Source organism: Arvicola amphibius, chromosome 8, assembly GCF_903992535.2.
Source record: "Arvicola amphibius chromosome 8, mArvAmp1.2, whole genome shotgun sequence".
NCBI lineage: Eukaryota > Metazoa > Chordata > Mammalia > Rodentia > Cricetidae > Arvicola > Arvicola amphibius.
The window spans coordinates 70,114,518-70,186,606 of NC_052054.1; the positions used below are offsets into that span (position 1 = coordinate 70,114,518).

At 39.6% G+C, this 72,089-nt stretch overlaps 1 protein-coding gene and 1 long non-coding RNA gene across 5 annotated transcripts; both read left to right on the forward strand.

Moving 5' to 3' along the window:
• Nucleotides 1-14,749: 14,749 nt before the first annotated feature.
• LOC119820497 (probable alcohol sulfotransferase) lies at nt 14,750-46,065 on the forward strand. 4 transcript variants are annotated; one of them, XM_038338885.1, is made up of 7 exons: nt 14,838-14,976; nt 15,877-16,002; nt 16,611-16,819; nt 18,464-18,590; nt 27,394-27,488; nt 42,641-42,818; nt 45,878-46,065. In XM_038338885.1, exons 2-7 carry the CDS (start codon nt 15,978-15,980, stop codon nt 45,988-45,990), a joined length of 747 nt encoding a protein of 248 aa, XP_038194813.1. In that variant the 5' UTR covers nt 14,838-14,976; nt 15,877-15,977; the 3' UTR covers nt 45,991-46,065. The 4 variants fall into 4 exon arrangements, with proteins under 4 accessions (XP_038194815.1, XP_038194812.1, XP_038194813.1 ...); XM_038338886.1 differs by having other exon boundaries at nt 14,959-14,976; nt 15,881-16,002; XM_038338884.1 differs by lacking the exon at nt 15,877-16,002 and having other exon boundaries at nt 14,758-14,976.
• On the forward strand, nt 23,329-24,782 carry LOC119820501. Its single transcript, XR_005286512.1, has 2 exons — nt 23,329-23,369; nt 23,452-24,782. It is a non-coding gene; the product is annotated as an uncharacterized LOC119820501 (long non-coding RNA).
• Nucleotides 46,066-72,089: the final 26,024 nt, after the last annotated feature.

Consider the following 72,089-nt stretch of genomic DNA (forward strand, 5'->3'; position numbering starts at 1 on the left):
AGCACTAAGTGCCCACTTAAAGAAAACGGAGAAAGCACTCATTGGTGACTTAACAGCACACCTGAAAGCTCTGGAAAAAAAGAAGCAGACTCACCTAGGAGAAGTAGAAGACTGGAAATAATCAAACTGAGGGCAGAAATCAACAAAATAGAAACACAGAAAACAATCCAAAGAATCAATGAAACAAGAAGCTGGTTCTTGGAGAAAATCAACAAGATTGACAAACCCTTAGCCAATCTAATCAAACGGCAGAGGGAGAACACGCAAATTAACAAGATCAGAAATGAAAAGGGGGACATAACCACAGACACAGAGGAAATTCAGAAAATCATTAGATCTTACTACAAAAGCCTGTATGCCACAAAATTGGAAAATGTAAAAGAAATGGACAGTTTTTTAGATAAATACCATATACCAAAGTTAAACCAGGACCAGGTAAATGCTCTAAATCGTCCTGTTAGTCGCGAAGAATTAGAAACTGTTATCAGAAACCTCCCTACCAAAAAGAGCCCAGGACCAGATGGTTTCAATGCGGAATTCTACCAGAACTTCCAAGAAGACCTAATACCTATACTCCTTAAGGTATTTCATAATATAGAAACACAAGAGTCACTGCCAAATTCCTTCTATGAAGCTACAGTTACCCTGATACCTAAACCACACAAAGACTCAACCAAGAAAGAGAATTACAGGCCAATCTCACTCATGAACATGGACGCAAAAATTCTCAATAAAATACTGGCAAACCGAATCCAAGAACACATTAGAAAAATTATCCATTACGATCAAGTAGGCTTCATCCCAGAGATGCAGGGCTGGTTCAACATACGAAAATCTATTAATGTAATCCATCATATAAACAAACTGAAGGAAAAAAACCATATGGTCATCTCATTAGATGCTGAAAAAGCATTTGACAAAATTCAGCACCCTTTTATGATAAAGGTCTTGGAGAGATTAGGGATACAAGGGTCATTCCTAAATATAATAAAAGCTATTTACAGCAAACCGACAGCTAACATCAAATTAAACGGAGAGAAACTCAAGGCTATCCCACTAAATTCAGGAACACGACAAGGCTGTCCACTCTCTCCTTATCTCTTCAATATAGTGCTTGAAGTTCTAGCAATAGCAATAAGACAACATAAGGGAATCAAGGGGATCCAATTTGGAAAGGAAGAAGTTAAACTTTCATTATTTGCAGATGATATGATAGTATACATAAGCGACCCCAAAAACTCCACCAAAGAACTCCTACAGCTGATAAACTCCTTCAGTAACGTGGCAGGATACAAGATCAACTCCAAAAAATCAGTCGCCCTCCTATACACAAAGGATAAGGAAGCAGAGAGGGAAATCAGAGAAGTATCACCTTTCACAATAGCCACAAATAGCATAAGATATCTGGGAGTATCGCTAACCAAGGAAGTGAAGGATTTATATGACAAGAACTTTAAGTCTTTGAAGAAAGAAATTGAAGAGGATACCAGAAAATGGAAGGATCTCCCCTGCTCGTGGATTGGGAGGATCAACATAGTAAAAATGGCAATTCTACCAAAAGCAATCTATAGATTCAATGCAATCCCAATCAAGGTCCCATTAAAATTCTTCACAGAGATTGAGAAGACAATAATCAACTTTATATGGAAAAACAAGAAACCCAGGATAGCCAAAAAATCTTATACAATAAAGGTACTTCTGGAGGCATTACCATCCCTGACTTCAAACTCTATTACAGAGCTACAGTATTGAAAACGGCTTGGTATTGGCATAAGAACAGAGAAGTTGACCAATGGAATCGTATAGAAGACCCGGATCTTAAACCACAAACCTATGAACACCTGATTTTTGATAAAGGAGCCAAAAGTACACAATGGAAAAAAGAGGGCATCTTCAACAAATGGTGCTGGCATAACTGGATGTCAACCTGTAGAAGAATGAAAGTAGATCCATATCTATCACCATGCACAAAACTCAAGTCCAAATGGATTAAAGACCTCAATATTAATTTGAACACATTGAGATTGATAGAGGAGAAAGTGGGAAGTACTCTACAACAAATGGGCACAGGGAACCGTTTCCTATGCATAACCCCAGCTGCACAGACTTTAAGGGCAACATTGAATAAATGGGACCTCCTGAAGTTGAGCAGCTTCTGTAAAGCAAAGGACATTGTCACTAAGACACAAAGGCAGCCTACTGACTGGGAAAAGATCTTCACCAACCCTGCAACTGACAAAGGTCTGATCTCTAAAATATATAAGGAACTCAAGAGACTAGACGGTAAAATGCCAATTAACCCAATTAAAAAATGGGGCGATGAACTGAACAGAGAATTCTCAACAGAAGAAGTTCGAATGGCCAAAAGACACTTAAGGTCATGCTCAACCTCCCTAGCTATCAGGGAAATGCAAATCAAAACAACTTTGAGATATCATCTCACACCTGTCAGATTGGCTAAAATCCAAAACACCAATAATAACCTTTGCTGGAGAGGTTGTGGGGTAAGGGGCACACTCATCCATTGCTGGTGGGAATGCAAACTTGTGCAACCACTTTGGAAAGCAGTGTGGCGGTTTCTCAGGAAATTCGGGATCAACCTACCCCAGGACCCAGCAATTCCACTATTGGGAATCTACCCAAGAGATGCCCAATCATACAACAAAAGCATATGCTCATCTATGTTCATAGCAGCATTATTTGTAATAGCCAGATCCTGGAGACAGCCTAGATGCCCTTCAGTGGAAGAATGGATGAAGAAACTGTGGAATATATACATGCTAGAATACTACTCAGCGGTAAAAAACAATGACATCTTGAATTTTGCAGGCAAATGGATGGAAATAGAAAACACTATTCTGAGTGAGGTAACCCAGACCCATAAAGATGAACATGGGATGTACTCACTCATATTCGGTTTCTAGCCATGATTATAGGACATCGAGCCTATAAGTTTGGGATCCTTGAGAAGATAATAAGAAGGTGAACTCCCAAAAAAGATATAGTAATCCTCCTGGATATTGGAAGTAGACACGATCGCCAGGCAAAATTGGGAACTTGAGGGTTGGGCAAGACTGGGCCAAGGGAAGATGGGGAGAGAAAAGTGTGAAGGGGAGAGCGGGGGGAGCTCGGAGGAATGGGGTGCTTGGGATATAGGAAGGGTGGATATGAGAGCAGGGAAGCATATATCTGAATTTAAGGAGCTACCTGAGGGTTGTCAAGAGACTTGACCCTAGAGGGGTTCCCAGGTTTCCAGGGAGATGCCCCCAGTTAGTTCCTTGGGCAGCTGAGGAGAGGGAGCCTGAAAAGGCCAGTTCCTATAGCCATACTGATGAATTTCTTGCATATCACCATAGAACCTCCACCTGACGATAGATGAAGAAAATGACAGAGCCCCACCTTGGAGCACCGGACAGAGCTCCCAAGGTCCTGATGAGGAGCAGAAGGAGAGAGAACATGAGAAAGAAAGTCAGGACCGTGAGGGAACCTCCAGCTGGCGACAGATGGGGAAGGTGACTGAGCCCCACATTGGAGCACTGGACTGAGCTCCCAAGGTCCCGATGAGGAGCAGAAGGAGCGAGAACATGAGGGAGAAAGTCAGGAACGAGAGGGGTGCGTTCACTCATGGAGACGGTGGGACAGAACTAATGGGAGATCACCAACTCCAGTTGGAATGGGACTGATGGATCATGCGACCAAACCCGTCTCTCTGAGTGTGGCCAACAGCGGGGGCTGACTGAGAAGCAAAGGACAATGGCTCTGGGCTCTGATTCTTCTTCATGGACGGGCTCTGTGGGAGCCTTCTCAGCTTGGTCGATCACCTTCCTGGACCTGGGGGGAGTTGGGAGGACCTTGGTCTTAGCATAGAGTGGGGAACCCTGATGGCTCCTTGGCCTTGAGAGGGAGGGAGGGGAGGTATGGGTGGAGGGGAGGGGAGGGAAGGGGGAGAAGGAGGGGAGAGAAAGGGGAGAAGGAGGGGAGGGAGGGGGGAGGAGGAGGGAAGGAGATGGAAATTTTTAAATATAAAAAAAAATAAACCATGAGAAAAAAAAAAAAAAAAAAAAAAAAGATTCTCTGTGTATTTTTCATCTTTGTGCAGCTTTATTTTAACCTCATTTTGTTTATTTTTACTTTTATTCTTTGAGAGAGGTTCCCTGTATATCTTTCTCCTTGAATAACCCTCTAGTCCAGGCTGTCCTTGAACTCTCAGAGATCTGCCTGTCTCTGCCTCCCAGGCACTGGGATTAAAGGTGTGTCCTGCCACACCTTGAAGTCACAGAGGTAAATCTGAGACTTCAACTTTCGTATGTTGAACCTGCCCTGCATCTCTGGGATGAAGCCTACTTGATCGTAGTGGATAATATTTCTAATGTGTTTTTGGATTCTGTTTGCCAGTATTTTATTGAGAATTTTTGCATCAATGTTTATGAGTGAGATTGGCCTGTAATGCTCTTTCTTGGTTGAGTCTTTGTGTGGTTTAGGTATCAGGGTAACTGTAGCTTCATAAAAAGAATTTGGCAATGACTCTTCTGTTTCTATATTATGAAATACCTTAAGGAGTATAGGTATTAGGTCTTCTTGGAATTTCTTGTAAAATTCTGCATTGAAACCATCTGGTCCTGGTCTCTTTTTGGTAGGGAGGCTTCTGATAACAGTTTCTAATTCTTCACAACTAACAGAACTATTTAGATCATTAACCTGGTCCTGGTTTAACTTTGGTATATGGTACTTATCTAAAAAAAAAAAATGTCCATTTCTTTTACATTTTCTAATTTTGTGGCATACAGGCTTTTGTAGTAAGATCTAATGATTCTCTGAATTTCCTCTGTGGCTGTGGTTATGTCTCCCTTTTCATTTCTGATCTTATTAATTTGCGTGTTCTCTCTCTACCATTTGATTAGTTTGGCTAGGGGTTTGTCAATCTTGTTGATTTTCTCCAAGAACCAGCTTTTTGTTTCATTGATTCTTTGGATTGTTTTCTGTGTTTCTATTTTGTTGATTTCTGCCCTCCATTTGATTATTTCCAGTCTTCTGCTCCTCCTAGGTGAGTCTGCTTCTTTCTTTTCTAGAGCTTTCAGGTGAGCTGTTAAGTCTCCAATGAGTGCTTTCTCCGTTTTCTTTAAGTGGGCACTTAGTGCTATGAACTTTCTGATTAACACTGCTTTCATTGTGTCCCATAGGTTTGAGTATGTTGTATCTTTGTTTTCATTAAATTCAAGAAAGACTTTAATTTCTTTATTTCTTCCTTGACCCAGGTGTGGTTCAGTAGTTGACTGTTCAGTTTCCATGAGTTTGTAGGCTTTCTGGGGGTAACATTGTTGTTGAATTCTAATTTTAGTCTATGGTGATCTGATAAGACACAGGTGGTTAGTAATATTTTTTGTAACTGTGGAAGTTTGCTTTGTTATCAAGTATATGGTCAATTTTTGAAAAGGTTCCATGAGCCGCAGAGAAGATGGTATATTCTTTCCTATTTGGGTGGAATGTTCTATACGTGTCTGTTAAGTCTATTTGTTTAATTACCTCCATTAAGTCTTTTAATTCTGTTAGGTTTCTGTCTGATTGACCTGTCCATTGGTGAGAGAGGAGTGTTGAAGTCTCCTACTATTAGTGTGTGTGGTTTGATGGCTGCCTTGAGTTCTAGTAATGTTTGTTTTACATAAGTGGGTGCTTTTATATTAGGGGCATAGATATTCAGGATTGAGACTTCATTCTGAAGGATTTTTCCTGTTATGAGTATAAAGTGTCCCTTTCCATCTCTTCTGATTGATTTTAGTTTGAAGTCAACTTTGTTAGAAATTAGTATGGCCACACCCACTTGTTTCTTAAGACCATTTGCTTGATAAACATTTTCCCAACCCTTTACTCTGAGTAGGTGTCTGTCTTTGTGGTTGAGGTGTGTTTCTTGTAAACAGCAGAGTGTTGGATCCTGTTTTCATATCCAATCTCTTAGCCTGTGCCTTTTTATAGGTGAATTGAGTCCATTGATATTAAGTGATATTAATGACCAGTGGTTGTTAACTCCGGTCATTTTTTTTTTGTAGTAGAGTTTGTGTGTTTCCCTTCTTCTAGTTGTGCTGGTGAAGGGTCGCTAGATGCCTGAGTTATTGTGGGCATTGTTGGACTCCTTGGTTTGTGATTTTCCTTCTATTACTTTCTGCAAGGCTGGATTTGTGGCTACGTATTGTTTAAATCTGTTTTTGTCCTGGAATATCTTGTTTTCTCCATTGATAGTGAATGCTAGCTTTGCTGGGTATAGTAGTTTGGGCTGGCATCCATGTTCCCTTAGTGTCTGTAGCACATCTATCCAAGACCTTCTGGCTTTCATGGTTTCCAGTGAGAAGTCAGGTGTAATTCTGATAGGTTTCCCTTTATATGTTACTTGACCTTTTTCCTTTGCAGCTTTTAATATCTGTTCTTTATTCTGTATGTTTTGTGTTTTGATTATTATATGGCATGGGGATGCTTTCTTTTGATCCTGTATATTTGATGGTCTGTAGGCTTCTTTTACCTTCATAGGAATATCCTTCTTTAGGTTGGGGAAATTTTCTTCCATAATTTTGTTTAACATATTTTCTGGGCCTTTGAGTTGTAATTCTTCTCCTTCTTCTACCCCAATTATTCTTAGGTTTGGTCTTTTCATGGTGTCCCAGATTTCCTGGATGTTTTGTGTTAAGAATTTGTTGAATTTGTTTTGTTCTTTAATCTGTGAGTTTATTTCCTCTATAGTATCTTCAGAGTCCAAGATTATTTCCTCCATCTCTTGTATTCTGTTGGTAATACTTATCTCTGTAGTTTCTGTTCATTTACTCAGAATTTCCATTTCCAGTCTTCCCTCAGATTGTGTTTTCTTCATTATCTCCATTTCATTTTTCAGGTCTTGTACTGTTTCCCTTACCTGTTTGATTGGTTTTTCTTGTTTTTCTTGGATATCTTTGAGAGATTTATTTATTTCGTCTACCTTTTTGTTTGTCATCTCCATTTCTTTATGGCAGTTTTTTACCTCCTGTTTAAGGTCCTCTATTGTTTTCATAAAGTACTGTTTATGGTCGATTTCTTCTATATCTTCTGGAGTAGGGTGTTCAATTCTTGTTGTTTCGGGATGCCTTGATTCTGGTGATGTCATGTTGCCTTTCCGGTTGTTGGAGGAGTTCTTGGCGCCTGCCCATCTCCTCCTTCAAATGGAGTTAGGAGAGACTTTGTGACTTGGTCCAATCTTTGCTCTGACTGAATCTGGGTGGATCTCCTCAGTGCCAGAGCAGGAGCTGTTCCTTGCAGCACAATCTGAAGGAGGCAGCACTCCCTTGCCAGAATCCTCGGGCCTGCCTGGAGGGCAGCCTCTCACCCCTCTGGGTAGGTGGCCTTGCTACAGGAGCAGGACACTTAAATATGCTAGGGAAGGCTTGGGAGAGGCAGGGACGTATATACCAAAGACACCCCTGCACCAGGCGCTGGGGGAAGGAGGCTGTGCTCTCTTCCAGGGCAGGTCTCCCCAGGACAGCACACATTCACCTGTCCAGATGGGACTCCACAGCACTGAATCAGGGATTCCTGGTAGCCAAGGGACACCTCAGGGACAAAATGGCAAAGGTGGGGGCAGGGAGGGGTGGAGTATCATACAGCGAAACTTGCAGCACAATCTGAAGGAGCCCGCACTCCCTTGGCAGAATCCTCAGACCTGCCTAGAGGGCAGCCTCTCACCCCTTTCCCTCAGCTGGTTCTTCTGTTTCAGGCTAATGGCTCCTTGCTGGGCAGGTATCTCAGCCAAAAGGCCCAGCTTGCCACCTGCAAGCTGAGTGAAACAAAGGATCTCCTGCCCCTCCCCACCAGCTCCCAGACCCAATACAGGCCAAGCAGGGTAGTTTTGTGGCCCCTAAGGAGTGGAGCACAGCTTTAGGGATGTTTGGATGGGATAGGAAGAGAAGGGTAGAAGGCACAGGAAGAATCCCCTGCAGAATGACCTCTATGGATCTTCTTATACAGGACAAGGTGTCCTTGCTTGCCAAGGAGCTCACAGACAAAGGGCCTACCTTGCTGCAGGCAGGCTATTAAAACAAAGAAACTCCTGACCGCCAGTTGCACTCCCTACACAGTCCCAGCACCCTGACTGGGCTAAGCTGGAGATATTATGAACCCAAAGAGGGGAGGAAGAAGGGACGGTTTTTCTGGGTGTAAGCTGGGTGGGGTCGGAAGATGGAGGCAGTAGCCAGGGAGACTAGCCCCAGCCCGAAGACTAGGAAGTGTAGGGGGTCAGGGAGTGGCTGTGCTCCATCTCCCAGGCTGCTGCCAAGGGATCAGGAAGTCACTCACCTCCCAGATGTGTCTTCTGGTACTAATATCCGGTGTCTTTGCTGGCCAGGGAATTCAGAGAGGGCCTACCTTGTTGCAGGCAGGCTATTGAAACAAAGAAATTCCCGCCCACCTGTTGCACTCCCTACACAGTCTCAGGGCTCTGATTGGGCTGAGCTGGAGATGTTATGAACCAGAAGAGGGGAAGAAGAAGGAACTGTTTTTCTGGGTGCAGGCTGGGTGGGGTAGGAATGAGGTGAACAATTTAAATAGACATATAAATCATGAGGAAATAGAAGCTGTCATAAAAAACCTCCCAACCAAAAAAAAAGCCCAGGACCAGATGGTTTTAATGCAGAATTTTACTAGAACTTCCAAGAAGAGCAGGAACCTATACTCCTTAATGTGTTTCACATAATAGAAATAGAAGAGTCATTGTCAAACTCTTTTTATGAAGCTACAGTTACCCTGATATCAAAACCACATAAGGACTCAACCAAGAAAGAGAATTACAGACCAATCTCGCTCATGAACATGAACGCAAAAATTCTGAATAAAATACTGCAAACTGAATCCAAGAAAACATAAAAAAATATCCATTATGATCAATTAGGCTTCATCCCAGAGATGCAGAGCTGGATCACAATATGAAAATCTATCAATATAATCCATCATATAAATAAACTGAAAGAAGAAAACCATATCATCATTCATTAGATACTGAAAAAGCATTTGACAAAATTCAACACGCCTTTATGATAAAGGTCTTGGAGACATTAGGGATAATAGGATCATATCTAAATATAATAAAAGCTATATACAGCAAGCTAACAGCTACTATCAAATTAAATGGAGAGAAACGCAAAGCCATTCCACTAAAATCAGGAACAAGATAAGGGTGTCCACTCTCACCATATTCAACATAGTGCTTGAAATTATAGCAATAGCAATGACACCATAAGGGGACCAAGGGGATTCGAATCAGAAAGGAAGAAGTCAAACTTTTCCATTTCTTTAAGGGAGTTTTTCACTTCCACTTTAAAGGTCTCCATTTTCATAAAGTTATGTTTAAAGTCATTTTCTTCTACTTCTTCTGGGTTAGGATGATCAAGTCTTCCTGTTATGTGACCACTGGGATCTGATGTTACCATGTTGTATTTTTAGGTTGTTGGGGGAATTCTTTCATTGGCACCTACTCATCTCTTCCTTCAAATAAGGCCAACAGTGTATTTGCGTATTGGTCAAATCCTTGCTGTGCCTGTCTCAGTATTTGGGAGTTTTTCTTGGTCTGCTCTATACTGTCAATGTCTGTCTCAGAAAGCCTCTGAGGTCTCTATACACCTGCTCTCTTGGTCCTCTCTCCTGGTTTATTGTCTCAGTGCTCTTTCTTAATCTCTTCAATGTTATAGTCCACTCTTGGTCTTCTGACTATTATAGCAAGCTCTCATCTCTAAGGCTGGCGATGGTTATTAGTTTGGGGATTACAGTGGATGGGTTTGGGTTTTGGGGGAGCCTAAGCACAGAAAACTCCCTGCTGGCTAACTAGAAAAGTCAAGGGAGTTGGGGAAGGAACCCAAGGTTTTGTCCTGCTGGGGAGGTCCAAAAAATTGGGGTGTCCCATGATGTTATACATTTTTTTTCTGTTCACCTCTCTTCTCCTCCCCTCCCCTTCAACCCTCTTATATGTTCCCCATGCATCCAATTTTCTCAGGATATCTTGTCTTTTTCTACTTACCATGTAAATTAGATCTATGTATGTTTCTCTTAAGGTCCTCATTGTTGTCTAGGTTCTCTGGGATTGTGAATTGTAAGCTGGTTTTCTTTCCTTTATGTCTAAAAGACACTTATTACTACTGAGTACATATGATATTTGTCTTTCTGGGTCTGGGTTGCATCACTCAATATTATGTTTCTAGATCCATCCATTTGCCTGCAAATAGCAAGATGTCTTTTTTTTGCTGTGTAGTACTCCATTGTGTCAATGTACCACATTTTCCTTATCCATTCTTTGGTTGAAAGGCATTTAAGTTGTTTCCTGGTTCTGGCTATGACAAACAATGCTGCTATGAGCATCATTCAGAACATGTCCTTGTAGCACAATTGAGGATCCTTTGGGTATATATCCAAAAGTAGTATTTTGGGGTCTTGAGAAAGATTGTTTCCTAATTTTCTGAGAAATTGCCATCCTGATAACCAAAGCAACTGTACCAGTATGCACTCCTACCAGCAATGGTGGAGTGTTCCCTTTATGCCATATCCTCTCCAGCATAAGTTGTCATCAGTGATTTTGATCTAGGCCATTGTTACAGGCTCAAGATCAGAGTTGTTTTGATGTGCATTTCTCTGATGGCTAAGGATGTTGAGCCTTTCCTTCAGTATTTTTTAGCCAATTTAGATTCCTCTGTTGTGAGTTCTCTATTTAGGTCTGTACTCCATTTTTTGGATTGTTTGTTCTTTGGATGACCAATTTTTCATTTTCTCTAAATATTTTGGAGATCAGTCCTCTGTCTGCTGTGGGATTGGTGAAGATTGTTTTCCATTCTATAGGCTGATCTTTTGTCTTGTTGATCATGTCCTTTGCATTACAGAACCTTTTCAATTTCAGGAGGTCCCATTTATTAATTGTTTCTCTCAGTGTCTGTGTTACTCAGTTTATATTTAAGTAACATATCTTTTGACTTAAATTTTGAAGACACTTTCAAAATATATAGGTTGGATTGATCTAGCAGCATTTGTAATTAAATGTCTTTTGGAAGCTGTTGATTCTTCCTTAGCAGTTAAACAATTCAAAGACAACACAATGATACATAGTATCCAGATTCTCTGTGTATTTTTCATCTTTATATGGCTTTTTAAAACTCCATTTCTTTTACTGTCATTTTTTAATTTTTGGTTCTTTTAAGGCAATGTTGCTCTGTGTATCTTCAGCTGTCCTGGAGCTTACTCTGTAGACCAGGCTGACCTCAAGCTCTCAGAGATTCACCTGCCTCTGCCGCCCAAGTTTGGAGATTAAAGTTGTGTGTCATGACACTAACTATACTATTTCTTTCTTACAGTCTTTCTCTATTATTTTTTCTCCCAAGCCTACATGTATTTTTAAACACACTGTAAACTATAAACATTTTTCATCTGAATCTGTTTTTACTATATATCTTCGTCTTTTTTCTAAACACATGAGTTTTTAATCTGCTGATAGAGCTATGATTAAAGCTGCACATTTGGAGGCTTGCTCCACCCAATTTCTTAGTTTTTTGAGTCTAGATTCATGACAGAGGTACTGGAGGCAACTGCATTTATTGCCACAACTTGGTAGAGTTTCTAGGTCCATGCTATCACCAAGAAACCTGATTCCGACAGCTCATAAACACCATTTTTAAGTATTTGGTGGCAGAGCCTCTGAAAAGAGTTGTAAGGTTTTTGAAGCTAATGCTGAGTCAGGAAGCCTCTATTTAAAGAACCATGCCAATTCTTGGCCCAGCAAACAGAGAGTACCAAAAAACAGATGCTTACCAAGAAGCTGTGCTTGACTCTGTTCTTGTCTGTCTAGAATCATTTTTTAAAACTTTTCAGGCTTTATTTGGAAATTCTTGCCAAATGTTTGGGCACTATTTATAAACAGAAGTTTCTGTCTTGCCTGTTCAAGCAGCCATTCAGTCCCAAGGAACACACAGAGGCTTATATTAATTACAAACTCTCTGGTCTATTTGTCAGATTTATTATTAACTATCTATTATTCTTAAGCCATAATTCTTATATATGTTTAGCTGTGTGGCTTTTTATCTTTTCTCAGTAATACATTATCATCTTGCTCTTATCATACTCTGTGGCTAGATGGCAACTGATTCTCTGCCTTTCCTGTGCCCAGAATTCTCCTAGTCTCATCTCCCCACCCACATATACTTCCTGCCTGACTACTGTCAAATTAGCATTTTATTAAAACAATATGAGTGACAAAACTTTATACTGTTTAAGAGCATTATCCCACAGAAAGGCTATCTTTACAACACATTAGTAACCAAGAGAAAATCATGATAACTCATACATTTAGCACACACCCGGAATCTCACCACTCAGGATTCAGGAGGAATAAATGAAGAACCAGTGGCCAGCCTGAGCTACTTTTGGAAATGCTATATATCTATATATCTATTATATATTATATCTATATATCTATATATATATAGATATAGATATATAGATATAGATATATAGATATATATAAAATAGATCACAAAACAGCTAGGAAAAAAACTCCCAGAAGCTCCTCTAATTCCTCCCCAAGAATCAGCAGCTAGTATTCCAGAATAAGGTGAGAAAAAAAGAGCTCAGTAAAATGGTCACTCATCCATGCTGAAATAGAGTTGGAATTAATGTCAGAAAACAAATGATATGCATGCAGTAGCAACTTCTGCTTGTTTCCCTACTATCTGGAAGGGGAAGGGAGGAGTGACAGTAGCTCTAGGAAAGCCCCACCCATATAAAATAAATAAAACCTCAGCCAGGGCACAATTAAGTCATAAGGTAAAAACTGTGTACAAGTGACCATTGAATCTATTTACAAACCAGCACAAGGATATGATCAGTAGTATTTAAGATGCATGAGAACCCAGCCATCAACCAACACACATTCAGAAATTGCCTGAGCATTGAATACATGGCTACCTCTTCCTTACAATCAAGTTTTTTTTAGATAGAACCAAGGGTTTTCTTCCAGGGGTGAGAGGGGCTGTATGACGTCAGAAAGTAACTCTAAGTCTACAAATCCTCTGAAGGGTTCAGGTTAAAAAGGTCTGTTTCTAGAGCTGCTTAGAAGATTGTTCAGTAAGTCAAGCATCCTTCTTAACTGGTGCTAGAGCAGCTGTTACAACTTGAACCTTCAGTTACTGCATTGGACAGTCAGAACTAGAGTTGTTTGGGGTTAATCAGGTACTGGAGCTGCAGATGGGTCTTGAAAAACAGGCAGGTCCCTTTGGAGATGACAATACCTAGCACCCTCCTATGTCTGATCACCACAGAGAAAAGTTTCCAGGCTGTAGTTCATATTGGGAATAGAGCCCAGAGTGAATGTGCCTGGAGACATGGACTCTACACTGACAGAGAAAGGGACACTTGAGCAACCACAGGAACAGATTGACCCAGTAGCTGTTTTAGAGCTTCCATTTATCTCTGGCAATCATTACAAATCATTCTGGAAATTCTTTTGTTTGTAATTATGCCTTGGTTCCTGAACTAGGTCTATAAAACAAAAAAAGACAGTGAAAGATCTGAGTGCCCCAGATTTGGCCATAAGGTGAAGATACTGAATGGAATTAAAGCATAGTTACATCAGTACCTACCTACCTACACACACACACAGAGAGAGAGAGAGAGAGAGAGAGAGAGAGAGAGAGAGAGAGAGAGAGAGAGAGAGAGAGAGAGAGAGAGAGAGAGAGAGAGAGAGTGAGTTCTGGAGCTCTTGATGCCAAGAAGGAGGTAGGAAGGAAAGATGAGTAGGACTTGACACCAAAAGACTAGGGAAGCTTCAGCTAGAAAATCTGGGCTTTTACTTGTATCTCTGATGTCTAGGTCCTTAATACTCTGTTGAGATATTAATGTGGATCCATTTTGTTACCCCATTGAAGGAGAAAACTACTACAGCCTCAGATGCACATTTGTTCACCATCCCCAACTGTCCCAAGCTGCCTCAAGCAGAGTAGATACGTCCAGGGTGGGACATTATAAATGTTCAGATGACTTTTGGAGGATATCTCAGCAACAGGAGAGAGGGAGTAGAGACAGACCAGGGTCTGGTACTCCATCACTCAAACTTTCATACAATTCCCACAAGTTTCTCCAGGCTAGAGTACATGCAAGAATAAAAATATTTTTACAGCAGGAGATTTTGTTCTTAGTTGTACACACTTTGCTACTTTTACTGTTTCCTGGGACCTCTGAAAAAAACTTTCCAAGTGCTCAACTCAGAAGACATTCATATACATACAGAACTAAATAGACTCAGTATGTTAGAAGAACATGTGGTTATATGCTTGCATCAATAAATATTAAAGAACACATAAATATGGGAATTAAAAGGATGGTTGTATGGGGAGAGGGCAAGGGTTAGAGTCATATATGCCGCTAAGGAACTATGCGTTTCTGAAAAGACAACCACTATTTAAAAAAGAAATTGCATGTTGCAACATTTTGTATGATTTCTGTAATTTTTTGCACATTTGAAACCACCCTGAAAGCTAAATTGAATTAGAAATCATGATAAGTAAGTCCCATTTCTATGACCTAGCATTTATTATTGAGTTTCTAGTTTGGAGTCATGAACTCAGGCTTAGAAATGCTAGAGTGATCTCTGTATGAGTTCACAATTGCTTAATACAACAACCTTTGACTTATTGTTACAATATCTCTTTCTTCCTCTCAGTAGTTAGTTTTGAAATGAACTATGGGCTGTTAATGATTTCTTTGCGCTGTACTATAAATGTTAGCTCTCAGAATTTGCTAGAAGCTGTACAGGTGGCTAAAGGTGGAATCCTAACAGCACCTACAAAGAGCTCTTTGCCATGTCAGACTACCTTTGGTTTGAAGGAATACCTTTCCCTGCATTAGGATATAAAAAAGAAATACTTGAAGAAATCGGTGATAAGTTTGTGGTTAGAGATGAAGACACAGTCATATTGACTTATCCCAAATCAGGTAAGGACTGTTAGTGAGAATGATCTTGAACTGTATGATGAAGGTTGGGACTTTGCTCCTCATTAACTTAGGCAATGAGTGGAGTGTTCTGTATATCAGATGCTTAAAATGCTTTGTGGGTAAGGAGAGCTGTGTGTCAGCACATTTACACCAAGAGAAAGACTTCTAGCCTGCTATGTGTGGTTGAAGAATCAGTTAAGGCAAGAGAGAAATGTTGCCTTACCCTCTCTTAGGATTAGTTGGGGGTAGGAGGGTGTGTGGAGGAAATCGTAGGAGGGGAGGAAGTGGGAATTTGGGCTGGTATTTTTTAAAAAAAAAAACTAATAATTTTTTTGAAAACAGAATGAAAAAAGAGAGCAATGTCAATGGATCCTAAGGCAGACTCTGGCGTTGTTGTGTCTCTGTGTGGAAGAGTGAGTGAAAGAGGGAGAATGATGAGAATAAACAAAGAAGTAACATCAAGGAAAAAGACATGGATATAAGAATATGTGGTGGAGAGTAAAAGGTCACGTAGAGAATCATCATGGTTCTTGTTCAGGTTGTAGAAAGAGTCTCAAACTCAAGGAACCAAAAATGACTTTTGGGGAAGGGATGTTTGCTGGGTGGAAGAAGCATTGACCATTAGGAAAGTAATAGGTTGCTGACAAGGAACGTGCAGTAACTTGGAAAGTGAAGGACACTGGAATTCAGGATAAAGATTCAGACAATAGCCCAGGGAAGAAAGGTAGATAAATATCCACTGACAAATGAGCATGCAAACATGGATAGAGTGTGTGTGTTAAATAGACAAGAGGGCATTTATTTACCCTATGGACAAGCAGTACTCATAGACACACTGCAGGATGAATGTATCTCAAGGGCATTGTATTAAAAGAAGGGAGCTCATCTATTTTTTTCTAGCTAGCTGGAACAGATTTTTGAACTTCATCCCTGTGAAATATCTGGGATATTCAAATTCACTCCACCACAATGTAGACTGATGATGCCCTGGACTGCTGGGAATGTTCAGGAGGCAAGTGAAGTATAGTGAGTATAATCTCAGTTTTTCCAAGTGAAGCATTGGGGATGTGCTAGATAAATATACTTTGTGCTAACACCATGTAGACATTGTCAACACCACAGATCTATGTACTTGGAAACAGCTGCACTATAAATAGTGTGATTGTATATTGTACTTGACACTATTTAACAAAGGATGAAGGAGTGTCTATGTGTTACTTTCATTGATTAATAAAAAACTGCCTTGGCCCTTTAAGAGGACAGAAAATTGGGTAGGCGGAGTAGACAGAACAGAATTGTGGGAGAAAGGAAGCAGAGTTGGGGAGACGCTTCAGGAGGTTGCCATAAGCAGTCGCCATGCCTCTCCTCTCCGAGATGAATGTAGGTTAAGATCTCTCCTGGTAAGCGACCACCTCGTGGTGCTACACAGATTACTAAATATGGGTTAAAGGAAGATGTGAGAATTAGCCAATAAGAGGCTGAAACTGATGGGCCAGGCAGTGTTTAAAAGAATACAGTTTCCATGTAATTATTTCGGGCGTAAAGCTAGCCGGGTGTCGGGACACAGCCTTGCCGCTCCATCTACAAACAAATAATGTTGAAATTACTGACCACCAATTTTTATTCTTGTTCAGGAACTAACTGGCTGATTGAGATTGTCTGCTTGATTCAGACCAAGGGGAATCCCAAGTGGATTCAATCTAGGCCCATCTGGGAACGCTCACCCTGGGTAGAGAATCAAATAGGACATCCAATTTTAATCAATCAGGAAGGACCACGCCTCATCACCTCTCATCTTCCCTTCCATCTTTTCCCCAAGTCTTTCTTCAGTTCCAAGGCTAAGGTCAGTAACCAGTGATTGAGAAATGCTTGATCAAATGCTCATTGAACTTATTCTACCATGACAGACCCTGGAGCTCTTGCTTAAATGGACTCTGATTTTTTAGGTTGAGGGAGGAAAGCTGGGATTCTCATGCACTAGGTGATATTGATGTGTTCCCTCCTCAGACTAAATCAAAGTACCATGATGTCAATCACCACACAGTAATCCTGGCAGATATATGACAGAAAGTGGGACAATAGATTAGAGCATCAAAGAACTACAAATACAGGTCAAATAAAGTTAAAATTATAGTGTACAGTAGATATTACTGTTTTGCTGTCACCAAAGTAATTAACCAATTAATTAGCTAATCTTGATTCTATAAATACTCCATGCACAGTGAGTGAATTACCCAACACAGACTACCTCATAGGTAAAACAGCATGAACAGGGATCTAAACATGTAGATGTTCAACAATTATGGCTCATCTGTATCCACTGTGTCTTGCTGGGTCTAGCTGTCCATTGAGATCAGTAACCACAGGAATCACCCATGTTCCTGATAGAGGAACTACAGAAAGGATCAGAAATATTCTAGCTTCTTGTTAGTAAGAACGTTTACTGGAAGTCCCTCCACCACAGAACTTAATATTATTTTATGATTAAACTGCAAAGACACTCTTAGAAGAACTATCTCTATTAAAAATATCACAATTGATTTATGACCATTCAAAAATATGTGTTTGTGTCTTTTCTGAATTTGGCAAACTCTTGACTGGAGAAATTGAGGCATAAAGAGATAACTTCTAGAATAATGTCACAAATGCATTGGTTCAAAATATAAGTATCCTTTTATTAAATTTATTTACTTTTAACTTATTTATTTTATTTTTGAGATTACAATTTAATTTTATACACCAGTCCTCCAACCCCTTCCTCCAAAATCATTTATATAGTCCTCCTTTTCCAGATTTATGGTCTCTTTTTCATTGATTGTTAGTATATATGTATATTTATACATATGTACATATGTATAAATACTTAAGTACAATCAGCTCTGACTGTACAGTGTTCCTTGTCTGTATATTTTCTGGGATGAGGATTCAGCATTATGTGACCAATAGTTATGCTTTTCCCAAAGGAAATTGTTTTCTCTGACTCTCTTCATTTCTTAGTTTCCTGTAGGTTTTTGTTTTCACCATTGTATAATGGCACATTGGCTTTAAGCTCTGCACCATGATTGTTTTGAGGGTTATATTTGGTAGTTATAGTTAAAAAAAACAAAGTTTGTCATATCAAAGATTGATTGAGCACAGTACACAATATTCTGTGTAGATAAGATGCTCTTTCACATCAGATGGTTAATCTTTCACACTGTGAGATATTGTTTTTTACAACTATAGAATCAGTGTTGGATTTTTATTATTGTTTTTGTTTTTTACAATAATAATGACCTCAGTCATTTTGCTGTTATGTATTTGTAAATCAAATTAAAATCTGAAAGAGGATCTTGACTATATTGTACTTAAGTATGGTTTTTACAAACAAAATTAATAAATGCTTTTAGAAGTTTCATGATATTTGATTGACATTTCATATAAATTGTTCCAGATAGAAGTGGAGAATGACTATATTGACCATCATGTACATGTTTTTCCATTTTAGATGATCTATGTCATCAGAAATCCCAGAGATGTTCTTGTGTCTGGTTATTTTTTCTTCCATAAGACAAACCTTGTTAAGAATCCAGAGTCTCTGATAAATTATTTTGAATGGTTCCTCAAAGGAAATGGTGAGTGTCCTATTAAATATAGGAGTTGCTAGTCATTTATTTCATTACTTTAAAAAATATCAATCCAAATTTCCATTCCTCTCCTCTTCCCACTTCCCTTCCAGTCCTGCACACATCCTCCTCCCATCTCCCTCAAATATAAAGAGAGGGCAAGGCTCCCTGACCTGTGGAAGGGACAAGGCCCTCCCCACTAAATCCAGGTTGAACAAGGTATACATCCAAAAAGAAAAGGATCCCAAAAAGCCAGTACATACAGTAGAGACAAATCCCAGTGCCATTGTCATTGGCCCCTCAGTATGCCACAACTGTCAACCACATTCAGAGGGACTAGGATGATCCCGTGTTCATTCATTGCCAGTTCAATTGGAATTGGTGAGCTCCCATTAGCTCAGGCACATTCTCTTGGTGGGCGAACCCCTCATGGTATTGACTTCCTTGCTCATATTCTCCCTCCTTCCACTCTTCAACTGGACCTTGGGTGCTCAGTCTAGTGCTCTGATGTGGGTCTCTGTCTCTGTTTCTATCTGTTGTTGGATGAAGATTCTATGGTGATGTTTAAGATAATCATCAGTCTGACTACGGGGCAAGGCCAGTTGAGACACCCTCTCTAGTGCTTAGGGTCTTAGCTGGGATCGTCCTTGTGGATTCCTGGGCATTTTTCTAAAGCTAACCCCAAAATGACTCTCTCAATCAACATATCTCTTTCCTTGCTCTCATATCTGTCCTTCCTCCATCTCAACTCTCCCATTCCCTCAAGCTTTCCCCAACACTCCACTTTTTTCCTTTTCTTCCCCTTCTTCCCTTCAATCTACTCCCTGCCCTCATGCTCCCATATTGTGTCAGGCGATCTTGTCTGCTTCCAATTTCCAGGAGGATAAATATATATTTTTCTTTGGGTTTACATTATTACTTAGCTTCTCTAGGATCATGAACTATAGGCTCAATGTCCTTGGTTTATGGCTAGTATCTGCTAATGAGTGAGTTCATACCATATTCATATTTTGGGATCTGTGTTATCTCACTCAGAATAGTGTTTTCTATTCCATCCATTTGCATACAAAATTCAAGATGTCTTTTTTTTTTACTACTGAGTAGTACTCTAATGTGTAGATTGTCACATTTTCTTTATCCATTCTTCCATTGAGGGGCATCTAGGTTGTTTCCAGGTTCTGGCTGTTACAAATAGTGCTGCTATGAACACAGTTGAACAAATGATTTTGTAGTAGGATTGAGCAACTTTTGGGTATATTCCCAAGAGTGGTATTGCTAGATCATGTGGTAAGTTGACTCCCAATTTTTTGAGAAACAACCACACTGATTTTCAAAGTGGTTGTACAAGTTTGCATTCCCACCAGCAAATAATGAGTGTTCTTCCCCCCCCCCCCCCCCGACTCCACATCCTCTCCAGCATAAGCTATGATTGGTTTTTTGTTAATCTTAGCCATTCTGGCATCTTCAGGTGTAAGATGGTATCTCAGAGTGGTTTTGATTTGTATTTCCTTGATTGCTAAGGAAGTTGAACATGTCCTTAAGTATTATTGGACCATTTGAAATTCATCTGTTGAGAATTCTTTTTGGTTCAGTACCTCAATTTTAATTGGGTTATTTAAAATGTTAATATCTATTTTCTTGAGTTATTTATATATTTTGGAGCTCAGTCCTTTGTCTGATGTGGGGTTGGTGAAGATCTTCTCCCATTCAGTGGGTTGTCTTTTTGTCTTTTTGTCTTATTGATTGTGTCCTTTGCTTCTCAGTTTCAGGAGGGCCCATTTATTCATTGTTGCTCTTATTGTCTGTGCTACTAGTGTTATTCTTAGGAAGTGGTCTCCTGTGCCAATGTGTTGTAGACTAATTTCCATTTTCTCTTCTATCAGGTTCAGTGTCGTTAGATTATTATTTAGGTCTTTAGTCTATTTCATTTGAGTTTTGTGCATGGTGATAAATATGGATCTATTTTTGTTCTTCTACAGGTTGACATCCAGTTAGACCAGCACCATTTGTTGAAGATGCTTTCATTCTTCTATTGTATAATTTTAGCTTCTTTGTCAAAAATTGGGTGTTCATAGGTGTGTGGATTAATATTCAGGTCTTCAGTTCTATCCCATTGGTCAATGTCTCTGTTTTTATGCCAATACCAAGCTATTTTTATTACTGTAGCTCTGGAATAGAGCTTGATGTAAGGGATGGTAATGCCTCCGTAAGTTTTTTTTATTATATAGGATTGTTTTGGCTATCCTGGGTTTTTGTTTTTCCGTATAAAGTTGACTATTGTTCTTGCAAGGTCTGTGAAGAATTTTTTTGGGATTTTCATGGAGATAGCATTGAATTTATAGATTGCCTTTAGTAGAATTGCCATTTTTACTATGTTGATCCTTCCTATCCATGGGAGATCTTTTTCATTTTCTGGTCTCTTCTTCAATCTCTTTCTTCAAAGCCTTAAAATGCTTGTCAAATAGATCTTTTAATTCCTTGGTTAGAGTTCCCCCAAGATTCTTTATGCTCTTTGTGGGTATTGTGAAAGGTTATGTTTCTCTGATTTCCCTCTCAGCTTCTTTATGCTTTCTGTATAGGAGGGCTACTGATGTTTTTGAGTTGATCTTGTATCCTTCCTTAGCACAGAACATATTTATCAGCTGGAGAAGTTCTCTGATAGAGTTTTTGGGGTCACTATCTTAGCATCTTCAAATAATGAAAATTTGACTTCTTCCTTTCCAATTTGAATCCCTTGATCTCCTTATGTTGTCTTATTGCTCTTGCTAGAACTTCAACGACTATGTTGAAGAGATATAGAGAGAGTGAACAGCCTTGTCTTGTTCCTGATTTTAATGGAATTGCTTTGAGTTTCTCTCCATTTAATTCGATGTTAGCTGTCAGTTTGCTGTATATTGCTTTTATTATATTTAGATATGATCCTTGTATCCCTAATCTCTCCAATACCTTTATCATGAAGAGGTGTTGAATTTTGTAAAATGCTTTTTTGGCATCTAATGAAATGATCATACGGTTTTTTCTTTCAGTTTATTTATATTATGGATTACATTGATAGATTTTGATATGTTATACCAGCTCTGCATCTCTGGGATGAAGCCTACTTGATCATAATGGATGATTTTTTGATGTGTACTTGGAATCAGTTTGCCAGTAATTTATTAAGAACTTTTGCATCGATGTTCATGAGTGAGATTGGTCTATAATTCTCTTTCTTGGTTGAGTATTTGTGCAGTTTTTGTATCAGGGTACCTGTAGCTTCATAAAACATCTTTGGCAATGATCCTTCTCTTTCTATTATGGAGAACACATGCCTCTCCTAAGTTAGCCAGACTGTCGTGCCTCTCCTCAGAGAGAGATGCGATGAAGCCAGCCACCAGGTCAGATGTGCTGAATCTTTCCCGGTAAGACACCATTCGTGGTGTTACAAAGATTATTAGATATGGGTTAGTGAAGATGTGAGAAAGAGGCTGGAATTAATGGGCCAGGCAGTGTTTAAAAGAATACAACTTGTGTGTTGTTATTTCGCGTGTTAAGCTAGCCGTGCTGGAGATAGGCAGGATGAAAAGCAGGCCTCACTACAAAGGAGAATAGGTATTAGCTCTTCTTAAAGCCCAGTGCTCAAAGACATTTTTAAAGACAAGATGAGATATAGTTTTGGCTGGTCCTGAACTCTCTATATAGTCAGGGGTGACCTTGAAGTTCTGCTCCTCCTGCATCCACCTCTTGAGTTCTAGGACTATAAGCACCTACTACCATGTTGTGTTTATTAAATACTGGGACTCAAAACCACAATGTCATGCATGTTATCTAACTTGGCTATATCCTGGTCTTTGCTGTGCCTTCTCCTAATCCAGATGTAGCAGGCAAGGGGCAGGGGCAGGCCTGATTAATTTTAAGGTTTATTTTATTTTCTGTGTAGAAGTATTTTGCTTGCATGTATTTGTCTTTGCTGCATATGTGTCTGATGCCCACAGAGACTGAAAGAGTACATTGGCAACTATCATGTAGATACTGAAAACTGAATCCTGGTCCTGTAGAAGAACAGTGAATGCTTTTAACTGCTGAGCCTTCTCCCTACCATATACCTGTTTATTTTTTTAAATGTCATCTTAGTTTTATTTTAGTATTTTTATATATTTAGATATATATCCATATGTTTTAGATTTTCCACTTTGGTGGAATTTCTTAAGGTAAACTCTAATAATTTTCTGAATTTTACTGGTGATTGTCATAATGCTCCATTTTCATGTCTTATTGTATTAGTTTTGGTAATTTTTCTTCCCTTTGGTTAGTTTATCTAAGGTTTGTCAATATTGTTTATGTTTTGAAGGAATCACACCTTTATCATTGACTCTTTGGTTTGTTTTGCTGTTGGGCTGTTTCAAATTATTTTTTATTTAATATTTTAAAAATTTCCATCTCCTCCCCTCCTCTTCCCCCTTCCCTCCCCTCCCTTCCACCCATACCCCACTCCCTCCCTCCCCAGGCCAAAGAGCCAACAGGGTTCCCTACCCTATGTTAAGTCCAAGTTTCTCCCAATTCCCCCCAGGTCCAGGAAGTTGCTCAACCTAACTGACAAGGCTCACACAGAGCCCGTCCATGCTGTAGAGTCCAAGCCCATCGCCATTGTCCTTGGTTTCTCAGTCAGCCTCCACCGTCAGCCACACCATCAGCCACATTCAGAGAGTCCGGTTTGGTTGCATGTTCCAACAGTCCCATTCCAAGTGGTCTTGCTGATCTCTCGTTAGTTCTGTCCCACCGTCTCAGTGGGTGAACGCACCCCTCACGGTACTGACTTTCTTTCTCATGTTCTCCCTGTTGGGTTGTTTTCTAATTATTTATTTCATTAATGTCTGTGCTTACTTTACAGCTACTGATCTTGGCATTTGACTTGTTCTTTTTCCAGACAGTCCTAAGGTGAATCATTAACTAATTTACTAGATATTTAACTGATATCTTAATGTAGGTACTTTGCCCTTTAAACATCTCTCTTAGGTCTGTTTACATTGCATCACACAGATTTTCAAAACTCATTTGAAATCTCAGTTCTAACAGACCTTCTATTACATTAGACTTGGTGTTTCTTTCTTGACAATTTCAATGTGCTTTCTTTGTTTACTTACACAATTCTGAGGGAAGATTCTTTTTTAGTTTTTGTGTTACCCTACTTTCCACCTGTATCTGAGTTGGCATCTGTTCCAACAGAAAGCAACTTATAGAGATGTTGTGGAATATTAAGATGTATTACATTCATTTATGTTGTAGAACATTTATTTTAATGTTTCAAAGATGTGTTGCATTCGTTTATGTTTAATTTGTTTAATTCTGTGAAGCTGTGAAACTTTGCCTGTCTAAAACACCTGATGTTCTAATAGAGAGCTAACCAGGCAATATTAAGGCAGGAAAAAATGATAGGCATGGCTGGTAGGCAGAGAGAATAAATAGAAAGAGAACTCATGGAAAAGAGATGGAGGAGAAAGAAAGGAGAATGACTTTGGGGTCTAGTCACCCGGCTACATAGCAAGTCACAGAGTAAGGAAGAAAGAAAAGATATGCAAGAAATAGGAAAAGGTAAAAGCCCAATGATAAAAGACGGATGGGATAATTTTATTTTTTGACTAGAAAAAAGCGAAGCTAAGGCTTACATTTATAAAAAAGAATAAGTCTCCATATCTGATTTATTTGTGAGCTGTGAGGCAGACCCCCCAAAGAGCAAAGAAAAAAAAAGAGTAAAACAGCCAATAACGTTTTGGCATTCCAACACAGGGCTAGAATAAAAGAAAATCCAATAGCAGAGAGAAAAGTTTTGGTTTTGCTTACAACTCCAGGTTACAGTTTATCATTGGAAAGTTTTGGTAGGAAATTAAAGCACAACATTTCACAGTCAAGAGCAGAGAGACAATATGTTTGCCCTGCTTTCTTGCTTGCAGGTAACTTTCTCTTCCCTACTTTTCTACACTATGATGAGTTGTGAATCATGCTGCCCACATTGTGTTCCACATTTCTACATTATTAATGAACTATAAGAACAACCTTTAAAAGACATTCCCACAGATCAATATAATCTAGAATATTCCTCATTCAAATTCTCTTTCAAGATAGTTTTATGGTGTGTTAAGTTAACATTAAAAGCTACGAAACACAAAATCTCTTTTCTTATCTATGGGATATGATAATAAAAATATTTTCTATACCTATGAACCTTGCGTTTCATCTTTTCATAAAAGGACAGATATCTTGTGATTCCTACTCCTGTCTTCTTATTATGCCAACTTTTTTCTTATTGAATTGTCCCAAGTCCCCAACCTTGCCTTCATACTGTGATATTTTTTCCTTCAAAAATATCTTTTTATTATGATATGGTGTGTGTGTGTGTGTGTGTGTGTGTGTGTGTGTGTGTACACTAGAGTGTCTATGTGTGTACACACATCTCACAGAACTTTTGTGAGAACCTAATAACAACTTTGTGGAGTCAATTGTCTACTCAATAGATGGTTACAGAGACAGTTTAATCATCAGGTGTATATGGTAAGTACTTTTTTACCTGTTGTTCTCATAGTGCCACCATTTAATTTTGTATCTGTATTTTCTTCATTTCAAATTTATGTGTTGTATAGACCATTTGTGCTAATTTTTACTTTTGCAGTTGCAATAAAATTGTTTTTATAAATTACTCTTCATAATTATGTAATTAGGGGCTGTAGAGATGCTTCAGTGGTTAAAAGAACTTGAGAATTTTCAGAGGAAGGGAGTTTGTTTCCAGAACCCACATCAAGTGGCTCCCAATTTTTCATATCTCTAGCTTGAGGAGAACTGGCATTCTTTTAATATCTGTGGGCACGCGCACACACACACACTCATATGCATGTGAAAATGCACAAACATATGTAAAAATAAAAATAAAATAAATCTTTTTAAAATTATTTCACTAACTACAAGTTTCTAAAGCCTTTCATGTTCTCTGAATGTCCATGTATAACATTATAACATTTGCGCTCTCTCTCTCTCTCTCTTTTCCACAACCTCTCCTCTTCTCCAACCACTCTCTACCCCAACCTGATGATATATTCCCCTCACTCTATTTATTGATATGATTAGTAACACTATCATGCATCATGCAATCTTGATGCATATCTTCATAACATTTCACTCAAACTGTTACTGTAGTTATGGGAGTGTTCTTTCCAATACTATATAAGTTACCATTCTTGTCATCTCTGTCACTGAACCTTTTTTGTCCCACTAGAACACTTGACCAGGATGCAGGTACTTAGTCACTTGCTAATTGACCATTGCTCCCCCACTAAGACTCAGACCTGTGAATTATTGTTGAACACAGCCGCTAGGTCTCATAACTTGATATATATCAATTAAAGTGTAAGAAAATATATTCACGCTGAATAATATGGTAAAAAGCCTTCACTCATGACATTTATGGGATGGATACAGTGGATCAATACTTCAAGTAACTTTTCTACAAAACAGACAGAGACAGACTTATTGACATATACTTTGTAATCCCAGCCTCCAAATAAACACATTAAATTCAAAAATGACCTCTAAAGCAGAACAATTGTTAATTATCAGCAACGTATATATCATTGGCTTATTTTTGATGCTCTCACTGACATGCTTTTGGTTTTTTGCATATTTTCAGACATGATCAGTTGTATCTCAAGTTGGCCACTAATTCACAATGTAATGGAAAATGACATTGAACCTCCAGTCTTCTCTTGATGCTAACTCCTCAGTTTTAGTATATCAAATGTGTGCCACCACTTCTGGCTTGGCTTTTAGCCTTTTTTTGATAGTCATAGGTGTTTGTGTCATGATTATATGGAAACAATTGTGTGACTATGTCTGTTCTTATGCCAAAGCTTGAATGTGGAAGACAAGCAAAAACATTAGGTGATGAACCTTAATTTCTGTTTTGTTCAATAGTTCCTGAGGATTCAAACTCAGGTGCTCATACTTACAAGGCAAATGCATTCCATTGAGCCATCACCTGAGACCAGCTTTCAATCTCTTTAAGTGACTTAATTCTGCTGTTTCTTGTGGAATTCACCTACTCTCTACAACTTCTCGGTAGATCATTTACCCTGTTTTCAATTAAATCTTAGAATCCTTGAATTCATATATCCTACTGCTCTTACCCTGACTTAACTCTTACCTTCTTTCCTGATTTGATTCAGTTATTTCTTCAGATAATGGGTAACAGTGCAAGTGTGAAATGGAGGCTGAGACAAGAAGAGAGTGCACTAGACCAGGATCTATTGTGAACACATCACAATAGACATAGGAATGTAAATGAAGTTTGGATGTGAAGGTGGATGTTTAGGCTTGGAAGGTCTCTACTTGTCTGTGTTATGGAGGTTTGGGTGTTGAAGAGAGACTATTGAGTAGTGGTGGTAACTTAGAGGTAGAAGCCAGTAGAAGGTGATCATAATTAGGTAAGAAAGTTCTTCAGACATGATGTAATTAAAATAGTCCAAGCCTGATCATGTCCAGAAACCTCTGGCTTACTGTATTGGTGTGATTGCTTTTCCCCAAGATATGCCTCAGTAATTGATACCCAACAGGAGGTTGTCTCCTCATGGCATCAGTGGTAAAGTTGTGGGGTGATGAGTTTACTAGTGTTTTCAATTTTATCAGCTCATTGTCCGTGTATGTGTCATTTGTTACATTGAATATTGTAAATGCCAGTTTGATTTTTCTTAATAAAGGTATCTACCATTTGCACAAAAGTGAAGAATATCAGGCAGTGCTCACTTTTATTCTTTGTAACTAACACGTTCTTCTGCCCTTTACACAGTTATATATGGATCATGGTTTGAGCACACCCGTGCCTGGCTGTCCATGAGAGAAAGGGACAACTTCCTGCTTTTGAGCTATGAAGACATGAAACAGGTAACCAACATTCTTATTTCAACTGCAAACCCTCTCACAAACCCACCCCATGGAGCACCCCACATTCCTCAGTGATGACATGTCAGTGTTAGGCTCATGAACACTCACTAAATGTTAGATTATTGCTTATGTCCTTTATTGACCTGCATCTGACATTTCCTCTCCAGCCTCCTAGTCCATTTTCCATGTCTTCTTTACCCTACTTTACCCTAAGGAAGGGAGAGGTAGCTCACACTTGCACTACAGGCTTTTAATTCTGTCTGGGCAACACATTTGATACATCTGATAATGCAGTGGTCAGTGGTTAGTGGGGATAGTAATGTTATTCTACTGTTGTGCCAAAATGTATGTCATCTACCCTTGACGGCAAGAAGAGAGACAAAGGAGAAAACCATCAGTGAGTTCTGGGAGAATACAAGTGCTGGAGTCACAGGAACAGTACTGAGTGCTACACAAATCTGACTGGGCATCTACAGGGTGCAGCCAGTCAGGAAAGATGGTGTCCTATGCTCTGCAGTACAGGGGCTTCTTCATGATCGACTAGATTACACTACAGACTTCAAAAGTCTTAGTAGAGAATATTTAAAATGTTTTACCATTAAGTAATGCCACATATTTAAATAGATTGATAGACTATACATTTATCTGATCATTGAAGGTTTCATTTCATTAAAAATCCCAATTGATGGTATAAGTATTTTTAAGTACTTTGGGTGTGTCTCAAATATCTCTTATTTTAAAAATTTAAAAAATTCCTTGGCAGTGTGTCACTTGACTGAAAACCCAGATCTGAGATGAAGAGTCTGTTTCAGGAATTCTAGATCATCTTTGCTTGTATGGTTGGTTTGAGGTCAGTGTTGGCTACAAGAGACATTGTTTTAAAAGACCATTAAGAAACAATACTCTTGTGTATTTTATGTTCTTTTAGTTAAAAATACTCCCTCTTGATGATGGAAGTTACAAAATAATCCCACTGGTTCAGGATTATGTATAATAAAGGGTTATTTATTTAGGGGTAGACTCACAGATCTCAGTCCTAGATCACAGTCCTCTGCACAAATGGGGAACATAAACTAAAGCTAGCAGCCAGAAATGAGAGTCCAAAGAGAAAGAGCCATTGCACTCTTTACAGCTGCATTTATAGTATAAGAGACCACACCCAACTGAGCTGGTATCTTAAAGGCTATTGGATGAAGGAGCTCCCATAGTACCTTCCCCTTTTGTTTAAATAAGAGTTCCAAACCCAATACAAAACTATGTACACTAGGAACAGATATCAATTATAAAGTTAGAATTATAACCAGCATAAACAATATTAAGCAAGGAATATATCCTAAAGTTTTAATAAACATTCTATCCTAAGGAGTCTAATATTATAGTAGAAATAGCTTGACTAGTTCATAAGAGAATGGTAATGATGACTATCTAGTCTTCAACCCCATTGAAGACTAGAGAAAGGAGATATTACTTGAGTAGGCAGGAAGTACAATGAAGCAGCTTCCAAAATGTACAGTAGATGATTGAGACAACTGGCTGCCTAGGCAATCACTCAGTCTCATTTGCAATGTTGAAGCAGTCAACTTTGGCTAAGGCCTAGAGTAACTGACAGACCATTTTCAGAAGCAGGAAAATTTTCAGAACTGTCTTACCCTGTCTTGGGAAGGTTTGGCAGCCTTTTTTTCTTGTATCCTCCTGGGTCAAGTCTGGACATTGTGCACTTTGTCAGTGATCAAGGCATGGGCAAAAAGCCGGTTGTGCCAAGAAGAAAACAAACTCCAAGTGGAGTGTCTTTGGTGCTCAATACTTTCTCAGGAATAGATCAATGCTGCAAAGAGCAATCATGTCTCACATCGACAGAATCCTAAATTATTTAAATGCCATGTAATACAGATCTTTGGAGTGGTTAAAGATTACCTATCTATGTGCATAGATACAATCTATCTCTATGTATTTAAAGAACCTGATTAGTTTAACTATATGTAGCATGCATGTATACAATCTGACAAAATAACTCTGCGTAGGTATACAAATATACAGATAAGTATACAGTTAAGCAGAAATCAGAGCATATTCAATATAACAAATAGAATTTGATCTTATATCAATATACAAAAATTTATACCGATGTAAATATTGTTGGGAAATAATAGCTCACAAGTATTCACTCTATTATTCACTATTATTATTATTATTATTAGTGTGAGTAAGTTCACACTAATCTACCTATCATCTAATTCAGTTTTCCCTCTTTATTTTTTCTGTTTTGTTTTGTTTTTTAGATATTTAGGGCTACATAATTTCCACCCTAACTCCCAATCCTATATTAATAATAATCTTCCCCAAAATGGTGTTCCTAACCCTAAGGACAAACTTTGTTGGGGAAAGGGGATGTCATCTAGAATTGCTTTGAGCTATCATGGGGACAATGTTCTTTCTATGAGATTCTGTAAAAGCAAAATGACAGTTAACTTTAAAATTACTGTTTTGTATAATGGCATAAGGTCTATGAGTATTCAGATATAGTTTTTTTTTAAGTTCTTATTTGGAGTTCTGACCAAAGAATTATAAGAAGGCTCACCATTTCTTCAGCTGGTCCCCAAAAACTGGTCTCATAGTAGTGCTATCAGCATCATGATGTCTTAATTAACCAGGTGGAGTCATTGTTGTGGGCACCATCTTCTACATGGAAGTTTCAAAAATAACTACAAGAAAATCTAGTGTTTATTGTTGAAAACTTAAAAATTATTCATATAGACATATATTCCATGAAAGATACAATATACACAAAATGGGCATGAAGAAAAGTAAAATATTTCCTTCGAATCTGTCTTCTTTTTGTCCCACACAAGATGGCTACTGACATGAGGCAAAAATTCTGAATTTTCCTTTTAACAACATGCTTGGATTTAGAGAAGGATAGTCATTGCCCAACTCCAAAGCCAGCTATATATTTTTTTATTTTTATTAAAAATTTCCCCCTCCTCCCATTTCCCTCCCCCTCCGCTAACTCCTCCTCCCCCTCCCTCTCCAGTCCAAAGAGCAGTCAGGGTTCCCTGCCCTGTGGGAAGTCCAAGGTCCTCTCCCCTCCATCCTGGTCTAGGAAAGGGAGAATCCAAACTGACTAGGCTTCCACAAAGCCAGTACATGCAGTAGAATCAAAACCCACTGCCATTGTCCTTGGCTTCTCAGTCAGCCCTCCTTGTCAGCCAAACTCAGAGAGTCCGGTTTGATCGCATGGTCCATCAGTCTCAGTCCAGCTGGCCTTGGTGAGCACCCATTAGATCAGCCCCACCATCTCAGTGGGTGAGTGCACCCCTCACGGTCCTGACTTCCTTGCTCATATTCTCCCTCCTTCTGCTCCTCATTTGGACCTTGGGAGCTCAGAGCAGTGCTCCAATGTGGGTCTCTGTCTCTATCTCCATCCATCACCAGATGAAGGTTCTAAGGTGATATGCAAGATATTCATCACTGTGGCTATAGGATAGGCCCAGTTCAGGCACTCTCTACTCAGCTGCACAAGAAACAAGCTGGGGACATCTCCTTGGACACCTGGGAACCCCTCTAGAGTCAAGTATCTTGCCAACCCTAAAATGGCTCCCTTAATTAAGGTATCTATTTCCTTGCTCCCATATCCACCCTTCCTTCATCTCAACCGTCCCATTCCCCCAAGCTCTCCTCAATCCTCCCCTTCTCCCTTCTCTCTCATCATCTCCCCTTCCTGCACCCTACCCCTACACCCATGATCCTAACTTTTCCCTAGCAATCTTGTCCACTTCCAATATCCAGGAGGATAAATATATGTTTTTCTTAAGTTCGCCTTATTATTTAGGTTCTCTAGGATCATGAACTATAGGCTCAATGTCCTTTTTTTATGGCTGGAATCCACTAATGAGTGATAACATACCATAATCATCTTTATGGGTCTGGGATATCTCACTCAGTAAAGTATTTTCTATTTCCATCCATTTGCATACAAAATTTAAGATGTCATTTTTTTACCACTAGTAGAACTCTAATGTGTATATGTGCCACACCTTCTTTTTCCATTCTTCCATTGAGGGGCACCTAGGTCGTTTCCAGGTTCTTGCTATTACAAATAGTGCTGCTATGAACATAGTTGAACAAATGTTTTAGGGATAAGATTGGGCTTCTCTTGGGTATATTCCCAAGAGCGGAATTTCTGGATCCTGAGGTAGGTTGACTCCCAATTTCCTGAGAAACTCCCACACTGATTTCTAAAGTGGTTGCACAAGTTTGCATTCCCACCAGCAATGAATGAGTGTTCCCCTTACTCCACATCCTCACTATCATTGGTGTTTTTAATTTTATCCATTCTGACAGGTGTAAGATGGTATCTCAAAGTTATTTTGATTTGCATTTCTCTGATTGCTAAGGAAGTTGAACATGACCTTAGATATATATATTGGCCATCTGAAATTCTTCTGTTGAGAATTCTCTGTTCAGTTTAGTACCCCATTTTTTATTTGGGTTAAATAGAATTTTAAAGTCTATTGTTTTTAGTTCATTATATATTTTGGAGATCAGACTTTGTTGCAGGGTTGGTGAAGATCTTCTCCCAGTCAGTAGGTTGTCTTTTTGTCTTAATGACAGTGTCCTTTGCTTTCCAGAGGTTCTCAGTTTTAGGAGGTCCCATTTATTCAAATTGCTCTTATTGTCTGTACTACTGGGGTTATATGTAGGAAGTGGTATCCTATGCCCATGTGTTGTAGTCTACTTCCCACTTTTTCTTCTATCAGGTTCAGTGTGGTCAGATTTATATTGATGTCTTTAATCCATTTGGACTTGAGTTTTGTGCATGGTGATAGATATGGATCTATTTACATTCTTCCACAGGTTGACATCCAGTTAGGCTAGCACCATTTGTTGAAGATGCTTTCTTTCTTCCACTGTATAATTTTAGCTCCTTTGTCGAAAATCAGGTGTTCATAGGTTTGTGAGTAAATATCCGGATCTTTGATTCAATTCTTTTGGTCAACATCTCTGTTTTTATGCCAATACCAAGCTGTTTCCATTACTGTAGCTCTGTAATAGAATTTGAAGTTAGGGATGGTAATGCCTCCGGAAGTTCCTTGTAGTGAGACTAGCAGGCCTGCTTTTCTTCCTGCCTGGCTCTTGAATGGCTAGCTTAAAACAGGAAATAACAACACACAAACTGTATTCATTTAAACACTGCGTACCCCATTAGTTTCAGGCTCTTATTAGTTAATTCTCACATCTTGCTTTAACCCATATGTAGTAATGTGTGTAGCACCATGAGGTGGTGTCTTACTGGGAAAGATTCAGCATGTCTGACCTGGTGGCTGGCTTCATGGCAACAGTCTCAGAGACAAGAGACATCTCATCTGTCTAACTTCCCTTCTTCCCAGCATTCTGTTCTGTCTACTCCACCTATCTAAATCCTGCCCTATCAAAAAGCCAAGGCAGTTTCTTTATTAACCAATGAGAGTCCTCCATCAGTTCCTTTATTGTATAGGATTGTTGCGGTTATCCTGGGTTTTTTGTGTTTCCACATAAAGTTGATTATTGTAATCTCAAGGTCTGTGAAGAATTTTGTTGGGATTTTCATGGGGATGGCATTGAATTTATAGATTGCTTTTGGTAGAATTGCCATTTTTACTATGTTGATCCTACCCATCCAAAAGCATGGAAAGTCCTTCCATTTTCTGATATCCTCTTCAGTTTCTTTCTTCAAAGCTTTAAAATTCTTGTCAAATAGATCTTTTAATTCCTTGTTTAGAGTTCCCTTTATGCTATTTGTGGCTATCGTGAAAGGTGAAGTTTCTCTGATTTCCCTCTCTGCTTCTCTATCCTTTGTGTATAGGAAGGCTACTGGTTTTTTGGAGTTGATCTTGTATCCTGCCACATCACTGAAGTTATTTATCAGCTGTAAGAGTTCTTTGGTAGAATTTTTGGGGTTACTAATGTACACAACATATAATCTGCAAATAATGAAAGTTTAACTTCTTCCTTTCCAATTAAAATCCCCTTGATCCCCTTATGTTCTTATATTGCTACTGCTAGAATTTCAAGCACTATACTGAAGAGGTATGGAGAGAGTGGACAACCTTGTCTTGTTCCTGATTTTAGTGGAATGGCTTTGAGTTTCCTTCCATTTAATTTGATGTTAGCTGTTGGCTTGTTGTATATTGCTTTTATTATATTTAGGTATGAACATTGTACCCAAAATCTCTCCAAGACCTTTATCATGAAGGGGTGTTGAATTTTGTCAAATGATTTTTCAGCATCTGATGAAATGGTCATATTCTTTTTATCTTTCAGTTTATTTATATGATGGATTACATTGATAGATTATCATATGTTGAACCAGCTCTGTATCTCTGGTATGTAACCCACTTGATCATAATGAATAATTTTTTGGATTTATTCTTAGATTCGGGTTACCAGTATTTTATTGAAAATTTTTGCATTGATGTTCATGAGTGAGATTGGTCTGTAATTCTCTTTCTTGGTTGAGTCTTTGTGCAGTTTTGGTATCAGGGTAACTATAGCTTCATAAAAGAAGTTTGGCATTGACTCTTCTGTTTCTATTTTGTGAAACACATTAAGGAGTATAGGTATTAGCTCTTGGAAGTCTTGGTAGAATTCTGCATTGAAACTATCTGGTCCTGTGCCTTTTTTGGTAGGGAGGTTTTTGATGACAACTTCTAATTCCCTGTGACTTATAGATCTATTTAAATTGTTCACCTGGTCTTGATTTAATCTTTCTATATGGTACGAAAAATGTCCATTTCTTTCACATTTTCCAATTTTGGGGCATATAGGCTTTTGCAATAAGGTCTAATGATTCTCAGAATTTCCTCTGTGTCTGTTGTTAGGTCCCCCTTTTCATTTGTGTTCTCTCTCTGCCATTTGATTAGTTTGGATAAGAGTTTGTCAATCTTGTTGATTTTCTCAAAGAACCAGTTTTTGTTTCATTGATTCTTTGGATTGTTTTCTGTGTTTCTATTTTGTTGATTTCAGCCCTCAGTTTGATTAGTTTCAGTCTTCTACTCCTCCTGGGTGAATCCACTTCTTTTTTTCTAGAGCTTTCATCTGTGCTTTTAAGTCTCCAATGTGAGTTTTCTCCTTTTTTTTTAATGTGGGCACTTAGAGCTATGAACTTTCCTCTTAGCACTGCTTTCATAGTGTCCCATAGATTTGGGTATGTTGTGACTTTATTTTTGTTGAATTCGAGGAAGACTTTAATTTATTTCTTTATTTCTTCCCTGACCCAAGGGTAGTTCAGTAATTTACTGTTTGGTTTCCATGAGTTTGTAGACTTTCTGGGGTAGAATTGTTAAAATTTTAACTTTATTCCATGGTGATCCGATAGTACACAGGTGGTTACTACAATTTCTTTGTATCTATGGATGTTTGCTTTGTTACTGAGTATGTGATAAATGTTTGAGATGGTTCCATTAGATGTTGAGAAGAAGTTATATTCTTTCCTATTTGGGTGGAATGTTCTATAGATGTCTGTTAAGTCCATTTGACTCATTACCTCTGTTAGTTCTCTTATTTCTCTGTTAGATTTCTGTCTGATTGACCTGTCCTTTGGTAAGAGAGGAGTGTTGAAGTCTCTTACTATTAGTGTGTGTGGTTTGATATCTGCCTTGAGTTCTGCTAATGTTTCATTCACATAAGTGGTTGCTTTTATATTAGGGGCATAGATATTCAGGTTTGAGACTTCATCCTAATGGATTGTTTCTGTTATGAGTATAAAGTGTCCATCTCCATCTCTTCTGATTGATTTTAATTTGAAGTTAAATTTGTTAGATATTAGTATAGCCACACCCACTTGTTTCTTAGGTCCATTTGATTGGAAAACCTTTTCCCAACCCTTTACTCTGAGGTAGTGTCTGTCTTTGAGGTTGAGGTGTGTTTCTTGTGAACAACAGAATGTTGGATCCTGTTTTCATAACCATTCTCTTAAGCTGTGCCTTTTTATAGGTGAATTGAGTCCATTGATATTAAGTGATATTGATGACCAGTGGTTGTTAACCCTGGGTTTTTTTGGTGGTAGTGTTTCTTTGTTTCCATTCTTTGAGTTGTACAGGTGGAGGGTTTTCAGATGCCTGGGTTATTATGTGTGTTGTTGGCTTCCTTGGTTTGTGGTTTTCCTTCTAGTACTTTCTGTAATACTGGGTTTGTGGCTATGTATTTTTTAAATCTGTTTTTTGTCCTGAAATATTTTGTTTTCTCCATCGATGGTGAAAGCAAGCTTTGCTCAGTATTGTAGTCTGGGCTTACATCCATGGTCTAATAGTTTGTGCAGCACATCTATCCAAGACATTCTGGCTTTCATGGTTTCCACTGAGAAGTCAGGTGTAATTCTGATAGGTTTCCCTTTATATGTATATGTTACTTGACCTTTTTCCTTTGTTGCTTTTAATATTCTTTCTTTATGTTTTGTGTTTTGAATATTATATGGCACAGGGATGGGTTTTTTTTTTTTTTGATCCAGTCTATTTGGTGTTCTGTATGCTTCTTGTACCTTCATAGGAATAGCCTTCTTTAGGTTGGGAAAGTTTTCTTCTATAATTTTGTTGAATACATTTTCTGGCCCTTTGGGCTGTAATTCTTCTCCTTCTTCTACCCCTATTATTCTCAGGTTTGGTCTTTTCATGGTGTCCCAGATTTCCTGGATGTTTTGTGTTAAGAATTTGTTGGATTTGCTGTTTTCTTTGATCAATGAGTTTATTTCCTCTATAGTATCTTCCGTGTCTAAATTCTTTCTTCTATCTTTTGTATTCCATTGGTTATACTTGTCTCTGTAGTTCCTGTTCATTTACCCAGATTTTCTGTTTCCTGCCATCTCTCACTTTGTGTTTTCTTCATTGCCTTCAATTCATTTTTCAAGTCCTGAACTGTTTCCATTACCTGTTTGAATGCTCTTCATGGTTTTCTTGGGTATCTTTGAGAGATTTATTCATTTCTTCTACCTTTTGTTTGTCTTCTTCATTTCTTTAAAGGAGGTTTTCACATCCTGTTTAAGGTCCTCTATTATTTTCATAATGGTACATTTAAAGTTGATTTCTTCTACTTCTACAATAGGGTGATCAGGTCTTTTTGTTGCATCATCCATGGATTCTGGTCTTGTCATGTTGTCTTTCAGGTTGTTGCAGAAATCCTTGCATTGTCACCTGCCCATCTCTTCCTTCAAATGAAGCCAGAAGAGTCTTGGCATCTTGGTCCAATCTTTGCTGTGACTGACTGTGTACTTTGGGAATTTTCTTGGTCTGGCCTCTCTTAGGGCCCCTCTGCACTGGAGCTGGTCATGCTGGTGGATCTAAGGACCCTGCAGATTGAAAGGAGTGTCCTCTGACTGGATCACCTCAGTGAAGAAGCAGGATATGTTCATGGGCCAAGGACCTCCCAGACAACAGGGCAGGCTTGGGGGAGGCAGGGTTGTGTGGAACAAAGAAGCCCCTGCAGCAGGAGTTGGAGGATCCCTGTGCTCCCTTCCCAGACTGTCCACCCAGGGATGGCACACACAAACCAGTCTGGATTGATCTCCTCAGCACAGGAACAGGGGTTCCTGGTAGTCCAAGGACCCCACAGACAAAAGGCAGTAGTTCTCTTTATAAGGTTAATTCTATCACTTTTGGGATAATTACTGTTAATTTCTCCCCAAAATTAGTATAATCTCTTTGCCACGGTTTATTGTCTTCCCATATTTTTTTAATTTCTACAATAGTAAAAGACACTATAATCTTTGTTGGTCAACTACTCCTGAACATGAAGACTGTCTTGAAGTGGGTAATAAATCCACTCCCATTACTTTAAATAAAATTAATGTTTTCCTTTCCTTTCTGGCATAAATGGCTGTTCAGCTGTTAACCTTTACCCTAGTCCTAGATTTTCATTCATTCATTCATTTGTTCATATTTTAAAAATATAACAAAATTAAACCCAATATGATGAAATAATATCATCATCTCACAGTTGTACAAGACAAACCAACAGAAAGAAAACAACACAAGAAAAGGCACAAGCAGAGATCCACATGTTCATACATTCAGGAAGCCCATAAAATCACTAAACTGGAGGTCTCAATATATAATCAGAGGATTGGTGCAGACTAGTATGGCAATATTCATGCTTCTCCAATCATGTGTTCATATGAGCTTTTCTCATGTTGATGTGGAGATCCTTGTTTTCTTGGTGTCCTCCCTCTTCAATTATTTTTTACACTATTTGTTCTTCTTCTTCTTTTTCTTCTCCTGCTTGTCCTCATCTTCCTCCTCCTCCTCCTCCTCCTCCTCCTCCTCCTCCTTCCCCTTCCTCTTCTTCTTCAGCATTCTTTGAGTGCCAAGGGAGGTATTTGGTGGAGATATCTCATGTAGGGATGATTGTTCAAAAATATCTCACTCTGTGCATTATCTGTTTGTCGATCTCTATATTTATTCTCAACTGTTTCAGGAGGCAGCTACTCTGATACTGTCTGAACAAGGCACTAATTTGAGCATGGCAGAATATCATTAGAAGTCGTTTTGTCACTAATGCTATTAAACCAGTATTAGTTTGTTTTACCCTTGGTCCCCCAGCTATCTATTCTCTGGTCACCAAAGCAGCATGAGGTAAGGGTTCCAGCTCAGGAACTGGGCCTTACATAAGACAAGTTATTTGTTGGTTACTCGCATCAGTTTTGTGCCCTAACATATCTTGCAGGTAGGACATCATTGTAGATCAAAGGATTTTTTTTTTTTTTGTTTTTCGAGACAGAGTTTCTCTGTAGCTTTGGAGCCTGTCCTGGAACTAGCTCTTGTAGACCAGGCTGGCCTCAAACTCACAGAGATCCATCTGCCTCTGCCTCCTGAGTGCTGGGATTAAAGGCGTGCACCACCACCACCCAGCTTAGATCAAAGGATTTGTGACTGGCTTCATATGTACATTTCTCTTTGGATAATGTGCAGAGTACCTTCCTGTAACAAAGATGTTGTAAAGTAGGGGTGGAAACTCACTGCATAGTCTCCAGCTCAGCATCTCAATATTCAATGAGTTAGGATGGTGTTGTCTTGAACAATAGGGACTTATTCTCAGTTTGTGGAATGCACCCTTGCTTAGGGGTTATCCCATGAGATCTCTTTGTCCAACTACTCAATTATATGTAACCCTATCTCAGTACTAGAAGCTTCTTTGGTGACAAGACATGGCCATTTGGGATACTATATTCCCCCATTGTTAGGTTATATTATTTAGATTGCCTTTAGATAGATAGATGGATAAATGATAGATAGATAGATAGATAGATAGATAGATAGATAGATAGATGATAGATAGATGATAGATAGATAGATAGATAGATAGATAGATAGATGATTGATAGATAGATAGATAGATGATAGATAGATAGATAGATAGATGATAGATAGATAGATAGATAGATAGATAGATAGATAGATAGATAGATAGATAGATAGATGATAGATAGATAGATAGATAGATAGATAGATAGATAGATGATTGATAGATAGATAGATAGATGATAGATAGATAGATAGATAGATAGATGATAGATAGATAGATAGATAGATAGATAGATAGATAGATAGATAGATAGATAGGTAGGTAGATAGATGATAGATAGATAGATAGATAGATAGATAGGTAGGTAGATAGATAGATAGATGATAGATAGATTGATAGATAGATAGATAGATAATAGATAGATAGATGATAGATAGATGATAGATGGATAATAGAGTTCCTACTCTAATAAGTTGCATCTGTTCCCTCAAATATCCCTTAATTTTAGCTGTCTCTCTCCACATTTACTCCATCAAGCCTCTCTGTTTTCCACTCCTCACTTGTTCCTCCCATTCCAGCCCTTACTCATTTATCCATTCATAATTTGTATTCTGTGTTTAGATTTTTTATCATATTCTAGAGTACTTTATTTCCCAATTCAATCTATTTGGTGTTCTGTACAATTCATTTACTTTGATAGAAATCCCCTTTATATTGCAGAAGCTTTCTTCTGAGTTTATTGAAAATATTTTCTGTACCATAAACCTTGTTTTTTATTCTTTTTCTTCCTCTCTTCCTATTATTAAACTTGATTTTTTCATAGTATCTCAGGTATCCTGATTATTTTGTGACAGGAGCTTTTAGGTTTAGCATTTTCTTTGACAAATGTATCCATTTCTTCATCTATGTTGTCTTCAATGCATAAGAGTCTCAAATCCATCTCACATATTCTGTTCATGAAGCTCACCTCTCAAGGTCCTGTTGAAGTTCCTAATTTTTTCTTTTTCAGATTTCCTTCACCTTCAGTTTTCTTGAATAATTCTATTTCCACCTTCAGGTCTTGAATAGTTTTATTCATTTCTTTCCAATATTTGTGTTTTGAAAGATTTCTTTATGGAATTTATTCATTTCTTGTTTTAAGGTCCTTTTCTTGCTCTATAGCTATATTGAAATCATCAGGGACTGCTGGAGTAGTGTTGCTGGCCTCCAGTGAAGACATACTCTCCAGGGTGATATTGATTATATTTTTAGGCTGTAATCTACGCTTCTGAAATTAGGGAAATTGTAATTCTAAGTGCTGAGATCTGGTCCTGTCTGTGTTGCATTGGTGCTTCTTCATTATTCTTTTGACCTGTTTGATACTTAGACAGTGTGGTGGCTATGTGTTGCCACTGGATATTCCAGGTAAAATGTGTTTCTGTATACAGGAAGCTGACACATATAATTGGGAATGGGCTAAGAGGGACAGAAGTAAGTCCACAAGAGGGAAGCAAGCAGTTTTCCACAGAATCTACTCAGTCACCTGGGAATGAGGCCACTGAGGATAATTCACAGCAGAAATTTTGATAAAAATCTGTGAATGAGACTGAGGTTTGGAATTGGAAGAATGGCAGGAGTAAGGAAGATCTGCAGTTATTCCACTTGCTTTCCTGTTAGAGTGGCATATGGGTTCTTGAAGAGTGTCTTCTGAATTTTAGGGCTCAGACAAAGCAATGAGTAGGGAGAAGGAACTTTGGAGTTTCAGATCTGTTTTATCCACTTGCAACAGTAGCATTTGTGGGAGGGATGCTGAACCAGGTATTCTACACAGAGCTGGGGATGAGACTAGGAGACTGGACTTAGTAACAAATGTGGAGGTGAAGATCTGCATTTAGCCAAACTGCTTCCCTGACCATCTTGTCCTGGGAGGACCCAGGGAATGCTTGGTGGAGGTGAAGTGAGGAACAATAAAATGAGTTGGGATTGGGATGTTAGGAGTGGTCTATGAGATCTACTAGAGATGTGAGTGGATAATGTAGATATTCCGATGCATAGTTGGGGGTAACATTGGGACATTGGTCTCAAAGTAATGAGGGATATGTGATGATCTGCAATTAATTTAACTCTTCCCTAGCCAGAGTCATTTGTGCATTCCCAAGACAGGCCTTCTGGATTTGTGTGTTGGGATAGTACTTTGAGATGGAGCAGTGAAGTTAGAAGAACATCTGTGAGATCAACTCTAGATAGGAGAAGCAGCCACAGATTTTTCTGTAGCAAAAGTGGGGATGAGCCTGGGGGATTGGATCCAGAAGGGCACAAGGCATTGTAAAATCTGCAGCCAGCCTACCTGCATCCCTGACAAAAGTCAGAAAAAGCAATTTTGAATGAAATATATAAAGGAGAAACAAAAACAGGAAAATTTGATCATTCAAAAAGAACTTAGTTCCTTAATGTTTTCTTTCAGGAACAGAAATTTTCTATTATGTAGCAACACCAAAGACTCCTTGCCTTTTAAAAATCTTTTACTTTCTCATTTATTATTTATTTTAAATAAATTTAATTAATTAATTAATTAAATTTATTATTATCCAGCTGCATCTGCTGCATGGTAGTGAAGTTTTCCATAAGTCTCCTGTTCAAAAACTTCAACATATTATTTTCTGTTATTGCCCTTATTATTGACCTTCCCATGAAATATTATGAATCTGTGAAAAATATGTAATAAAAGTTTGGCACCAATAATACCTTTAGAGTTCCATGAAAAAGGGCTAAATTCAAAGCAAAATATTAACTATTCCATGGTTCTGCCTTCTTATGACTGTCTTCTTTGATTAACAATTGGGACAGTGCAGATTTGTGATTCTAGCATATGGGTATCTGAAGCAAGAAGATTATGAATGTGATGGATATCTGAGTTATAGCGTGATAACCTAACTCAAAACAGAATAAAAACTCCCTGAAGCCAGGCAGTGGTGGCGCACGCCTTTAATCCCAGCATTTGGGAGGCAGAGGCAGGCAGATCTCTGAGTTCGAGGCCAGCCTGGTCTACAAGAGCTAGTTCCAGGACAGGCTCTAGAAACTACAGGGAAACCCTGTCTCGAAAAACCAAAAAAAAAAAAAAACTCCCTGAAATACACCCAAGTAATGAATATTGACATCATTCTTATGAAAGTGCTACAAAACTATATTATTCTCAGTTACCCATAGGAAACAGTATTACATGATTTAAACATTAACTTCTCTTAAAATCTTTGTGCACACTGCCTTCATTCCCATTTATCACTGTCTGAAAATATCTCTTTAAGTCTCTTTAAATGCTCAGGCATGTGGGGTATGGTGGTGCACACCTTTAGCACTTAGGAGGATAATTCAGGTGGTGGATCCCTTACCTATTTGAGCTTGAGATCAGTCCAGTCTCCGTATCAAGTTCCATCCCACCAAACAAGGCTGCATAGTGAGACCCTGTCTAAAAAAAATATCCCAGTGCATTTAGTGGGTGTGTTGGCATACATCTATAAACACAACTTTGCAGAATTGGAAACTGGAGGATCACATGTTCCAGGTCTTCATCTACTACAAAGTAAGTTTAAGAACAGTCTTGGTATGTGAGATCCTGTCTCTAGTATCCTCTCCTCCCTAAAATAAATCAGTCTCTGTATTTTAGATCCAGACATCACACACATTGCTAGCCCAATTCATTATAAAATGTTGTGTTCTGACTTCTGCCATCTGTAAATGTCCTGTTTCTTTCCTCAAATCTTTCAATGCTTTTTTTTTTTGTTTCATGGAGTCATTTCTTTCTCCATGCCCCATTTTCAGTATCCATCCACAGTTAACTTCTCTGCATCTCTTCTCTCAGATCTCTCTGTTAATTAGCATCTTTTTTGTTTCTTCTATTTTAGGACACAAGAGGAACTATAGAGAAGATCTGTGACTTCCTAGGAAAGAAATTAGATAAAGATGAGCTGGACCTGGTCCTCAAGTACAGTTCCTTCCAAGTCATGAAAGAAAATAAAATGTCCAATTTTAGCCTCGTCTCAGAAGATGTGGTTACTCATGGATTGCATCTCATGAGGAAAGGTGAAGAAAAATATATCTAGCTTCAGAATATGTCAGGATATGTGGAGAGCTTGTTGTTTCAATGAGACTATAAGAAAGTTGGAATTGTTTCAAAAGTCATTGCTCATTACAACATAGTTTCATACAGACCTTACAATGGAATCTTTCCATGTTGATGATGAGGGTTTCAGGAACTCTGGAAAAGAATTAACTTGTTCTGGGAGAGTATCTTGGCATTGCATATGTCCAGTACCCTCAATATGAAACAAAGTGTTGACATGTTGCAATGAGGCTCTGTAAGGCTCCCTGTATCTTAGAACTCAACTCTAAAGAATATGTCAATTCATGGGACCAAAGATATATTTGAGATAATAGACACTGAAATCACTTCCTTCAAAATGTTTTGAAAAAAATGTTGAATATGTCAAGATTGCTGACTTATAGCAGGCTGACTCTAGGCCCCATAAAGACAATGCAAATTATTCACCACTGCTACAATATGATGGTATTTTCCAACTTTGAATTGTTTCACACTCAGGACTACTCAGTTGGTTCTGAAATGTCTCTCCTGGAATACTAATATCCATCTTCTCTATGTCTGTGCTACCTCTCTATGATGGGAAGAGATTGTGGGCATGGTTTCATTGCTGTCAAATTTAGAGTACTTTGCCAGAGTGAGTAACACCTGGAATCTCACCTATACCTTACTAGCAAATAATAGATGAAATTGGACTCTGTTGAAGAAGGAATGAGTCAGATATCAGGTCTCTGGAGATGAGTAAAGAACTTGGGCATAGAAGCAAGAAGCAGAGAATAATGGATTTCATTTTCTTCTACCAATAATTTAGATGCTTCAGCGTTAACCTTCAAGCTTCCTCCATCATAGAGTGGTGGAGGATGAGACTAAAATAGGATTTTAGCTTATTCTCTTTCAAAATATAGTATGGCTCATGTATCATATGTCTCCGGAAGATATATTTATATTTATTTACATACACATATATGTGTGTGTGATTGTATTTGTGTATATGTGTGTGTTTGTGTATGAATGTCTAAGACATTAATCTTAGACAGAGACAGAAAAAGACCTAGGGAGAAGCCCACTATCTACAGGCTATAAGAAAGGCCAGGGGACAGTCTGAACAAAAATATTTTTGTGAGACCTACAGCTACCAGAACTATTAAGAATTTTCTTACCAACAAGAGTTAAGCCATCATACAGTAGGGTAATCTTGTCCCCTGATACACCAGAGCTTGAAGAGATTATTAGAAAAAGAAGTATTTACTTGTAAGGTGCATGAGATATTGACATATTTTAACTTAGAACATCATGTGTATACCTTCAAAGACATGCTTTTCTTAACTTGACTCATTCATATTGAATTTACTGAAGTTCTGTTATGTCAGCATCTATTCTGATTTATTAAAAGCCAGGTGTGCTGTGGGAAACAATAAAATAACTTTTTCTAAAAGTGATGATAACAATGAAGCTGAGAGTAGAAAAGGATACTTATAAGCTCCCACCATAACAGATGGCAGTGTTATATTCATATAAAATAGTGGTATATTGTTTGAATATGGTAAATCAATAATTACCATTTAATTATGAATTCTTCATATATTCTTTAATAAATACTACTAGAGGTTTAAAATTAACTTACTTGATTCTTCCAGAAAATAACATAATGATCTGGAGATATGACTCAGAGGTTAAGAACAATTATTGTTCTTCCAGAGGTCCTGAGTTCAATTCCTTGCAACCATGGGTAGTAAGGTCTGGTGACCTCTTCTGGTTTGCACAGATACATGCATGCAGAATGATATATACATAATTAACTAACAAATATTTAATAAAAAATGTAATATGATAAGGAAAAGGCTGACCTCTAAGGCTAATCTTTTTTGCTTCACTTGAATTCATCAATATCATGCTGGGCAAAATCTCAGGGACTAATTTTTCTATATTAGCAAAATGGAACAATGCCAATACCTTCTTCACTAATTCAGGAATGCTTTCAACAAACCCATGTTGAGTATGTTCCCTTTGTCTGATGTGCTGGATTAAATGAAAACTTTTACAATTTAAGAATTATTTTACATTTTAAATATATTAGATTATTTGTATATATGCAAAATAGAAATGAGTAGAGCATGCCAAAGCATCCCAACTATAAAATAAAATACAGCCATAGTAGGGGATTCAGAGTTCTGCTTGGAAGAAAGGAAGAGATAATTACAGTGGCATTAATAAGAAAACAAAAAAACAATGGAAAAGAATATGGAAAATATGAGTACTCCAGTGTGAAAGTACACACTATGCAGTATGAATGGTTGGACAATTTAACATTACAACTAGAGAAATATTATGATGCAGTTATCAAAACCAAAGTATTGTAGAAAGGACAGAGTATAAAATAATGTAGATGTTCATAAATTACCAAACACCATACCGATTGAAAACAGGAGTCCTGGGACATTCACTGCTGACTTTTTCTGGGTTTCCTGCATCTTTACTGTCATGTAGTTCACAACTGTGTGTATCTTCAGCTCCAAGAGATACACTGCCTCTAACTTCTGAAGGCACCTGCTTTCATGTGTACCTATACACATAATTAAAATTAATTTTAAAAGATGTTTTAAAAGTTGCTTGCATGCTTTTCAGAACTTCTATAAGTAAACACTAAAATGTAGAAAGAACAACTGAAATCAGCTCGAATAATTAAGATAAGAAACTCTGTTGGGATAAACAGTTTGGTGCAATCAGATATAGTGGGGAGCAGAAATAATCTGGCCATCTAGAGATTTAGCTAGTGTTGATGCTATTAGATTTTGTAGTTGACAGGATGGGAAAGAATAAGGTAGGTCAATATTTCCACAGAGGTAGAAGTCTGTTTGCATATTATTGCAAGGCATAAGAAGGATGATCTAGGGAGTCACTGGTAGTTTCACTTTATATACTGTTTGTTCCCTGTTAAGTATGTGAAGGGAGGATTGAGAGATATGTTAATCATTTTAAGTTAAGGAGTGATAGTGTTAAGATCATCATTAACCCATCTTTGTGTCTGCTTCATATTTTCCAGGCACGACTGGAGACTGGAAGAATCATTTTACTGTAGCCCAAGCTGAAGCCTTTGATAAAGTATTCCAGGAGAAAATGATTGGTTTCCCACCAGAACTGTTCCAATGGCAATAAATTCTTAAAACTTTTAAATCATGTATTTGTACTGTGAATGACTGGGTGTGATCAAAAATAAATTCTATAATTAAATTGTGTAGTTCTTTAATAATTAGTAGTAGCAGTAGTGATAATGGTAGTAGGAGTGGAATAGTGCTAGTTTTATTGTGTGTGTGTGTGTGTGTTTACACATTTCTGTGTGTAGTGCCTTCAGAGGCCAGAAGAGTGCATTGATTCTCATGGAATTGTGATGTTGGTGGGTCATCTGTCTATGTGTTACTTTCATTAGTTAATGAAGATATAGAAGGAGCAGCAAGGCTGTGTCCCACCACCCAACTAGCTTTATAGCCGAAATAATTTCACGGAAACTGTATTTTTTTAAATACCGCCTGGCCCATTAGTTTTAGCCTCTTATTGGCTAACTCTCACATTTTGACTAACCCATATTTAGTAATCTATATAGCACCACAAGAGGTGGCTTACCAGGAGAGATCTTAACCTGCGTCCATCTCGGAGAGGAGAGGCATGGCAACTCACTATGGCAACTACCCTGAAGTGTCTCCCCAACTCTGTCTCCTTTCTCCCACAATTCTGTTCTGTCTACTCCGCCTACCTAATTTTCTGTCTCTTAAAGGGCCAAGGCAGTTTCTTTATTAATATTGAAAGTAACACATAGACACTCCTCCATCATTTCCCCTTTTTCTGTTTAAACAAAAAAGAAAGGCTTTAACATTAACATAGTAAAATTAAATGTAACAAAACAGTTATCAAACAAGAATTATAGTTACAATATTTAGATCTATTTTATCTTTTATCATAACTAAGGAAAGCTATAACTATTTATTTTTAAACTCCATCAAAGACTCTAGAAGGATATAATACTACCTAAGTAAACAAGAAATATGTAACTTTTAAACTCTAGAAATGACAGAGACAACTCGCTGCCTGGACAGTCACCCAAAGTTCCTCTGTACTGTTGGGGCATCCATCTTTGGCCTTCAGGCCCATAGTGTCCAGCAGACATTTCCATGAAGCAGGAAATTCAAAAGACAGTTTATTCACTTTTTGTTGTGTCCTGTAGAACATTTTGCAGACTCTTTCACGAATCAGGAACCCCAAAAGACCATCTCACCTTTAGGCAAGTTTAGCAGTCCTCTCTCTGTGGGTTTTTTGTGTCCAGTTTATGCAACAGTCCAGGCAAGAGCAGTTTCTTACCCAAATGGCTAACAAACTCCATAAGTAGCCTCTTCGATGCCCATCTTCCTCTTGAAGTAGATTAGTGCTACCAGGAGCAGACTGTCTCATTGTCATGAAAAACCCTAAGTTATTAAAAATCTTAAATGTCATATTTTGTAGCCTTTGAAAGATATGAAGAATGTCTATTTAACTAAAATATATCTCTATATATCTAGAAAATCTAACTAACATGACTATAACTTGACTATTATTGATGATTATCCATTAACAACCTATATTTCCTAATTATACATTACATTTTAAAATGAACTACACAATCACAATAGCTTAATCAAGATCAGAAATACATATACATATAACAAAATTGACCTTAAAATCCATACCAATGCAAATTATTCATATCTATATCATTTCCCCCTTTAAATGTAAAAGAACATTTATAAACAATATTTGGGAATATGGCACGTCCAGGCAAACAGCAAAAAGCTATGTTAAACTCTCTCTCTCCTTTATTTAAAGCCCTCTCAGGTTTTTAAGTGGATTTAGTCACCACGTTGGAACGCCAATCTGTAGATGGGATGGCGGGCTGTGTCCCACCACCAGGCTAGCTTTACCCAAAATAATTACACGGAAACTGTATTTTTTTAAATACCGCCTGGCCCATTAGTTTAACCACTTATTGGCTAACTCTCACATTTTGACTAACCCATATTTAGTAATCTATATAGCACCATGAGGGGTAGCTTACCAGGAGAGATCTTAACCTGCATCCATCTCAGAGAGGAGAGGCAAGGTGGCTCACTATGGCAACTGTCCTAAAGTGTCTCCCCAACTCTGTTTCCTTTCTCCCACAATTCTGTTCTGTCTACTCCGCCTACCTAATTTTCTGTCTCTTAAAGGGCCAAGACAGCTTCTTTATTAATAATAAAAATAACACATAGACACTCCTCCATCATAAAGAAACTGCCTTGGAGAAGATCCAAAAGAGGGGTGAGTGTGTTCTTGACTGGCAGCAGAAGATCCATTCTGCCCCGGAAATGGAACACAAACATTCCTCAACCCCCTAATCTTTCTGGTTATTCTGTAGGGACTCCCCTCCCCGGCTACTGCCTCTCTCTTCCTATCCTATCCCAGCTTCCGCCCAGGCATCACTTCTCTTCTTCCAGGACATAAGACCCCCCGGCTTAGCCTGTATTGGTGCTGGGACTGACTGGGTGGTGAGTGCAACCGGGAGAGAGTTCCTTTGTCTCACTAAGCCTGCAGGCACCAAACTAGGCCTTTTGTCTGTGAGGTCCCTGGACAGCAAGGGGACCTGATTGTGTACCAGAAGATCCATCCAAGAGCATTTGAAGAAAGAAATGGGCAAGCTCCAATGCAAAAATTCCTCCAATATTCTAAAAAACAACATAGTAACACCAGAACCCAGTGAACATACAACAGGAAGACTTGAACACCCTTATCCAGAAGAAGTAGAAAAAACTGACATTATGAAAGCAATAGAGTCCTTTAATCAGAAAGTGAAAAACTCCATTAAAGAAATGGATGAGAATAACAAAAAGTTTGAAGAATTGAGTAAATCCATAAAAGATATCCTAGGAATCCAAGAAAAAAAAACAATCAAACAGATAATGAAAACAGTGCAAGACTTGAAAACTGAAATGAAGGCAATGAAGAAAACACAAACTGAGGGCCGGCTGGATATGGAAAACCTAGGTAAATGAACAGAGATGACAGAGACAAGCATAACCAACAGACTATAAGAGATAGAAAAATCTCAGATGCTGAAGATACCATAGAGAAAATAAATGCACTGATCAAAGAAAACAGCAAATCCAACAAATTCTCATCACAAAACATTCAGGAAATCTGGGACACAATAAAAAGACCAAACCTAAGAATAATAGGAATAGAAGGATAATTACAGCTCAAAGGCCCAGAAAATATATTCAACAAAGTTATAGAAGAAAACTTTCCCAAAATAAAGAAAGATATTCCTATGAAGGGATACAGAACACTGAACAGACTGGATCAAAAAAAAAAAAAACACTCGCCATATAATAATCAAAACACAAAACATACAGAATAAAGAAAGAATATTAAGAGCTGCAAAGGAAAAAAGTCAAGTAACTTATAATGGTAAACCGAACAAACTTACACATGACTTCTCTATGAAAACCAGAAGGTCTTGGATAGATGTGCCACAGAAACTAAGAGACCATGGATGCAAGCCCATACTGCTATACCCAGCCAAGCTTTTGTTCACCATCAATGGAGAAAACAAAATATTATAAAATAAAAAGAAATTTAAACAATACTTAGCCACAAATCCAGCTTTACAGAAAGTAATAGAAGGAAAATCACAAACCAAGGAATCCAACAATGCCCACAATAACTCAGACATCTAGCGACCATTCACCAGCACAAATCAAAGAAGGGAAACACAAACTCTACCACCAAAAAAGAAAAAAGAATAACCAGAGTTAACAACCACTGGTCATTAATATCACTTAATATCAATGGACTCAATTCACCTATAAAAAGGCACAGAATAAGAGATCTGATACAAAAACAGGATCCAACATTCTGCTGTTTACAAGAAACACACCTCAACCTCAAAGACAGACACTACCTCAGAGTAAAGGGTTGGGAAAAGGTTTTCCAATCAAATGGACCTAAGAAAAAAGTGGGTGTGGCTATACTAATATCTAACAAAATTGACTTCAAACTAAAATCAATCAGAAGTGATGGAGAGGGACACTTTATACTCATAACAGAAACAATCCATTAGGATGAAGTCTTAATCCTGAATATCTATGCCCCTAATATAAAAGCACCCGCTTATGTGAAAGAAATATTACTAGAACTCAAGGCAGATATCAAACCCCACACACTAATAGTAAGAGACTTCAACATTACTCTCTCACAAATGGACAGGACAATCAGACAGAAACCTAACAGAGAAATAAGAGAATTAATGGAGGTAATGAATCAAATGGACTTAACAGACATCTATAAAACATTCCACCCAAATAGGAAAGAATATACCTTCTTCTCTGCAGCTCATGGAACTTTCTTGAAAATTGATCACATATTTGGTAATAAAGATAACTTCCACAGATACAAAAAATATTAGTAACCACCTGTGTACTATCGGATCACCATGGAATAAACTTAGAATTTAACAATAATTATACCCCCCAAAAGCCTACAAATTCATGGAAGCTGAACTGTCAACTACTGAAGCACCCCTGGGTCAGGAAAGAAATAAAGAAATAAATTAAAGTCTTCCTTGAAATCAACGAAAATAAAGATACAACATACCCAAACCTATGGGACACTATGAAAGTGGTGCTAAGAGGAAAGTTCATAGCTCTAAGTACACACATTAAAAAAAAACAGAGAAAGCTCACATTGGAGACTTAACAGCACAGCTGAAAGCTCTAGAAAAAAATAAGTGGACTCACCCAGGAGGAGTAGAAGACTGAAAATAATCAAACTGAGGGCTGAAATCAACAAAATAGAAACACAGAAAACAATCCAAAAAATCAATGAAACAAAGAGCTGGTTCTTTGAGAAAGGCAAGAAGATTGACAAACCTTTATCCAAACTAATCAAAACGTGGAGAGAGAACATGCAAATTAACAAGATCACAAATAAAAAGGAGGACATAACAACAGACACTGAGGAAATCCAGAGAATCATTAGGTCTTACTACAGAAGCTTATATGCCACAAAGATGGAAAATGTAAAAGAAATGGAGTTGTTTTTGGATAAGTACCATTTACCAAGATTAAATCAAGACCAGGTGAACAATTTAAATAGACCTATAGGTTGTGCAGAAATAGAAGCTGTCATAAAAAACCTCCCAACCAAAAAAAGCCCAGAACCTGATGGTTTTAAGGCAGATTTTTATCAGAACTTCCAAGAAGAGCTGATACATATACTCCTTAATGTGTTTCACATAATAGAAATAGAAGAGTCATTGCCAAACTCTTTTTATGAAGCTACAGTTAGGATGATTCGAAAACCACACAAAGACCCAACCAAAAAAGAGAAGTACAGAACAATCTGTATTCAGACCAATCATGAACATTGATGCAAAAATTCTCAATAAAATTCTGGCAAACAGAATCCAAGAACACATTTAAAAAATTATAAATTATGATCAATTAGGATTCATCCCAGAGATGCAGGGCTGGTTCAACATATGAAAATCTACCAATGTAATGTCATTGATCTCAGGATTTGGTAAAATGATTTATACTAATCTGTATTAGTTTCAGACCAGTGTAGTCCATATACTCAACATTTTTCTTTTGAAAGAATGTTGAAAGTCTTTCAAAAACAATCTAAATATTAAGTATTCTTATGTTATATTTTAATTAAATAAAAGTAAACTATATTTTCTGCCAACTTTTTTTTGCTTTTAATTGAGCTATTTTTTCACCTCCTACCTTCCTTTCCCTTTCCTCTCCTATCATCCCCCATGGTCCCCATGCTCCCAATCTACTTAGGATGAATGTCTTTTTCTTCTTCCCATGTAGTATAGATCTATGTATGTGTCTCTTAGTGTCCTCATTGTTATCTAGGTTCTCTGGGATTGTGAGTCTTAAGATTACCTTTTTTGTGCTTTATATCTAAATGCCACTTATGAGGAAGTACATATGATATTTGTCTTTCTGGGTCTGGGTTGGCTCACTCAATATGATGTTTTCTAGATCCATAAATTTGCTTGCAAATTTCAAGATGTCTTTATTTTTTCTGCTGTGTAGTACTCCATTGTATAAATGTACCACATTTCTTCCTTATCCATTCTTACACTGAGGGGCATTTAGGATGTTTCCAGGTTCTGGCTATGACAAAGCTGCTATAAACATAGTTGAGCACATGTCCTTGTGGCACGATTGATCATCCTTTGGACATATACCCAAAAGTAGTAATTTTGGGTCTTTATCTAAGTTGTTAACTAATTTTCTTAGAAATCACCATGCTGATATGCAAAGGGAATGTTCCAGTCTTCACTCCCACCAGCAATGGAGGAGTGTTCCTTTACCCCACATCCTCTCCAGCATGAGCTCTCATCAGTATTTTTCCTTGGCCATTCTTACATGTGTAGGATGGACTCTCAGAGTTGTTTGGATTTGCATTTCACTGTTGGCTAAGGATGTCGAGCATTTCCTTAAATGTCTTTCAGCCATTTTAGATTTCTCTGTTGAGAGTTATCTGTTTAGCTCTGTACCTTTTATTTAAACAGTAAACAAAAATCAAGCAAAAGAAGGGGAAAGTCAGAAATTAGGATTGGGAAAACAGCCAACAGTTAAGAAAACATGTTCTTGCAGAGGACCCAGGTTTGATTACCAGCACTCACGTCATAGCTCATAAAAAACTGTCAAACCAATCCAGGGGATCCAATAATCTATTATGACATATATATGACCTAGACTCTAATAGATATAAAATAACAAATGTAAAGCTAATAGGACAAATAAGAAAACTCCAAGTTCTGAGGGGCACACCACCACACACCTGAGGAACCCCAGGGTCACACCAGGGGGAACTCTGAGCAACATTGCCTCAGGAAATTCCCCATGCCCAGTCACTCCACTGCTGTTCTTAGACACCTGCTTCCCTTGTCACCAAAGGTCAAGATGCTATTTCAGTGCCCACATCCAGAATGGTGGAATCTGGTGCTTTGAAAAAGGGTGCGGGGACTAACCCAAGGGCATAGTCTGGGGACCTTAAGGATATCAGGATATAGAAGGCACAGACCCCCTTCCTACCTTCAGAAGAGTCCAAGGTTCATCATTCATGGTCTGCAAAGCCATTTCTTCCTTGTACCCTTTAAGCCTTTCCAAGATCAAGAGCTCCTAGAAGTGGTACAGAGGTACAAAAGCTCTGTGGAGTCGGGATATATGGCAGTGTCTGTAGATATGTTAGAGACTTAGAGTCTCTTTGAGCCCAGAACGTGCCTGAAGCTGCAGATGGAGTTATGATGGGGTCATGGGCTACATCTGTGGTTTTCTCTGAGGCTGAAGCTTCCATGTAGACTGAGTCTGTGTCAGCTGCAGCTCAGAGAACTTTGGGCATGGCCAGCTCTCCTCACCAATATACCTGAGTCACACACCAACCCATCCTCAGGCCTGATAAAGATTGGGTTCCCAAGGCTGAGAAGATACTTTACATATAAATGACTTCAGGTAGGTAGCCTGGTCTACCTACAGAGTTCCAGGAAAGCAAGAGATACAAAAAGAAACCTACGAATAAAAGAAAGAACCTAAATAGATTTTCTTTTTAAAATTTAAAAGAGTATAAAACTAAAGAGAAATTCTCAAAAAATAGAACACAAATGCCTATGCAACTATTTTGGACCCTGTTAAACAAGCTGGGTGTGCTGGCTTACTACTTTAATCCTAATGCTCAGGAGGTAGAGACAGGAGGGTATTTGTGAATGTTAACCCAGTCTGATCTACACAAAGATCTCCAGGACAGCCAGGTCTATTTGTACAGAGACCTTATCTTGAACAACAACAAACAGCAGGTTGGGGAGTTGTGGCATACAACTTTAACCACAATAATCTTAGCACTCAACAGGATTTCATGTCCAGCCTGGGTTGGTCTGGTTTACAAGCTAGACAAGGATACACACAGAAATTCTATTTCGATATACATTTATTGTCTTACCAAGTCAGAGTGATCAAGATCAATAAAACAAGGACAAGTTATACTGGTGAAGATATGGACAAAGAACAACACTTATTTATTGCTGATGGGACTGAAAAATAGTACTGCCACTATAGAAACAATGTGGACATCACACAAAAGTTGACAAAACAGGGCTTGGGGTACAGAACTGGAATGCTGGCGACTCTGGTCTGAGGCAGCTGGACTGCAATTCAAACCTGTCTGAGTATGTTAGTGAGACCCTCTGTTAAAATAATAAGTAGAAGGGCAGAGTTGACCACAGCAAGTGGTTCTTATAATAAAGGAATTTCCCAGAAAGGCAGGTATCCTGTGATCCATCACAGGGACTAAGAGGGTGGGAGTTGAAAATACAAAAGCAACTACATCATTTCCTCTGCCATGTAGATGCCTGTAGTGAGCTATATGACTCTTGACAGACACACACAAACCCAATTTAAAGATGAAAGCTAGGATCTACTTCAGTAGTGGGTTGCTTCATAGCATTTATTGAGTAGATACATGATTTTATGCTATGTGATTGGATATTGTGCTGGCATATAAGTGTATGAAGTGTATGCAGTGTCTCTAGAATTAGAGGTACCCCTGAGAGTGAGCTCCCATGTGGTATGAATCCACTGTCACCTGAAATACATAGTAATAAAAGGGAACCTTTTATTTTCTAATGTACTGTGTATTTTGGGCTATGACAGTGATCTCACACATGATTTTAAAAATGTCTCCAGCTCTATGGAACTAGAGACAGAGGTCAGTGGTGAAGAGCTCTTGCTGCTCTTGCAGAAACTGAGTTCAGTTACAAGTACTCACAGGTGGGTTCTATTCTGGCCTTCTTGTCACTAGACAGTGCAAGTATGCATGCAGGCATTCACACATATAAATATTTGCAAAAGAAGAAAGTCATACAAAAAGCCATTCTAGCAAGAAAACTGTTTAAAAGTGCTTGCAGAAACTATTTTCTACTTTTATTTAACATGTAAGACAACAACATTTAATCAATTTTAACTTGTTTTGGAACAGTCTCAATATATGAAACACATTGGCCTGAAACTAACACAAATTAGACTATGTCATTCTCCCACCTCCAAGTCCTCTTGTATCCATTGCCAGAACTGATCAGAAGTTGGATGTAAGCATTGAGCAACATCTGGACCTCAGGAATAGCTTTGGTGGGAATTGGAGCTTGCAATGAGGCTGTATCTTTAGCCACTGCTGATTCATTCTGAACTTCAGCTACTGTGGGTTGATCAGGGTAGGGAGCTACAGCATGGGCTTGACCATCAAGAAGCATTTTTGAGGAACTATACCTGGACTTCGCTATGGCCTGATCATCATGGGAAGAAGTTTTGCAGGCTGGAGTTAAGTTTAGGAATGGAGACTGGAGACATGGACTCTAGATTTGCAGAAGCAAGGACAGAGAAGTGACCATGGGAATAGGTGGACCCGTTTGACTCTGGTGGTCCTTCTTGAACACTGTGGGGATTCTTCCATTTGTACGTAGACATTGGTTCCTGAACTAGATCCTGTGTGGACTATTCTGTAAGGCTGGATCATCTCAGCCATCAGTCTTGAAGCTGTCCTGGAAGCCGAACTCAACATAAACTACAGCAGTGGTGCTGAAGGTCCTGCCACTCCCAGCTGTAGAAATAATTAATCTCCAACGGAACCTTTCCTTGTTCTGGAATTTGGCGTCAGGGAGACCTGTTTACTGAGTCAAGTCCCAGGAAGCTTTCTTTATATCTACAGATTCTTTAAATTAACTACTAAATCAAATGCAAATTTACACAAGAAGTCCCAGGTGAGGCTCATTGACAGAGCACTTGTTCAACTTTTTTAAGATCCTGGCATCAACCCCCAACACTGGGTGATAAAGAAGAAAAAATGGAACACGGATTTGAAGAATATTAATACCTGTTTTTTTTTTTTATTTTTCTTCACAAACCTGACAGGGACCACAGTTGGAGGTATAAAGAAAACATGTTACAGCTGGTTGTTCACTTCAATCATGTAAACTATAGAAATAAAACTCTGGTCCTGAATCTTGGGGGCAAGTGTTTTGGATGTGCCATTTTCCAAGCTTCAGAACTCTTGAAGGGTTACATCTCCAGGGAGAATAGAGGCTGAGACCAGGGTTCTTCTTTGAACTACAAACTTAAAATATGTATTGCCTGAAGACACCAACAAGTAAATGGTCTTTACAATTAAGAGGCAGATCTTTGAAATACTTCAATAGTCCAGCCCATTTAATGTTGGTACAGCATACTTATATTGACAGAAGTAGAGAAAGGAGGATCAGGACTTGAGGGCAAGCGCTGACCACAAAGCAGCTCCAAGGCAGCCTGGGGTACCAGACGACATGCCTCAAAAGGGAAAAAAACACCAAGAAATCAGAAACAAAATCTCTATGCGAGTATCTGGGTGTTCAAATGGGAATAATAATCATATATTCTTAATGCTTTGAAAAGCTACATAAGAGACAGACATGGGAGCACAGACCTGTATTCCCAGCTACACTAGGAAAGCAGCAAGTTCTAGGACAGCCTGGGCTACAGAGTTATTTTGAGGTCAACCAGGGAATATGTGACCAAAATATTAATTAGAAAAAAACAAGGGTTAGAGACAAGAAATTTCTAGGAGTTAGACACCACTTTCCATTTTTACTATGAACAGTTATCTGATTCAATATCCAGTCTTTAGGAGACAAAAAAAAAAAGAAGAGAAAAACAGCAAAGGATTCAATTATGTGAGGAAGTCATGGCTAGAGGCAAATCAGGGCAAACGTCTGACTTATGTGGAGATGAATAATCAGGCCTCACCCTTGCTCCATAAGCTTATGTCTGCACCATAAGCCTTATAGACACACTCAGTACAAGATTAATTTAAAACATTAAATTACATTTTATCTCGTGTAAGATTTCTGAAGTCATAAGTGGATGAAAGTGGAAAGTCAAAAGATGATTTTTATACATGTGCTCCAACCTGGTCAGCCCTTTTACGGTTTCACAGAAAAGTAAGTACTGGATTTTGAAAAAATATTTCATACAATATATTTTAATCACTTTGCCATAGGGTCTACTTTTAATCATAAGACTCAAAAGGCAGAAGCAGCAGGATCTCTGTGATTTCTGGGCTACCCCTGTCAACATGACACTTTCCAAGACAGCTCGGGCTACACAGAAAAAAAACCTTCAATATTATTCAAATGTGCATTTGTAAATGTGTAGAAAGAAGGGGAGAAGAGAAAAAGGAGGGCATAAGGGATGGGATGGGGAGAACTTGAGAGAATGGGATAGTAGAGATGGAGAAAGGACGGATATGAGAGCAAGGAAAGAGATATTTTGATTGAGAGAGCAATTATGGGATTAGCAAGAAACCTGGCTCTAGAAAAATTCTTAGGAATCCACAAGGATGAATCCAGCTAAGACCCTAAGCAATAGAGGAGAAGGTGACTGAACTGACCTTGCCCTTAGTCAGACTGATGATTATCTTAAATATCACCATAGTACCTCTGTCCAACAAGAGATGGAAACAGAGGCAGAGACCCAGATCGGAGCACTGGACTGAGCTCCAAAGGTCCAGTTGAAGAGTGGAAACAGGGAGACTATGAGTAAGGAAGTCAAGACCATGAGGGGTTCATCTACTGAGACAATTTGCCTGAGTTAATGGGAGCTCACCAACTCCAACTGGACAGGGAGTGAATGAGCATGTGATCAAACTAGTCCCTCTGAATGTGGTTGACAGTTGGGGCAGACTGAGGGGGCCACTGATGGAGGAGAGTTATCTGTCTATGTTTCTTTCATTATTAATAAAGAAAACTGCCTTGGCCCTTTAAGAGAACAGAAAATTAGGTAGGCGGAGTAGACAGAACAGAATTGTGGGAACAAGGAAGTAGAGAGTAGGGGAGACGCTTCAGGCATTCGCCATAGGAGTCTCCATGCTTCTCCTCTCCGAGATGGACGCAGGTTAGGATCTCTCCTGGTAAGCCACACCTCGTGGTGCTACCCAGATTGCTAAATATGGGTTAAAGCAAGATATGAGAATTAGCCAATAAGAGGCTGAAACTATGGGCCAGGCAGTGTTTTAAATGAATACAGTTTCCGTGTAATTATTTCGGGTGTAAAGCTAGCCGGCGGCCGGCGGGTGGTGGGACACAGCCCTGCCGCTTCTCACTACAGGCCACTGACAGTGTCACTGGGATTTGTCTCTGCTGCATATGCTGGCATTTTGGGAACCTAAACTCGTTGGATGTGTACCTTGTTCAACCTGGATGTGGTGGGGGACGGCCTTGGAATTTTCACGGGGTGGGTTGCCTTGCCCTCTCTTAAGACTGGGGAAGGGGAAGATGTGTGGAGGGAGTGGGAGGAGGGAGGGAAGTGGGAATTTGGATTGATATTTTTTGAAGTAATAAAATAAAATTATAAAAAAGAAAGTGGAAAGTAGCCTTAAATGTTGGGCACAGGAGACCACTTCTTAAATATAACCACAGTAGCACCGACATTAAGACCAACAATAAATAAATGGGACCTCCTGAAACTGAAAAGCTTCTGTAAGCAAAGGATACATACAGTCAATAAGACAATACGTCAGCCTACTGAATGGGAAAAGATCTTCACCAACCCCTCATCAGACAAAGGACTGATCTCCAATGTATCTAAAGAACTCAAGAAATTAAACAGTAAAATTCTAAAAAACAAAATATAAAAAATGGGGTACTGAACTACACAGAGAATTCTCAATAGAAGAGTCTCAAGTAGTCAAAAGGTACCTAAGGACATGATCAACATCCTTAGCTATCAGGGAAATGCAAATCAAAACCACTCTTACAACTTTTAAAATGACTAAGATCAAAAACATTAATGATAGCTTATGATGGAGAGTATGTGGAGTAAGGCAACTCTCATCTATTGCTGGTGGGAATGAAAACTTGTCCAACTATTTTTGAAATCTGTAAGGTGAGTTCTCAGGAAATTGGGAATCAACCTACCTCAGGATCCAGCAATCCTACTCTTGGGAATATACCCAAAAAAGGCTCAATCATACTACAAAAGTATTTGTTCAACTATGTTCATAGCAGCATTATTTGTAATAGCCAGAACATGGAAAAAAACCTAGATTCTCCTCAACTGAAGAATGGATAAAGAAAATGTGGCACATTTGCACATTAGAGTGCTACTCAGCAGTAAAAAAAACAATGACATCTTGAATTTTGCATGCAAATGAATTGAACCAGAAAACACTATCCTAAGTGAGGTAACACAGACCCCCAAAAATGAATATGGTATGTACTCGCTAATAAGGGAAAACAAGCCATAAACAAAAAACATTGAGCCTATAGTTCGAGATCCTAGAGAAGCTAGGTAATAAGGTGAACACAAAGAAAAACATATAAAGACCCATCTGGAAATTGGAAACAGGCAAGATTGCCTGACAAAATTGGGAACAGGAGGGGCGGGGGTAGAAGGAAAAAGAGAAGAGGAAGAGGACAGGAGAATGGGAGAGTTGAGAAGAACTTGAGGAAAGTCGAAGTTGGGATAGTCGAGATGGAGGAAGGACAGAGATGAGAGCAAGGAAAGAGATATCTTGATTGAGAGAGCCATTATGAGCTTAGCAAGAAAAAGGCTCGAGAAAAAGTCTTAGGAATCCACAAGGATGACCCTAAGCAATAGAGGAGAGGGTGCCTGAACTGGCCTTGCCCTTAGTCAGACTGATGATTATCTTAAATATCACCATAGAACATTCATCCAACAACAGGTGGAAACAGAGGCAGAGACCCACTCAGAGCACTGGACTGAGCTCCCAAAGTCCAGAATATGATCAAAGAGGTCAAGACCATGAGGGGTTCTTCCACCGACAGTTTGTCTGAACTACTGGGAGCTCACCAACTCCAACTGGACTGGGAATGAATGAGCATAGGATCAGACTAGTGTCTCTGAATGTGGTTGGGAGTTTGGGCAGACTGAAGGGCCACTGACAGCGTCACTGGGATTTGTCTCTGCTGCATGTGTTGGCTCACTGGTATCCTGTTATCCTTGGATGTGTGCCTTGCTCAACCTAGGTGTGGTGGGGAGGACCTTGGCTTTCCATAGGATGGGGTGATTTGCCCTTTTTTGGAATTGGAGGGGGTGGGGTAGGAGAGTGGCAGGGAGGTGGGAGGAAGGAAAGGGGTGAGAATTATGATTGGTATTGTTATAAGTAATAAAAAATAAAATGTAAAAATTAAGAAGTCTTACCTCTACCACATTGGGCAACTGCAGTCTAAGAAGACTAAACATATTAAGTTAAATAAGCCAACACAGCCTCTCACTCTTCCCATTTTAAATTCCCACTAGTACTAGAAATAAAGGTGTGTGACTCCCTAAAATGGGGATTAAAGTTTTGCCACCATCACATAATTTTTTTGTGCCTTGATCTTGTGCAGCCCAGCATGGCCTTGAACTCACAGAGATCCTTATGCCTCTGACCCAAAATCCTGGGATTAAAGGTGTGTGTCACTCCGTGATGTCTTATGGCTTATCGTTTCCCTTCTGATATTCAGACAAGCCATATGTATTAAAACAAAAAAAAAAGTCACTATTGGCAATTAATTGTAAATGCTGCGAAACTGGGCAACATGTGGAGTCTGAATTCTTTCTGGCCTTCAGCACCTAGAGGGCAAGGTCCTCATAGTTTCCAATTTTCACAGAACCCTACCATGCGATAATAAAATGGAAAGCAATCATCAAACAAACCAATGACCTTTTGGCACACTCCTTAATGCTATTACTCAGGACGATGAAATAAAGTAATGTCTGTGAGTGTGAGTACATCCTGATCAACATGGTGAATTTTAGGATAACCTGGGCTAATAGAAAGACACTGACTTAAGACCACAAAAAAAAGCAAATACAACAATTTTGATTGAATTAGTAGGATGAGGCCCACTGGGGTGGCGCTAATATCAAGGAATGTAAAAGGTTGGGTGTGGGTAAGGATTAGAGGGCCTACAGGGAGGGAGGAGCCAAGAAGTGGGTGGAGCTTATTGAGTTTTGACCTTGGAGAAGGTATTTAAGCACCAGACCCTGAAGCAGAGATCACACAGAGACAGAAGTCTGAGCAAGGTGTAACAACCTACGGATTTCCTGGTGAGATGAGGCCGCAAGGAAGTGTGTATATGATATGTAGGTTGGGGGCTGCCTTGATGAGGGAGAGGAGGGGAGAAAGATGGAAGAGCCTTGGTAACACTCAAAAGCTCGTATATAGGCTTGGAGTTTAAAGATCCTCACATTTACAGCTTAATGGGTAGAGAGAGGCTTCTTGGAAACTTCAGGAGCTGCTGGCAAGTTTCCCTCATAGATGTGACCACTGAGAACCAGCTGAGTGCAGAGATTGGGGAAGCCAGGAGAAGAGTGCTGGTGAGATCCCAGGGTGCTGGGTGGGCCAGCTACTAGGCTTTTAGCAGTGTTCTCCAGCAAAGGTACAGGCCAGAGCACAGTGATGGATAACAAGCATGTAGTGGGTGATGGCAAGGAAATAGTTATGGAGCTAGGGACTGTGGGGATTCTCTGATCTATGTCTGTTTTTAGTCCCAGGTTCTCTAGTGGAGAAAGAGCTAACAATCGGACCAAATCCCTCTGTTGACTCCAGAATCTCAAGATCCCCAGTGATTACCATTGGTCTCCGGTATGAAAATGATGGGAGACTGCAGTGTCCTTCCAAGTAACGAGTGCTCTAGTTCTCCAGTGAACCCCGACTTTCAAGGTTCTTCACGTACCTCACATCCACCATGCCCACAAGGTCTCCTGACTTCTCAAGGCCCTCCCAGGTCACAAGTTTCTATCAGTGATCTGAGGAAGCAACTGAGAAAACGCACGGTATTCAGCCAGGAACAGAAGCTTGTCCTGCAAGAACATTTTGATGAATGCATGCACCCAAGCCAAGAGCAATGCATGGCACTGGCTCAAAGATTTGGCTTGAAGGAGTCCCATATCAAGGTATGTCCCTTTTCATGCCTCCCTTCCTCTAGTCAGACAGCCTCTCCCCCAGAACACACCCGTACACTTTTCCTGACTCCTGGACTTTTAGTGCCCTCCGTGGTTGCAGGTCCTCAGCCCAGTATCAGGTTGTAGGAGGGTAACAATGGTGCATTCAAGGTTGGATTCAAATTGCCCCTAATCTATATATGCAGAACCCTGGTGTGCTGCATAAGGATAACGCTATCCATAAATGTGTTATCTGCCTAGACGTTTAGCCTCCCCTCTAAACTCCCAGCTTCTAGTAGAAGCTCCTTTATAGTCTGTGTGCTTCTGGTCCAGCTTATCCTGTCTTCCTTCTTGGGTCTAGGACCCTTCAAGATCTATAATAGGTGCTGGGTAGAGACCAGGGTCCAGGCTTTTCACCCAGCAACTTCAGATTTGAGACCTAAATGGGGCACCTGGCCTATCCTGATCTTTTCTTTCCTTTGTCTCTCCAGATGTGGTTCAAGAACAGACGAGCTAGACAGAATCGGAAGAAGTCTCAAGAACTTCCTGGGGAGCCTGGCTCTGGATCTCATGATAGGCCTGCCTGCCCTCGAGGTTCTGGCCCTCTTGTCACCTCTGCCAGTGCAGATTCCTTGTGCCAGAGCCCTGAGCTCCAAAACCACCCATCCACTGTAAGCGAACCGAGTCTGCAAATGTCTCAAAGTTCCCTAATTCCACCAGGAGTGCTAATGCAATCAAGTCTCCAGAGGCACTCAGATCATGAAAGAATTCCACGTCCCCATGTGTCCCCAGACCTATCAATGAAACCGACTCTCCAATTGCTGAGAACTGGAACAGGGCCCCCTGGACACCAGATTCCCTTAAGTTCCTCACTGAGTTCAGGTTGGAAGGGTTCCCAAGTCACTATTGCATCTTCAGATAAATGTGGTGACCAGCAAGTTCACCCTGAAGCTCCGAGGAAGCAACGGAAAGAACGCACCGTATACTCTGAGGAACAAAAGGTTCTCCTCCAAAGACATTTCGATCAGGACATGCGCCCAAGCCTGCAGAAACGCATGGAGCTGGCACTGATGATTGGTGTGACCGAGTATGAGATTAAGGTCTGTATCGCTCTTGTTCTTGTCTCCTGCAGTCAGAATAGCTTTGGTAGCTGTGCACTTATCAAAATCCCACTCATTCAGTGATTCCTCAATGCTTAGGGCAACATGGGACAGTTGTGTAAGGTGGACCTTTGTGCATCCATGGCTAGAACTGTTTATTATGCTGTTTATCAATTGAAAAGGACTGCCATGGAGCCATGCTATCGCTTTGGCAGTGTCTCAGTGACCTAGAAATAAGGGACCCTTGTAAAACCCCAGACAATTGTAGTTGAAGCTTCCCTAGTCATTTGGTGTCCGTTTAGAAAACTTCCTAAGTGCTTCCCTCCTTTTAGAGCCCCAGACCTCTGAGTTTATGTGAGTAGTTGCTGGAGCCAAGTTGTCCATGCAGCGCATTTACCTGGACACACAGTTGTTCCTCTGACATCTTTTGCTTTTGTTTATTTGTTTGTTTGTTTGTCTTTCCAGATCTGGTTCAAGAACCAGCGTGCTAAGAACAGAAAGAAGAATCTGGGCAAAACTCATGCCGTCCTGCCAGAATCAAATGGAAGCTCAAAAGATGTTTCTGTGCCTACCCATCCCATCCTGGCACTTATCTGTTCCTGCCCTTGCAAATAGAGAGTCCATGTCTCTAGACACATCCACTATGGACTTTATTCACCCACCCACCCTCAGCCTGCAAGCTTCTCTTCATGATGATCAGGCCATAGAGGATACCGGGTATAGTCCCCAAGAGGACCTGCTTGAAGGTCAAGCTCCTGTTGTAGCTCGCAACCCTGATCAACCCACAGTGGTTGAATCTCAACTTTACCCAGCAGTGGCTCAATGGGCAGCCACAATGCAAGCTCCAGTTTCCGCCAGAGAGGGAGTCCACGGACCAAACAATGTTCAATACTTTTATCCTAACTTTTGAGCAGCACTGACGATGGATGCATGAGAATCTAGTCACGTGGGAGGACTCATAGACTTGGAATCACATACTGCCTCCACACCCTGGACCCCAAGCCAAAAGCCTTCATAGCAAGGAACCTTGACGTGTGGTGCTAATGTCATTGATCTCAGGAGTTGATAATCTGTATTAGTTTCAGGCCAGTGTGGTCCATATACTCAGCATTTTTCTTTTGACAGAATGTTGAAAGTCTTTCAGAAACAATCTAAATATTTATTGTTATGTTATATTTTAGTTCAATAAAAGTAAAATACATTTTCTGCCAACTTTTTTTGTTTTTCATTGAGCTATATTTTTTTCGCCTCCTCCCTTCCTTTCCCTTTCCTGTCCTATCATCCCCCATGGTCCCCATGCTTCCCAATTTACTTAGGATGTCATGTCTTTTTCTACTTCCCATGTAGTTTAGATCTATGTATGTGTCTCTTAGTGCCCTCATTGTTATCTAGGTTCTCTGAGATTGTGAGTTTTAAGATTACCCTTTTTTTCGCTTTATATCTAAATGCCACTTATGAGGAAGTACATATGATATTTGTCTTTCTGGGTCTGGGTTGGCTCACTCAATATGATGTTTTCTAGATCCATTAATTTGCCTGCAAATTTCAAGATGTCTTTATTTTTTCTGCTGGGTAGTACTCCATTGTGTAAATATACCAATACCACATTTTTGCTCATCAATTCTTCCATTGAGGGGCATTTAGGTTGTTTCCAGATTCTGGCTATGACAAACAAAGCTGCTATTGAAAGACCCCAACCCTAGTCTCTATCTTAAGATGTTCTTGTGACCAACTAGGGAGATACCATATCTCCCATGAGTAGCAGAAGCAGCGTCGAGACCAGCTGCTCCTGCCAAGGGGGCAAAACAGGACATCTGTGGGCAGCAGGACCAGTCTTGAGAAAAACACGCAGAGAGTGCTTTGTGTATCAAAGCTCAAGAGGCAGAAACTGGCAGAAAACTGGCTTAATTTACACTTGATTTTGTTCTTAAGGTTCTGACAACTTGGGAACAGCTTTAAGTGCACAATCTATACAGTTAATATAGGTTATAAAATATGCTGAACCAGAGAATACTGACAGTTTACTGTACAAGAGCCTTGCCAGTTAGTGCTGTGGACCATTTCTACCAAAAGGAAATGTACTTGTTTTTATCCTGTTAGACTTGTTTTTGTCCTGTTAGACTTGTTTACATCCTGTTAAACTTGTTTTTCTCCTGTTAGACTTGTTTTCATCCTGATGTTGATCCCCCCCATATGTTAATTTGAGTTGACCTATAATGTTGCTGTTGCTATGATTCCCTGTTATGTAATCCTGAGACCCTGTAAATGCTTGCTGGAAAAATAACAAGAGAGCTCAATCTCCCTGGAGTGCTGAGTTCCCCATTGGCGCCTTTGACATTGAAGAATCCTCTTGCTGTTTGCAACCATTGGCGTGGCTTATTGAGTCTGGGGGGGTCCTTCCCTGAACCCTAGAAATTAGGGTCTTTTACTATGAACATAGTTGAGCACATGTCCTTTTGGCGTGATTGAGCATCCTTTGTTGGTAATTTTGGGTCTTTGTCTAAGTTGTTAACTAATTTTCTTAGGAATCACCGTGCTGATACGCAAAGGGAATGTTCCTGTCTTCACTCCTACCAGCAATGGAGGAGTGTTCCTTTACCCCACATCCTCTCCAGCATGAGCTCTCATCAGTATTTTTCCTTGGCCATCCTTACCGGTGTAAGATGGACTCTCAGAGTTGTTTAGATTTGCGTTTCACTGTTGGCTAAGGATTTCCTTAAATGTCTTTCAGCCATTTTGGATTCCTCTGTTGAGAGTTCTCTTTTAAGGTCTGTACCTTTTTTTAAAACAGTAAACAAAAATCAAGCGAAAGAAGGGGAAAGTCAGCAAATAGGATTGGGAAAACAGCCAACAGTTGAGACAACTTGTTCTTGCAGAGAACCCAGGTTTGATTACCAGCACCCTCATGGTAGCTCGTAAAAGAAAACTGTTGCACCAATCCAGGGAATCCAGTGATCTATTATGACATATATATGACCTAGACTCTAATAGATATAAAATAACAAATGTAAAGCTAATAGGACAAATAAGAAACCTCCAAGTTCTGAGTGGGCACAACACCACACACCTGAGGAATCCCAGGGTACCACCAGGTGGAACTCTGAGCAACAGTGCCTCAGGAAATTCCCCATGCCCAGTCACTCCATAGCTGGTCTTAGACACCTGATGTCTTTTGGCTTATCGTTTCCCTTCTGATATTCAGACAAGCCATATGTATTAAAAACAAAAACAGAACATCACTATTGGCAATTAATTGTAGATGCTGCAAAACTGGGCCACATGTGGAGTCTGAATTCTTTCTGGCCTTCAGCACCTAGAGGGCAAGGTCCTCGTAGTTTCCAGTTTTCACAGAACCCTACCATGCCATAATAAATTGGAAAGCAATCATTAAACCAACCAATGACCTTTTGGCCCACTCCTTAATGCTAATACACAGGACGATGAAGTAAAGTAATGTCTGTGAGTGTGAGTACATCCTGATCAACATGGTGAATTTTAGGATAACCTGGGCTAATAGAAAGACACTGACTTAAGACCACAAAAAAAGCAAATACAACAATTTAGATTGAATTAGTAGGATGAGGCCCCCTGGGGTGGCGCTAATATCAAGGAATGTAAAACGTTGGGTGTGGGTATGGATTAGAGGGCCTACAGGGAGGGAGGAACCAAGAAGTGGGTGGAGCTTATTGAGTTTTGACCTTGGAGAAGGTATTTAAGCACCAGACCCTGAAGCAGAGATCACACAGAGACAGGAGTCTGAGCAAGGTGTGACAACCTACGGATTTCCTGGTGAGTTGAGGCCGCAAGGAAGTGTGTATATGATATGTAGGTTGGGGGCTGCCTTGATGAGGGAGAGGAGGGGTGAAAGATGGAAGAGTCTTGGTAACACTCAAGAGCTCGTATATAGGCTTGGAATTTGAAGTTCCTCACATTTACAGCTTAATGGGTAGAGAGAGGCTTCTTGGAAACTTCAGGAGCTGCTGGCAAGTTTCCCTCATAGATGTGACCACTGAGAACCAGCTGAGTGCAGAGATTGGGGAAGCCAGGAGAAGAGTGCTGGTGAGATCCCAGGGTGCTGGGTGGGCCAGCTACTAGGCTTTTAGCAGTGTTCTCCAGCAAAGGTACAGGCCAGAGCACAGTGATGGATAACAAGCATGTAGTGGGTGATGGCAAGGAAATAGTTATGGAGCTAGGGACTGTGGGGATTCTCTGATCTATGTCTGTTTTTAGTCCCAGGTTCTCTAGTGGAGAAAGAGCTAACAATCGGACCAAATCCCTCTGTTGACTCCAGAATCTCAAGATCCCCAGTGATTACCATTGGTCCCCGGTATGAAAATGATGGGAGACTGCAGTGTCCTTCCAAGTAACGAGTGCTCTAGTTCTCCAGTGAACCCCGACTTTCAAGGTTCTTCACGTACCTCACGTCCACCATGCCCACAAGGTCTCCTGACTTCTCAAGGCCCTCCCAGGTCACAAGTTTCTATCAGTGATCTGAGGAAGCAACTGAGAAAACGCACGGTATTCAGCCAGGAACAGAAGCTTGTCCTGCAAGAACATTTTGATGAATGCATGCACCCAAGCCAAGAGCAATGCATGGCACTGGCTCAAAGATTTGGCTTGAAGGAGTCCCATATCAAGGTATGTCCCTTTTCATGCCTCCCTTCCTCTAGTCAGACAGCCTCTCCCCCAGAACACACCCGTACACTTTTCCTGACTCCTGGACTTTTAGTGCCCTCCGTGGTTGCAGGTCCTCAGCCCAGTATCAGGTTGTAGGAGGGTAACAATGGTGCATTCAAGGTTGGATTCAAATTGCCCCTAATCTATATATGCAGAATCCTGGTGTGCTGCATAAGGATAACGCTATCCATAAATGTGTTATCTGCCTAGACGTTTAGCCTCCCCTCTAAACTCCCAGCTTCTAGTAGAAGCTCCTTTATAGTCTGTGTGCTTCTGGTCCAGCTTATCCTGTCTTCCTTCTTGGGTCTAGGACCCTTCAAGATCTATAATAGGTGCTGGGTAGAGACCAGGATCCAGGCTTTTCACCCAGCAACTTCAGATTTGAGACCTAAATGGGGCACCTGGCCTATCCTGATCTTTTCTTTCCTTTGTCTCTCCAGATGTGGTTCAAGAACAGACGAGCTAGACAGAATCGGAAGAAGTCTCAAGAACTTCCTGGGGAGCCTGGCTCTGGATCTCATGATAGGCCTGCCTGCCCTCGAGGTTCTGGCCCTCTTGTCACCTCTGCCAGTGCAGATTCCTTGTGCCAGAGCCCTGAGCTCCAAAACCACCCATCCACTGTAAGCGAACCGAGTCTGCAAATGTCTCAAAGTTCCCTAATTCCACCAGGAGTGCTAATGCAATCAAGTCTCCAGAGGCACTCAGATCATGAAAGAATTCCACGTCCCCATGTGTCCCCAGACCTATCAATGAAACCGACTCTCCAATTGCTGAGAACTGGAACAGGGCCCCCTGGACACCAGATTCCCTTAAGTTCCTCACTGGGTTCAGGTTGGAAGGGTTCCCAAGTCACTATTGCATCTTCAGATAAATGTGGTGACCAGCAAGTTCACCCTGAAGCTCCAAGGAAGCAACGGAAAGAACTGCACCGTATACTCTGAGGAACAAAAGGTTCTCCTCCAAAGACATTTCGATCAGGACATGCGCCCAAGCCTGCAGAAACGCATGGAGCTGGCACTGATGATTGGTGTGACCGAGTATGAGATTAAGGTCTGTATCGCTCTTGTTCTTGTCTCCTGCAGTCAGAATAGCTTTGGTAGCTGTGCACTTATCAAAATCCCACTCATTCAGTGATTCCTCAATGCTTAGGGCAACATGGGACAGTTGTGTAAGGTGGACCTTTGTGCATCCATGGCTAGAACTGTTTATTATGCTGTTTATCAATTGAAAAGGACTGCCATGGAGCCATGCTATCGCTTTGGCAGTGTCTCAGTGACCTAGAAATAAGGGACCCTTGTAAAACCCCAGACAATTGTAGTTGAAGCTTCCCTAGTCATTTGGTGTCCGTTTAGAAAACTTCCTAAGTGCTTCCCTCCTTTTAGAGCCCCAGACCTCTGAGTTTATGTGAGTAGTTGCTGGAGCCAAGTTGTCCATGCAGCGCATTTACCTGGACACACAGTTGTTCCTCTGACATCTTTTGCTTTTGTTTATTTGTTTGTTTGTTTGTCTTTCCAGATCTGGTTCAAGAACCAGCGTGCTAAGAACAGAAAGAAGAATCTGGGCAAAACTCATGCCGTCCTGCCAGAATCAAATGGAAGCTCAAAAGATGTTTCTGTGCCTACCCATCCCACCTGGCACTTATCTGTTCCTGCCCTTGCAAATAGAGAGTCCATGTCTCTAGACACATCCACTATGGACTTTATTCACCCACCCACCCTCAGCCTGCAAGCTTCTCTTCATGATGATCAGGCCATAGAGGATACCGGGTATAGTCCCCAAGAGGACCTGCTTGAAGGTCAAGCTCCTGTTGTAGCTCGCAACCCTGATCAACCCACAGTGGTTGAATCTCAACTTTACCCAGCAGTGGCTCAATGGGCAGCCACAATGCAAGCTCCAGTTTCCGCCAGAGAGGGAGTCCACGGACCAAACAATGTTCAATACTTTTATCCAACTTTTGAGCAGCACTGACGATGGATGCATGAGAATCTAGTCACGTGGGAGGACTCATAGACTTGGAATCACATACTGCCTCCACACCCTGGACCCCAAGCCAAAAGCCTTCATAGCAAGGAACCTTGACGTGTGGTGCTAATGTCATTGATCTCAGGAGTTGATAATCTGTATTAGTTTCAGGCCAGTGTGGTCCATATACTCAGCATTTTTCTTTTGACAGAATGTTGAAAGTCTTTCAGAAACAATCTAAATATTTATTGTTATGTTATATTTTAGTTCAATAAAAGTAAAATACATTTTCTGCCAACTTTTTTTGTTTTTCATTGAGCTATATTTTTTTCGCCTCCTCCCTTCCTTTCCCTTTCCTGTCCTATCATCCCCCATGGTCCCCATGTTCCCAATTTACTTAGGATGTCATGTCTTTTTCTACTTCCCATGTAGTTTAGATCTATGTATGTGTCTCTTAGTGCCCTCATTGTTATCTAGGTTCTCTGAGATTGTGAGTTTTAAGATTACCCTTTTTTTCGCTTTATATCTAAATGCCACTTATGAGGAAGTACATATGATATTTGTCTTTCTGGGTCTGGGTTGGCTCACTCAATATGATGTTTTCTAGATCCATTAATTTGCCTGCAAATTTCAAGATGTCTTTATTTTTTCTGCTGGGTAGTACTCCATTGTGTAAATATACCAATACCACATTTTTGCTCATCAGTTCTTCCATTGAGGGGCATTTAGGTTGTTTCCAGATTCTGGCTATGACAAACAAAGCTGCTATTGAAAGACCCCAACCCTAGTCTCTATCTTAAGATGTTCTTGTGACCAACTAGGGAGATACCATATCTCCCATGAGTAGCAGAAGCAGCGTCGAGACCAGCTGCTCCTGCCAAGGGGGCAAAACAGGACATCTGTGGGCAGCAGGACCAGTCTTGAGAAAAACACGCAGAGAGTGCTTTGTGTATCAAAGCTCAAGAGGCAGAAACTGGCAGAAAACTGGCTTAATTTACACTTGATTTTGTTCTTAAGGTTCTGACAACTTGGGAACAGCTTTAAGTGCACAATCTATACAGTTAATATAGGTTATAAAATATGCTGAACCAGAGAATACTGACAGTTTACTGTACAAGAGCCTTACCAGTTAGTGCTGTGGACCATTTCTACCAAAAGGAAATGTACTTGTTTTTATCCTGTTAGACTTGTTTTTGTCCTGTTAGACTTGTTTTCATCCTGTTAGACTTGTTTTTCTCCTGTTAGACTTGTTTTCATCCTGTTGTTGATCCCCCCCCCATATGTTAATTTGAGTTGACCTATAATGTTGCTGTTGCTATGATTCCCTGTTATGTAATCCTGAGACCCTGTAAATGCTTGCTGGAAAAATACCAAGAGAGCTCAGTCTCCCTGGAGTGTTGAGTTCCCCATTGGCGCCTTTGACATTGAAGAATCCTCTTGCTGTTTGCAACCATTGGCGTGGCTTATTGAGTCTGGGGGGAGGGGGGGTCCTTCCCTGAACCCTAGAAATTAGGGTCTTTTACTATGAACATAGTTGAGCACATGTCCTTTTGGCGTGATTGAGCATCCTTTGTTGGTAATTTTGGGTCTTTGTCTAAGTTGTTAACTAATTTTCTTAGGAATCACCGTGCTGATACGCAAAGGGAATGTTCCTGTCTTCACTCCTACCAGCAATGGAGGAGTGTTCCTTTACCCCACATCCTCTCCAGCATGAGCTCTCATCAGTATTTTTCCTTGGCCATCCTTACCGGTGTAAGATGGACTCTCAGAGTTGTTTAGATTTGCGTTTCACTGTTGGCTAAGGATTTCCTTAAATGTCTTTCAGCCATTTTGGATTCCTCTGTTGAGAGTTCTCTTTTAAGGTCTGTACCTTTTTTTAAAAACAGTAAACAAAAATCAAGCGAAAGAAGGGGAAAGTCAGCAAATAGGATTGGGAAAACAGCCAACAGTTAAGACAACTTGTTCTTGCAGAGAACCCAGGTTTGATTACCAGCACCCTCATGGTAGCTCGTAAAAGAAAACTGTTGCAAAATCCAGGGAATCCAGTGATCTATTATGACATATATATGACCTAGACTCTAATAGATATAAAATAACAAATGTAAAGCTAATAGGACAAAAAAGAAACCTCCAAGTTCTGAGTGGGCACAACACCACACACCTCAGGAATCCCAGGGTACCACCAGGTGGAACTCTGAGCAACAGTGCCTCAGGAAATTCCCCATGCCCAGTCACTCCATAGCTGGTCTTAGACACCTGATGTCTTTTGGCTTATCGTTTCCCTTCTGATATTCAGACAAGCCATATGTATTAAAAACAAAAACAGAACATCACTATTGGCAATTAATTGTAGATGCTGCGAAACTGGGCCACATGTGGAGTCTGAATTCTTTCTGGCCTTCAGCACCTAGAGGGCAAGGTCCTCGTAGTTTCCAGTTTTCACAGAACCCTACCATGCCATAATAAATTGGAAAGCAATCATTAAACCAACCAATGACCTTTTGGCCCACTCCTTAATGCTAATACT

What these genes read in the sequence shown, in the direction of transcription:
- LOC119820497 (XM_038338884.1), top strand. Translation starts at nt 14,844, where the DNA reads ATGTCAGACTACCTTTGGTTTGAAGGAATACCTTTCCCTGCATTAGGA. An exon ending in ATTGACTTATCCCAAATCAG is followed by an intron (nt 14,977 to 16,610) that starts GTAAGGACTGTT and finishes ATTCTTGTTCAG; the next exon opens with GAACTAACTGGCTGATTGAG. An exon ending in ATGGTTCCTCAAAGGAAATG is followed by an intron (nt 18,591 to 27,393) that starts GTGAGTGTCCTA and finishes CCCTTTACACAG; the next exon opens with TTATATATGGATCATGGTTT.